Below are 72,089 nucleotides of genomic sequence, written 5' to 3'. Positions count from 1 at the left end.
GGGTTGACCCTGAGGTCTATAGACTGATGCTATTTCCTTTTGCTGTAAGAGACAGAGCTAGAATATGGTTGGATTCTCAACCTAAAGAAAGCCTGGACTCTTGGGAAAAGCTAGTCAATGCCTTCTTGGCAAAGTTCTTTCCACCTCAAAAATTGAGTAAGCTTAGAGTGGAAGTCCAAACCTTCAGACAGAAGGATGGAGAATCCCTCTATGAAGCTTGGGAAAGATACAAACAATTAATCAGAAAGTGTCCTTCTGACATGCTTTCTGAATGGAGCATCATAGGTATTTTCTATGATGGTCTCTCTGAACTATCCAAGATGTCTTTGGATAGCTCTGCTGGAGGATCTCTTCATTTGAAGAAGACGCCTACAGAAGCTCAAGAGCTAATTGAAATGGTTGCAAATAACCAATTCATGTACACTTCTGAAAGGAATCCTGTGAACAATGGGACAAATCAGAAGAAAGGAGTTCTTGAGATTGATGCTCTGAATGCCATTCTGGCTCTGAACAAGATATTGACTCAACAAGTCAATATGATTTCTCAAAGTCTGTCTGGAATGCAAAATGCACCAAAGAGTACTAAGGATGCTTCATCTGAGGAAGAAGCTTATGATCCTGAGAACCCTTCAATGGAAGAGGTGAATTACCTAGGAAACACCTATAATTCTTCATGGAGAAATCACCCAAATTTCTCATGGAAGAATCAAGAGAGACCTCAATAAGGTTTCAATAATAATAATGGTGGAAGAAACAGGTTTAGCAATGGCAAGCCTTTTCCATCATCTCCTCAGCAACAGACAGAGAGTTCTAAGCAGAGTACTTCTGACTTAGCAACAATGGTCTCTGATCTAATCAAAACCACTCAAAGTTTCATGAATGAAACAAGGTCCTCCATTAGAAATTTGGAGGCACAAGTGGGACAGCTGAGCAAGAAAGTTACTGAACTCCCTCCTAGTACTCTCCCAAGTAATACAGAAGAAAATCCAAAAGGAGAGTGCAAAGCCATAAACATGGCCGAATATGGAGAGGAAAAGAGAAGGGGTGGACGCCACTGAGGAAGACCTCAATGGGCGTGCACCAACCTCCTCTGAGTTCCCCAATGAGGAGCCATGGGAATCTGAGGCTCAAAATGAGACCATAGAGATTCCATTGGACTTACTTCTGCCATTCATGAGCTCTGATGAGTATTCTTCCTCTGAAGAGGATGAGTATGTCACTGAAGAGCAAGTTGCTAAATACCTTAGAGCAATCATGAAGCTAAATGACAAGTTATTTGGAAATGAGACTTGGGAGGATGAACCTCCCTTGCTCACCAAAGAACTAGATGACTTGTCTAGGCAGAAACTGCCCCAAAAGAGGCAGGATCCTGGGAAGTTTTCTATACCTTGTACCATAGGCACCATGACCTTCAAGAAGGCCTTGTGTGACTTAGGGTCAAGTGTGAACCTCATGCCTCTCTCTGTAATGGAGAAATTAGGGATCTTTGAGGTGCAAGCTGCAAGAATCTCATTAGAGATGGCAGACAATTCAAGAAAACAAGCTCATGGACTTGTAGAGAATGTTTTGGTGAAAATTGAAGACCATTACATCCCTACTGATTTCATAGTCCTAGAGACTGGGAAGTGCATGGATGAATCCATCATCCTTGGCAGACCCTTCCTAGCCACAGCAAAGGCTGTGATTGATGTTGATAGAGGAGAGTTGATCATTCAAGTGAATGAAGAATCCTTTGTGTTTAAGGCTCAAGGATATCCCTCTGTCACCATAGAGATGAAGCATGAAGAGCTTCTCTCAAATCAGAGTCAAGAAGAGCCCCCACAGTCAAACTCTAAGTTTGGTGTTGGGAGGCCACAACCAAACTCTAAGTTTGGTGTTGAACCCCCACATTCAAACTCTAAGTTTGGTGTTGGGAGGTTCCAACATTGCTCTGAGTATCTGTGAGGCTCTATAAGAGCCATCTGTCAAGCTACTGACATTAAAGAAGCGCTTGTTGGGAGGCAACCCAATGATTATATTTTATCTATTTCCCTTTGTCATTTTATGTTTTTTGTAGGTTGATGATCATAAGAAGTCACAAAATCCATTGAAAAAGCAAAAACAGAATGAAAAACAGGAAGAAAAACAGCACACCCTGGAGGAGAAGAAGCTGGCGTTCAAACGCCAGTAATGCTAGCTGTTGGGCGTTTAACGCCCAGTCTGGCACCATTCTGGGCGTTTAACGCCAGAAAGGGGCACCAGACTGGCGTTAAACGCCAGTAAAGGGCAACAACCTGGCGTTAAACGCCAGGAATGGGCACCAGCCCGGCGTTTAACGCCAGAATTGGCTCAAAACGTGTTTTTGAGCCCCATTTGGTGCAGGGATGACTTTTCCTTGACACCTCAGGATCTGTGGACCCCACAGGATCCCCAAACAACCCCACCACTCTCTCTTCTTCTTCACCCACTCACCAATCACCTCAACATCTCTTTCTCTTCACCACTCACCTCCATAAAACCCCACTTACCTCACCATCCAACTTCAAACCACTACTTCTTCCCCTTTTGGCCGAACCACAAGGCCATCTCCCTCTCCTCCATTTCTTCTTCTTCTACTCTATTCTTTCTTCTTTTGCTCGAGGACGAGCAAACCTTTCAAGTTTGGTGTGGTAAAAGCATTGCTTTTTGTTTTTCCATAACCATTTATGGCATCCAAAGCCGATTCAACTGAGAAGGCATGACCTCAAGCCCATCACTAAGAAGAAGATGGAGCAAACAAGAGACCCCTCTCATCAAGAGATCCCTGAGATACCTCAAGGGATACACTTTCCTCCGCAAGACTATTGGGAGAAAATTAACACCTCCCTAGGAGAGTTGAGTTCCAACACGGGACAACTAAAGGTGGAGCATCAAGAACACTCCATCATTCTCCATGAAATTAGAGAAGATCAAAAAATCATGAGAGAGGAGCAACAAAGACAAGGAAGAGACATTGAGGAGCTCAAGCACTCCATAGGATCTTCAAGAAGAAGAAAAGAGCCGCCATCACTAAGGTGGACCCGTTCTTTAATCTCCTTGTTCTTTATTCTTCTGTTTTTCGAATTTTAGTCCTTTATGTTTATCCATGTTTGTGTCTTATGATCATTAGTGTCTTAGTGTCTATGCCTTAAAGCTATGAATATGAATCCATCACCTTTCTTAAATGAAAACTGTTTTTATCACAAAAGAACAAGAAGTACAGGATTTCAAATTCATCTTTAAAACTAGCTTAATTAGTTTGATGTGGTGGCAACACTTTTGTTTTCTGAATGTATGCTTAAACAGTGCATATGTCTTTTGAATTTGTGGTTCATGAATGTTAAAATTGTTGGCTCTTGAAAGAATGATGAAAAAGGAGACATGTTACTGAGGATCTGAAAAATCATAAAAATGATTCTTGAAGCAAGAAAAAGCAGTGAATACAAAAAAAAAAAGAGAGAAAAACGAAAAAAAAAAGGGGGAGAAAGAGAAAAAGAAAGAAAAAGAAAGAAATAAAGTTGTGATCCAAGGCAATAAGAGTGTGCTTAAGAACCCTGGACACCTCTAATTGGGGACTTTAGCAAAGCTGAGTCACAATCTGAAAAGGTTCACCCAATTATGTGTCTGTGGCATGTATGTATCCGGTGGTAATACTGGAAGACAGAGTGCTTTGGGTCACGGCCAAGACTCAATAAGTAGCTGTGTTCAAGAATCATCATACTTAACTAAGAGAATCAATAACACTATCTGGATTCTGAGTTCCTAAAGAAGCCAATCATTCTGAATTTCAAAGGATAAAGTGAGATGCCAAAACTGTTCGGAGGCAAAAAGCTACTAGTCCCGCTCATCTAATTTGGAGCTAAGTTTCATTGATAGTTTGGAGTCTATAGTATATTCTCTTCTTTTTATCTTATTTGATTTTCAGTTGCTTGAGGACAAGCAACAATTTAAGTTTGGTGTTGTGATGAGCGGATAATTTATACGCTTTTTGGCATTATTTTTAGTATGTTTTTGATAGTTTTAGTTTAGTTTTTATTATATTTTTATTAGTTTTTAGCTAAAATTCACTTTTCTGGACTTTACTATGAGTTTGTGTGTTTTTCTGTGATTTCAGGTATTTTCTGGCTGAAATTGAGGGACCTGAGCAAAAATCTGATTCAGAGACTGAAAAGGACTGCAGATGCTGTTGGATTCTGACCTCCCTTCACTCGAAGTGGATTTTCTGGAGCTACAGAAGCCCAATTGGCGCGCTCTCAACGGCGTTGGAAAGTAGACATCCTGGGCTTTCCAGAAATATATGATAGTCCATACTTTGCCCAAGATTTGATGGCCCAAACCGGCGTTCAAAGTCACCTCAAGAAATCCCAGCGTTAAACGCCGGAACTGGCACCTAAATGGGAGTTAAACGCCCAAACTGGCACCAAAATGGGAGTTAAACGCCAAGAAGAGTCTCTACACGAAAATTACTTCATTGCTCAGCCCAAGCACACACCAAGTGGGCCCGGAAGTGGATTTTTATGTCATTTACTCATCTCTGTACACCCTAGGCTACTAGTTTTCTATAAGTAGGATCTTTTACTATTGTATTAGACATCTTGGTAGCTATCTTTGAGTTTTATGCTATCTTAGATCATTGGGAGGCTGGCCATTCGGCCATGCCTAGACCTTATGCTTATGTATTTTCAACGGTGGAGTTTCTACACACCATAGATTAAGGTGTGGAGCTCTGCTGTACCTCGAGTATTAATGCAATTACTATTGTTCTTCCATTCAATTCCGCTTGTTCTTGTTCTAAGATATCACTTGTTCTTCAACTTGATGAATGTGATGATCCGTGACACTCATCATCATTCTCACTCATGAACAAGGTGACTGACAACCATTCTTGTTCTACAAGCATCTGAGGCTTAGTGAATATCTCTTGGATTCTTTAATCGGAATCTTCGTGGTATAGGCAGGACCTGATGGCGGCATTCAAGAGAATCCGGAAGGTCTAAACCTTGTCTGTGGTATTCTGAGTAGGATTCAATGATTGAATGACTGTGACGGCTTCAAACCTGTAACCTACTGGGCGTTAGTGACAGACGCAAAAGAGTTATTCTATTCCGGTAGGGGAGGGAACCAAACCGGTGATTGGCCGCACTGTGACAGAGTGTAAGAGCATTAGCTTTCACTGCGCGGATGGGAGGTAGCTGCTGACAACAGTGAAACCCTACACGAGCTTGCCATGGAAAGGAGTAAGAAGGATTGGATGAAGACAGTAGGAAAGCAGAGAGACGGAAGGGAAGGCATCTTCATACACTTGTCTGAAGCTCTTACACCAATGATATACATAAGTATCTCTATCTTTATCTTTTATGTTATTTTCGTTCATCGTCATTATACATTTGAGTCTGCCTGACTGAGATTTACAAGATGACCATAGCTTGCTTCATACCACCAATCTCCGTGGGATCGACCCTTACTCGCGTAAGGTTTATTACTTGGACGACCCAGTGCACTTGCTGGTTAGTTGTGCGAAGTTGTAGTGATCACAATTTCGTGCACCACTTGCCAAGAGCTTTTCTAGTCATTTGATTTCCTTTGCAATTTACTTTTCTTGTTTCCTTATTCAAAAACCCCAAAATATATCTTTACATAACCAATTATAAGAACACTTCCCTGCAATTCCTTGAGAGACGACCCAAGGTTTAAATACTTCGGTTATTACTTTTTAGGGGTTTTGTTACTTGTGACAACCAAACTTTTTTTATGAAAGGATTTTTTGTTGGTTTAGAAACTATACTTGCAACAAGAATTTATTTGTGAAATTCTTTACCAGCAAAAATCCGATCATCAATGACCTTGATTATGCTATAGAACGAAGACTCCCCACTTAAAGGTTCTACCCCTTGGTGCGAAATTCCTTCCTTGAGTTCTCTGAAAAGGCATCCTCTGATTCCCCTTCTTTAATGCTGCCTTCCTTACACACTCTACAGCCACCCTACTCTTATTCACAAGCTCGAAAAAGACACTGATCTCCATCGGCCCAACGGAGCTCAGAATATCGCTTCGAAGTCCTTCCTCATACTTTATACACTTCCATTCAGTAAAATCCTCTGGAGCACCTTGACAGATTCGTAAAAACTGGAACAATTCTTCAAGCCTATTAGTGTACTCTGTAATAGTCATTTAGCTTTGTTTCAACTGCAGCAGCTCAAGCTCCTTGGCATTCCTAACTAAACTGGAAAAATACTTTCTATAAAACACTATTCAGAACATCTCCCAATGTATCACAGCACCATCTGATTACAGAATACGTCGTGTTTCCTGCCATCAGTACTGGGCTTCACCCTGTAACTGGTAGGTCTCTGATGAGCGGATAATTTATACGCTTTTTGGCATTGTTTTTAGGTAGTTTTTAGTAAGTTCAAGCTACTTTTAGGGATGTTTTCATTAGTTTTTATGTTAAATTCACATTTCTGGACTTTACTATGAGTTTGTGTGTTTTTCTGTGATTTCAGGTAATTTTTGACTGAAATTGAGGGACTTGAGCAAAACTCTGAAAAAGGCTGACAAAAGGACTGCTGATGCTGTTGGAATCTGACCTCCCTGCACTCGAAATGGATTTTCTGGAGCTACAGAACTCCAAATGCCGCGCTCTCAACGGCGTTGGAAAGTAGACATCCAGGGCTTTCCAGCAATATATAATAGTCCATACTTTATTCGGAAATTGACGACGTAACTTGGCGTTGAACGCCAAGTACATGCTGCTGTCTAGAGTTAAACGCCAGAAAAACGTCATGATCCGGAGTTGAACGCCCAAAACACGTCATAACTCGGAGTTCAACTCCAAGAGGAGCCTCATCTCGTGGATTGATCAAGCTCAGCCCAAACATACACCAAGTGGGCCCCGGAAGTGGATTTATGCATCAATTACTTACTCATGTAAACCCTAGGAGCTAGTTTATTATAAATAGGATGATTTACTAATGTATTAGACATCTTTGGTCTCAGTTTTGTTTTATTCTTCATCCTAAGAGGCTATTGATCACGTTTTAGGGGGCTGACCATTCGGCCATGCCTGGACCTTTTACTTATGTATTTTCAACGGTGGAGTTTCTGCACACCATAGATTAAGGGTGTGGAGCTCTGCTGTACCTCAAGTATTAATGCAATTCTATTTTCTTTTATTCAAATCTATCTTATTCTTATTCCAAGATATTCATTCGTACCCAAGAACATGATGAATGTGATGATTATATGACCCTCATTATCATTCTCACTTATGAACGCGCGTGATTGACAACCACTTCCGTTCTACATGCAACAGAGCTTGAATGTGTATCTCTTAGATTCCCCAACAGAATCTTCGTGGTATAAGCTAGATAGATGGTGGCATTTATGAGGATCCGGAAAGTCTCACCTTGTCTGTGGTATTCCGAGTAGGATCCTGGGAATCCGGAAGGTCTAACCTTGTCTGTGGTATTCCGAGTAGGATTCCGGTAATGAATGGCTGTGACGTGCTTCAGACTTGCAAGTGCTGGGCGTTAGTGACAAACGCAAAAGAATCAAGGGATTCTATTCCAGTAGGCATGGGAACCAACCAGTGATTAGCCGTGCTGTGACAGAGCGCGTGAGCGTAGTTTTCACTGTGAGGATGGGACGTAGCCTTCGGCCAGGTGATGCCTCCAGACGATTAGCCATGCGAGTGACAGCCGCAGAGGACCATTTTCCCGAGAGGATTGAAAGTAGCCATCGTCGAACGGTGAACCCCTATACACAGCTTGCCATGGAAAGGAGTAAGAAGGATTGAGTTGAAGCAGTAGGAAAGCAGGCGTCCTTGAGCCCTACAGTATCTCCATATGCTTATCTGAAATTCCCACTCTTGATTTACATAAGTATTTCTATCCCTTTTTATTTTCTATTTATTCCATTAATCAAATTTAAACTAATAATCCAATTATCCTTTAATCTGCCTAACTGAGATTTACAAGGTGACCATAGCTTGCTTCATACCAACAATCTCTATGGGATCGACCCTTACTCACGTAAGGTTTATTACTTGGATGACCCAGTACACTTGCTGGTTAGTTGAACGGAGTTGTGAAAACAACCGAGGCCATAATAATGATTTCATACAAGTACAAAAGAACATGGATCACAATTTCGTCCACCAAGTTTTTGGCGCCGTTGCCGGGGATTGTTCGAGTATGGACAACTGACGGTTCATCTTGTTGCTCAGATTAGGTAATTTTCTTTTCAAAAATCTTTTTCAAAAATTTTTCTTTTATTTTTCGTTTTTCCAAAAATATTTTCGAAAAAAAATAATAAAAATACAAAAAAAAATCATAAAATCATAAAAACCAAAAATATTTTGTGTTTCTTGTTTGAGTCTTGAGTCAATTTTTAAGTTTGGTATCAATTGCATGCTTTTAAAATTTTTTCTAGCATATTTTTCGAAAATCCCATGCATTCATAGTGTTCTTCATGATCTTCAAGTTGTTCTTGATAAGTCTTCTTGTTTGATCTTGATGTTTTCTTGTTTTGTGTTGTTTGTTGTTTTTCATGTGCATTTTTCGTTTGTTAGAGTCCATGCATTAAAGATTTCTAAGTTTGGTGTCTTGCATGTTTTCTTTGCATCAAAAATTTTCAAAATTATGTTCTTGATGTTCATCATGATCTTCAAAGTGTTCTTGGTGTTCATCTTGACATTCATAGCATTCTTGCATGCATTCATTGTTTTGATCTAAAAATTTCATGCATTGAGTATTTTTGTTGTTTTTCTCTCTCATAATTAAAAATTCAAAAAAATCAAAAAAATATCTTTTCCTTATTTCCCTCCAAATTTTCGAAATTTTGGGTTGTCTTGGTCAAAAAATTTTTAAAAATTAGTTATTTCTTACAAGTCAAGTCAAAATTTCAAATTTTAAAAATCTTATCTTTTCAAAATCTTTTACAAAAAGCATATCTTTTTCATTTTTTTTTCTATTTTTCGAAAAATTTCAAAAAATCGTTTTCAAAATATTTTCAAAATCTTTTTCTTATCTTTACATCTAATTTTCGAAAATTCACTAATAATTAATGTGATTGGTTCAAAAATTTGAAGTGTGTTACTTTCTTGTTAAGAAAGGTTCAATCTTTAAGTTCTAGAATCTTATCTTGTAGTTTCTTGTTAGTGAAGTAAGTAATTTCAAATTTTTTTAAATTAAATCTTTTTATCTTTTATTTTATCTTTTTCAAAAATTTTATCTTTTTCAAAATTTGATTTCAAAATATCTTATCTAACTTGCTATCTTCTTATCTTTTTCAATTTTGATTTCAAATCTTTTTTTAATCAACTAACTAACTTCTTGTTTGTTTCTTATCTTTTTCAAAACCACCTAACTACTTTTCCCTCTCTAATTTTCGAAAATATCTCACCCCTTTTTCAAAAATTCTTTTTAATTAACTAATTGTTTCATGTTTTAATTTTAATTACATTTTATCTCTAATTTTCGAAAATTACTAACCTCTTTTTCAAAATTATTTTCGAAATTTCCCTTCTCTTTTCTTCTTCTATTTAATTATTTAATTACTAACACTTCTCTTCACCTCTCTCCATCTAATTATCCGAATCGCCTTCTTCATTCTTCTACCCCTTTCTTTTTCTACTAACATAAAGGAATCTCTATACTGTGACATAGAGGATTCCTCTTTCTTTTCTTGTTTTCTTCTCTTTCATATGAGCAGGAACAAGGATAAAGGCACTCTTGTTGAAATTGATCCGGAACCTGAAAGGACTTTGAAGAGAAAATTAAGAGAAGTTAAATTACAACAATCCAGAAACAACCTTTCAGAAATTTTCGAACAAGAGAAGGAGATGGCAGCCGAAATAATAATAATGCAAGGAGAATGCTTGGTGACTTCACAAAGCCAACGTCCAAGTTTGATGGAAGAAGCATCTCCATTCCTGCCATTGGAGCCAATAATTTTGAGCTTAAGCCTCAACTAGTTGCTTTAATGCAACAAAACTGCAAGTTTTATGGACTTCCATCTGAAGATCCTTATCAGTTTTTGACTGAGTTCTTGCAGATCTGTGAGACTGTAAAGACGAATGGGGTTGATCCTGAAGTCTACAGACTCATGCTTTTCCCTTTTGCTGTAAGAGACAGAGCTAGAGTATGGTTGGATTCACAACCCAAGGATAGCCTGGACTCATGGGATAAGCTGGTCACTGCCTTCTTGGATAAATTCTTTCCTCCTCAAAAGCTGAGCAAGCTGAGAGTGGATGTTCAAACCTTCAAACAAAAAGATAGTGAATCCCTCTATGAAGCTTGGGAAAGATACAAGCAGCTGACCAAAAGATGTCCATCTGACATGTTTTCAAAATGGACCATATTAGATATATTCTATTATGGTCTCTCTGAATCTTCGAAAATGTCATTGGACCATTCTGCAGGTGGATCCATTCACCTGAAGAAAACGCCTGAAGAGGCTCAAGAACTCATTGACATGGTTGCAAATAACCAGTTCATGTACACTTCTGAGAGGAATTCCGTGAATAATGGGATACCTCAGAAGAAAGGAGTTCTTGAAATTGATGCTCTGAATGCCATATTGGCTCAGAACAAAATGTTGACTCAACAGGTCAACATAATCTCTCAAAATCTGAATGGATGGCAACATGCATCCAACAGTACTAGAGAGGCAGCTTCTGAAGAAGCTTATGATCCTGAGAACCCTGCCATGGCAGAGGTTAATTATATGGGTGAACCTTATGGAAACACCTATAACTCATCATGGAGAAATCATCCAAATTTCTCATGGAAGGATCAACAAAAGCCTCAACAAGGCTTTAACAATGGTGGACGTAATAGGCTGGGCAATAGCAAGCCATATCCATCATCTTCTCAGCAACAGACAGAGAATTCTGAACAAAACACTTCTAATTTAGCCAATGTAGTCTCTGATCTGTCAAAAGCCACTTTCAGTTTCATGAGTGAAACAAGACCCTCCATTAGAAATCTGGAGGCACAAGTGGGCCAGCTGAGTAAGAAAGTTATTGAAACTCCTCCAAGTATTCTCCCAAGCAATACAGAAGAGAATCCAAAAGGAGAGTGCAAAGCCATTGACATAGTCAAAGTGGCCGAATGCACAAGGGAGGAGGAGGACGAAAATCCTAGTGAGGAAGACATCCTGGGACGTCCCTCAAGCAAGAAGGAGTTTCCTATTAAGGATCCAGGGGAATCTGAGGCTCATACAGAGACCATAGAGATTCCCTTAAACCTCCTTCTGCCATTCATGAGCTCTGAAGACTATTCTTCCTCTGAAGAGGATGAAGACGTGACTGGAGAGCAAGTTGCTCAATATTTAGGAGCTATCATGAAGCTGAATGCCAAGTTGTTTGGTAATGAGACTTGGGAAGGTGAACCTCCCTTGCTCATTAATGAACTGGATACTTGGATTCAGAAAATTCTACCTCAAAAGAAATAAGATCCTGGCAAGTTCTTAATACCTTGTACCATAAGCACCATGATCTTTGAAAAAGCTCTGTGTGATCTGGGGTCAGGGATAAATCTAATGCCACTCTCTGTAATGGAGAAGCTGGGGATCATTGAGGTACAACCTGCCTTGTTCTCATTACAACTGGCAGACAAGTCATTGAGACAAGCCTATGGAATAGTAGAGGACGTGCTAGTAAAGGTTGAAGGCCTTTACATCCCTGCTGATTTCATAATCTTAGACACTAGGAAGGAAGAGGATGATTGCATCATCCTTGGAAGACCATTCCTAGCCACAGCAGGAGCTGTGATAGATGTCAACAGAGGTGAATTAGTTCTTCAATTAAATGAAGACTACCTTGTGTTTAAGGCACATGGCCATCCCTCTATGACAGAAGAGAGTAAGCATGAAGAGCTTCTCTCAGTTCAGAGTCAAGAAGAGCCCACACAATCAAACTCTAAGTTTGGTGTTGTGAGGCCACATCCAAACTCTAAGTTTGGTGTGGACAACTATACAACATTGACCTGATCACCTTGTGGCTCCATGAGAGCCACTGTCAAGCTATTGACATTAAAGAAGCGCTTGTTGGGAGGCAACCCAATTTTATTTTATCTAATTTCTATTTTATTATATTTTATTGTTATTTTGTGTTTTATTAGGTACATGATCATGAGGAGTCACGAAAAAATCATAAAAATTAAAAACAGAGTCAAAAACAGCAGAAGAAAAAAATTACACCCTGGAGGACGCACGGGCTGGCGTTCAACGCCAGTAAGATGCATCTGGCTGGCGTTCAACGCCAGAACAGAGCACCATTCTGGCGCTGAACGCCAGAAACAAGCAACATCCTGGCGCTGAACGCCAGGAATGTGCCCAGAGAGGAAAAACTGGCGCTGAACGCCAGTAACAAGCATGAAACTGGCGTTCAACGCCAGAAACATGCTTTACATGGGCGTTGAACACCCAGAATGTGCACCAATGGGCGTTTAAATGCTAGAATGGTGTGCAAAGGCATTTTACATGCCTATTTGGTGCAGGGATGGAATTCCTTGACACCTCAGGATCTGTGGACCCCACAGGATCACCTCAGGATCTGTGGACCCCACAGGATCCCCACCTAACATATTCCCACCTTACCTTTTAATCCTAATCACACTCTCCTAATCCAAATTCACTCTTCCCCATGTCACACTTCCCAATACCTTTCACCAATCACCTCAATTCCTCTTCCCAATTACCCCATTCACCACTCACATCCACCCACTCTTCCCCATAAACCCCACCTACCTTCAAAAATTCAAACCAATTTCCCTCTCATTCCCACCCAAATGGCCGAACATACCTCCCCCCCTTTCCCTATAAATACCCTTCCATTCTACTTCATTTTCACACAACACAACCCCTCATTCTTCACCTAAGCCGAACCTACCTCTCTCCCTCTCTACCATATTTTCTTCTTCTTCTTCTTCTTCTCTTCTTCCTTTTATTGCTCGAGGGCGAGCAATATTTTAAGTTTGGTGTGGTAAAAGCATAAGCTTTTTTTTTGTTTTTCCATTACCAATGGCACCTAAGGCCGGAGTATCCTCTAGAAAAGGAAAAGGGAAGACAAAAGCTTCCACCTCCGAGTCATGGGAGATGGAAAGATTCATCTCCAAGAGCCATCAAGACCACTTCTATGATGTTGTGGCAAAGAAGAAGGTGATCCCTGAGGTCCCTTTCAAGCTCAAGAAAAATGAGTATCCGGAGATCCGACATGAAGTCCGAAGAAGAGGTTGGGAAGTCTTAACCAACCCCATGCAACAAGTCAGAATCTTAATGGTTCAAAAGTTCTATGCCAATGCATGGATCACTAGGAACCATGATCAAGGTATGAACCCAAGTCCAAAGAATTATCTCACAATGGTTCGGGGGAAATACTTGGATTTCAGTCCGGAAAATGTAAGGTTGGCATTTCACTTTGGTGCACGAAATTGTGATTCACTACACAACTTTGCACAACTAACCAGCAAGTGCACTGGGTTGTCCAAGTAATACCTTACGTGAGTAAGGGTCGATCCCACGGAGATTGTCGGTATGAAGCAAGCTATGGTCACCTTGTAAATCTTAGTCAGGCAGACTCAAATGGGTATAGATGATATATGAATAAAACATAAAGATAAAGATAGAGATACTTATGTATATCATTGGTGAGAGCTTCAGATAAGCGTATGAAGATGCTGTCCCTTCCGTCTCTCTGCTTTCCTACTGTCTTCATCCAATCCTTCTTACTCCTTTCCATGGCAAGCTTATGCAAGGGTTTCACCGTTGTCAGTGGCTACCTCCCATCCTCTCATTGGAAATGTTCAACGCACCCTGTCACGGCACGGCTATCCATCTGTCGGTTCTCAATCAGGCCGGAATAGAATCCAGTGATTCTTTTGCGTCTGTCACTAACGCCCCGCCTTCAAGAGTTTGAAGCACGTCACAGTCATTCAATCATTGAATCCTACTCAGAATACCACAGACAAGGTAAGACCTTCCGGATTCTCTTGAATGCCGCCATCAGTTCTTGCCTATACCACGAAGACTCTGATCTCACGGAATGGCTGGCTCGTTTGTCAGGCGAGCACTCGGTTGTCAGGCGATCAACCATGCATCGTGTATCAGGAATCCAAGAGATAAACACTAGAGCCTCATATGCTTGTAGAACAAGAGTGGTTGTCAGTCACTTTGTTCATGAGTGAGAATGATGATGAGTGTCACGGATCATCACATTCATCAAGTTGAAGAACAAGTGATATCTTAGACAAAGAACAAGCGGAATTGAATAGAAGAACAATAGTAATTGCATTAATACTCGAGATACAGCAGAGCTCCACACCTTAATCTATGGTGTGTAGAAACTCCACCGTTGAAAATACATAAGAACAAGGTCTAGGCATGGCCGTGAGACCAGCCTCCCAAAGAGGGTTTGATGAGCGGATAATTTGTACGCTTTTTGGCATTGTTTTTAGTATGTTTTTAGTATATTTTAGTTAGTTTTTAGTATATTTTTATTAGTTTTTAGCTAAAATTCACTTTTCTGGACTTTACTATGAGTTTGTGTGTTTTTCTGTGATTTCAGGTATTTTCTGGCTGAAATTGAGGGTCCTGAGCAAAAATCTGATTCAGAGACTGAAAAGGACTGCAGATGCTGTTGGATTCTGACCTCCCTGCACTCGAAGTGGATTTTCTGGAGCTACAGAAGCCCAATTGGCGCGCTCTCAACGGCATTGGAAAGTAGACATCCTGGGCTTTCCAGAAATATATGATAGTCCATACTTTGCCCAAGATTTGATGGCCCAAACCGGCGTGGCTATTAATAGGATCTTTTGACATTGTATCAGTACCTCATGACATTTTTACACGTTTCATTGTATACTTTCCACGGCATGAGTCTCTAAACCCCATGGTTGGGGGTGAGGAGCTCTGCTGTGTCTTGATGGATTAATGCAATTACTACTGTTTCTTATTCAATCATGCTTGCTTCCATTCTAAGATATCACTTGCTCTTAACCCGGATGAATGTGATGATCTGTGACACTCATCATCATTCTCAACTATGAATATGTGCCTGACAACCACCTCTGTTCTACTTTAGATTGAGTAGATATCTCTTGGATTCCTTAACCAGAATCTTCGTGGTATAAGCTAGAACTGATGGCGGCATTCAAGAGAATCCGGAAGGTCTAAACCTTGTCTGTGGTATTCTGAGTAGGATTCAATGATTGAATGACTGTGACGTGCTTCAAACTCCTAGCAGGCGGGGCGTTAGTGACAGACGCAAAAGATCAATGGATTCTATTCCGGCCTGACCGAGAACCGACAGATGATTAGCCATGCTGTGACGAGCATAGGAACATTTCACTGAGAGGATGGGAGGTAGCCACTGACAACGGTGAAACCCTACATATAGCTGCCATGGAAGGAGCCTTGCATGTTTGATGAAGAAGACAGTAGGAAAGCAGAGATTCAGAAGATGGAGCATCTCCAAAGCCTCAACCTATTCTCCATTACTGAAAAACAAGTAACCATTTCATGTTCTTTTGCTTTTTACAATCAATCCTGATAATTTCTGCTATCCTGACTAAGATTTACAAGATAACCATAGCTTGCTTCAAGCCGACAATCTCCGTGGGATCGACCCTTGCTCACGCAAGGTATTACTTGGACGACCCAGTGCACTTGCTGGTTAGTTGTGCGGGATTGCAAAAGTGTGATTGCAATTTCGTGCACCAAGTTTTTGGCGCCGTTGCCGGGGATTATTCGAGTTTGGACAACTGACGGTTTATCTTGTTGCTTAGATTAGGACTGTTTATTTTTGTTGGTTTAGAGTCTTTTAGTTGAGTCTAGTTTCATATTTTAAGTTTGGTGTCAATTGCATGCTTTTATTTTTCTCTTGATTTTCGTTTTTGCATGATTCTTAGTCCCTTTTTTATTCATAAAAATTCTAAGTTTGGTGTCCTCTTGTGTTTTTCCTTTAAAATTTTCGAAAATTAGTGTTTGATTTTCTAAAAATTTTAAGTTTGGTGTCTTTTTGTTGTTTTTCTCTTTCCTCTTTTCAAAAATCAAATCTTTTTCATAAAATTTTCTTCAATCATATCTTTTTAATTGCTATTTTCAAAATCTTTTTAATTAACTAATTGATTCAGTTCTCAATTTGCTTTGATCTTATTTTCTTTTTGATTTTCGAATTTTTATTTTAATTTTCTTTTGTTTTATTTTAATTTTTTCGTTTAACTCAAAAAAAAAACAAAAAACAAAAAACAAAATTTATCTGTTTGCAATCATTATTATTTCCCTTTTGTCCATTATGGACCTAAGAGGGATTGATCAGTCCAAAAGGACTCTGGGGTCATATGCTAACCCCATTACAGCTGCATATGGGAGTAGCATCTGTACACCTCCCATCAAAGCAAGCAGCTTTGAGCTAAATCCTCAACTCATTATCATAGTGCAGCAAAATTGCCAGTATTCCGGTCTTCCACAGGAAGAACCTACTGAGTTTCTGGCACAGTTCTTACAAATTGCTGACACAGTACATGATAAAGAGGTAGATCAGGATGTCTACAGACTATTACTGTTTCTATTTGCTGTAAAAGATCAAGCTAAAAGGTGGTTGAATAACCAACCTACAGCAAGCATAAAGACATGGAAACAGTTGTCAGACAAATTCCTGAATCATTTTTACCCTCCAAAGAGGATGACACAGCTAAGGCTGGACATCCAAGGTTTTAAACAAGAGGATAATGAATCCCTTTATAATGCCTGGGAGAGGTATAGAGGTATGCTTAGAAAATGCCCCTCTGAAATGTTTTCAGAGTGGGTACAGCTAGACATCTTCTACTATGGGCTCACAGAAAAAGCTCAGATGTCTTTAGACCACTCAGCTGGTGGATCTATACACATGAGAAGACATTGAAGAAGCTCAAGAGCTTATAGACACTGTTGCTAGAAACCAATACTTATATTCTAGCAATGAGTTCGTTCCAAAAGAGGAAGTCATGGCATTAGTCACTGACCCTAATCCTCAAGAACAGATGAACGAGCTTAATCAACAATTGCTCCTGATGACAGAACAGTTAGCAGAATTTAAAGAAATGCTCCATGATACTAAGGTTGCTAACAAGAACATAGAACTGCAGTTGAATCAAGCAAAACAGCAAATATCTAAACAAATAACAGAAGAATGTCAAGCAGTTCAACTGAGGAGTGGGAAAACACTGAATACCACTGCTCAAAAGAGCAAAAAGCCAAACAAGGAACAATTGACAGAGGATAACAAAACCACTGTTCAAAATCCCTCTGAGGACAGTAAGAGCCCAGAGAGGAATGTTATTGGCGTTCAAACGCCAGAAAGGGAAGGAAAGTTGGCGTTAAACGCCCATTCCTTGCCCAGTTCTGGCGTTCAAACGCCAGAAAAGGGGGAAAAGTTGGCGTTAAACGCCCATTTTCCACCCAATCCTGGCGTCCAAACGCCAAGGGAGGATCAGACACCTGAGAGTGCTGATAATCACCCCTCTAACAAGGCTTCTTCAACCACTTCTGTAAGGAATAAACCTGCAGCATCTAAGGTTGAAGAATATCAAGCCAAGATGCCTTATCCTCAGAAACTCCGCAAAGCGGAACAGGATAAGCAATTTGCCCGCTTTGCAGACTACCTAAGGACTCTTGAAATAAAGATTCCGTTTGCAGAGGCACTTGAGCAAATACCTTCTTATGCTAAGTTCATGAAAGAAATCTTAAGTCATAAGAAGGATTGGAGAGAAACTGAAAAAGTATTTCTCACTGAAGAATGCAGTGCAGTCATCCTGAAAAGCTTACCAGAAAAGCTTCAAGATCCAGGAAGCTTTATGATACCATGCACATTAGAAGGTGCTTGCACCAAGGCAGCCCTGTGTGACCTTGGAGCAAGCATCAATCTAATACCTGCATCCATTATCAGAAAGCTTGGGTTGACTGAAGAAGTCAAACCAACCCGGATATGCCTCCAACTTGCTGATGGCTCCATTAAATATCCATCAGGCATAATAGAGGACATGATTGTCAAGGTTGGGCCATTTGCCTTTCCAACTGACTTTGTAGTGCTGGAAATGGAGGAGCACAAGAGTGCAACTCTCATTCTAGGAAGACCTTTCCTAGCAACTGGACGAACTCTCATTGATGTACAAAAGGGGGAATTAACCCTGAGAGTCAATGAGGATGAGTTCAAGTTGAATGTTGTTAAAGCTATGCAACATCCAGACACATCAAATGACTGCATGAGCACTGATATTATTGACTCTTTGGTGGAGGAGGTCAATATGACTGAAAGTCTTGAATCAGAGCTAGAGGACATCTTTAAAGATGTTCAGCCTGATCTTGAGGAACTATAGGAAATAAAAGAAATTCCGAAAATTCCTCAGGAAGAAGACAAGCCTCCTAAACCAGAGCTCAAACCATTACCACCATCCCTGAAATATGCATTTCTAGGAGAAGGTGGCACTTTTCCAGTGATCATAAGCTCTGCTTTAAATCCACAGGAAGAGGAAGCACTAATTCAGTGCTAAGGACACACAAGACAGCTCTTGGGTGGTCCATAAGTGATCTTAAGGGCATTAGCCCAGCAAGATGCATGCACAAGATCCTATTGGAGGATGATGCTAAGCCAGTGGTTCAACCACAAAGGCGGCTAAATCCAGCCATGAAGGAGGTGGTGCAGAAAGAGGTCACTAAGTTACTAGAGGCTGGGATTATTTATCCTATTTTTGATAGCCCCTGGGTGAGCCCTGTCCACGTTGTCCCTAAGAAGGGAGGCATGACAGTGGTTCATAATGAAAGAATGAACTAGTTCCTACAAGAACAGTTACAGGGTGGCGCATGTGTATTGACTACAGAAGGCTCAATACAGTCACCAGAAAGGATCATTTTCCTTTACCATTCATAGACCAGATGCTAGAGAGACTAGCAGGTCATGAATACTACTGCTTTTTGGACGGCTACTCAGGCTACAACCAAATTGCAGTAGATCCTCAGGACCAAGAGAAAACAGCATTTACTTGCCCTTCTGGCGTGTTTGCCTACAGAAGGATGCCTTTTGGTCTGTGCAATGCACCTGCAACCTTTCAGAGGTGCATGCTCTCTATCTTCTCAGATATGGTAGAGAAATTTCTGGAAGTCTTCATGGATGACTTCTCAGTATATGGAGACTCATTCAGCTCCTGTCTTAATCACCTAGCACTTGTCCTGAAAAGGTGCCAAGAGACTAACCTGGTTTTAAACTGGGAGAAATGTCAATTTATGGTGACTGAAGGAATTGTCCTTGGGCACAAAATTTCAAACAAAGGAATAGAGGTGGATCAAGCTAAGGTTGAAGTAATTGAGAAATTACCACCACCTACTAATGTTAAGGCGATCAGAAGCTTTCTGGGACATGCAGGATTCTACAGAAGGTTTATAAAGGATTTTTCAAAAATCGCCAAACCTCTGAGTAATCTGCTAGCTGCTGACACGCCATTTATCTTTGATAAAGAGTGTCTGCAGGCGTTTGAGACCCTGAAAGCTAAGCTGGTCACAGCACCAGTCATCTCTGCACCAGACTGGACATTACCATTTGAACTAATGTGTGATGCCAGTGACCATACCATTGGTGCAGTATTGGTGCAGTATTTGTAGTCCTTGTTCTTTATTTTCTTGTTTTTCGAATTTCATGCTTATGTTTATCCATGTTTGTGTCTTGTGATCATTAGTGTCTTAGTGTCTATGCCTTAAAGCTATGAATGTCCTATGAATCCATCACCTCTCTTAAATGAAAAATGCTTTAATCACAAAAGAACAAGAAGTACAGGATTTCGAAATTTATCCTTGAAACTAGTTGAATTAGTTTGATGTGGTGACAATACTTTTTGTTTTCTGAATGCATGCTTGAACAGTGCATATGTCTTTTGAATTTGTTGTTTTAAGAATGTTAAAATTGTTGGCTCTTGAAAGAATGGTGGAAAAGGAGAACTGTTATTGAGGATCTGAAAAATCATAAAAATGATTCTTGAAGCAAGAAAAAGCAGTGAATACAAAAAAAAAATTCGAAAAAAAAAGAGAAGAGAAAAAGAAAAAGAAAAGAAAAAGAAGGAAATAAAGTTGTGATCCAAGGCAAAAGAGTGTGCTTAAGAACCCTGGACACCTCTAATTGGGGACTCTAGCAAAGCTGAGTCACAATCTAAAAAGGTTCACCCAATTATGTGTCTGTGGCATGTATGTATCCGGTGGTAATACTGGAAGACAGAGTGCTTTGGGCCACAGCCAAGACTCATACACTAGCTATGTTCAAGAATCATCATACTTAACTAGGAGAATCAATAACACTATCTGAGTTCTGAGTTCTTATAGATACCAATCATTCTAAACTTCAAAGGATAGAGTGAGATGCCAAAACTGTTCGGAAGCAAAAAGCTACTGGTCCCGCTCATCTAATTGGAACTATGTTTCTTTGATATTTTGGAGTCTATAGTATATTCTCTTCTTTTTATCCTATTTTGATTTTCAGTTGCTTGGGGACAAGCAACAATTTAAGTTTGGTGTTGTGATGAGCGGATAATTTGTACGCTTTTTGGCATTGTTTTTAGTATGTTTTTAGTATATTTTAGTTAGTTTTTAGTATATTTTTATTAGTTTTTAGCTAAAATTCACTTTTCTGGACTTTACTATGAGTTTGTGTGTTTTTCTGTGATTTCAGGTATTTTCTGGCTGAAATTGAGGGTCCTGAGCAAAAATCTGATTCAGAGACTGAAAAGGACTGCAGATGCTGTTGGATTCTGACCTCCCTGCACTCGAAGTGGATTTTCTGGAGCTACAGAAGCCCAATTGGCGCGCTCTCAACAGCATTGGAAAGTAGACATCCTGGGCTTTCCAGCAATATTTGATAGTCCATACTTTGCCCAAAATTTGATGGCCCAAACCGGCGTGGCAATTCAGCCTCAGAATTTCCAGCGTTTAACGCTGGAACTGGCATAAAACTTGGAGTTAAACGCCCAAACTAGCATAAAAGCTGGCGTTTAACTCCAGAAAAGGTCTCTACACGAAAATGCTTCATTGCTCAGCCCAAGCACACACCAAGTGGACCCAGAAGTGGATTTTTATGTCATTTACTCATTTCTGTATACCCTAGGTTACTAGCTGACTATTAATAGGATCTTTTGACATTGTATCAGTACCTCATGACATTTTTACACGTTTCATTGTATACTTTCCACGGCATGAGTCTCTAAACCCCATGGTTGGGGTGAGGAGCTCTGCTGTGTCTTGATGGATTAATGCAATTACTACTGTTTCTTATTCAATCATGCTTGCTTCCATTCTAAGATATCACTTGCTCTTAACCCAGATGAATGTGATGATCCGTGACACTCATCATCATTCTCAACTATGAATATGTGCCTGACAACCACGTCTGTTCTACTTTAGATTGAGTAGATATCTCTTGGATTCCTTAACCAGAATCTTCGTGGTATAAGCTAGAACTGATGGCGGCATTCAAGAGAATCCGGAAGGTCTAAACCTTGTCTGTGGTATTCTGAGTAGGATTCAATGATTGAATGACTGTGACGTGCTTCAAACTCCTAGCAGGCGGGGCGTTAGTGACAGACGCAAAAGAATCAATGGATTCTATTCCGGCCTGACCGAGAAACGACAGATGATTAGCCATGCTGTGACAGAGCATAGGAACATTTTCACTGAGAGGATGGGAGGTAGCCACTGACAACGGTGAAACCCTACATACAGCTTGCCATGGAAGGAGCCTTGCGTGTTTGATGAAGAAGACAGTAGGAAAGCAGAGATTCAGAAGATGGAGCATCTCCAAAGCCTCAACCTATGCTCCATTACTGAAAAACAAGTAACCATTTCATGTTCTTTTGCTTTTTACAATCAATCCTGATAATTTCTGCTATCCTGACTAAGATTTACAAGATAACCATAGCTTGCTTCAAGCCGACAATCTCCGTGGGATCGACCCTTGCTCACGCAAGGTATTACTTGGACGACCCAGTGCACTTGCTGGTTAGTTGTGCGGGATTGCAAAAGTGTGATTGCGATTTCGTGCACCAGGGTTCAATCATAAAAACATGATCAAAAGCTTCTAAGATTGAAAGATGAAAATACAATAGTAAAAGGTCCTATATATAGAGAACTAGTAGCCTAGGGTGTACAGAGATGAGTAAATGACATAAAAATCCACTTTCGGGCCCACTTGGTGAGTGCTTGGGCTGAGCAATGAAGCATTTTCGTGTAGAGACTCTTCTTGGAGTTAAACGCCAGCTTTTATGCCAGTTTGGGCGTTTAACTCCCATTTAGGTGCCAGTTCCGGCGTTTAACGCTGGAAAATCTGAAGGTGACTTTGAACGCCGGTTTGGGCCATCAAATCTTGGGCAAAGTATGGACTATCATATATTGCTGGAAAGCCCAGGATGTCTACTTTCCAACGCCGTTGAGAGCGCGCCAATTGGGCTTCTGTAGCTCCAGAAAATCTACTTCGAGTGCAGGGAGGTCAGAATCCAACAGCATCTGCAGTCCTTTTCAGTCTCTGAATCAGATTTTTGCTCAGGTCCCTCAATTTCAGTCAGAAAATACCTGAAATCACAGAAAAACACACAAACTCATAGTAAAGTCCAGAAAAGTGAGTTTTAATTAAAAACTAATAAAAATATACTAAAAACTCAACTAAATATACTAAAAACATACTAAAAACAATGCCAAAAAGCGTACAAATTATCCGCTCATCACACTTGCCCATGATGCAAGGAGATGAACGCCCCTACACTAGAAGGGTCAACTTTGATCAAAGGTTGGACCAAGTCCTTATGGACATTTGTGTGGAAGGAGCTCAATGGAAGAGAGACTCCAAAGGCAAGCCAGTCCAACTAAGAAGACTGGACCTCAAGCCTATAGCTAGAGGATGGTTGGAGTTCATTCAACGCTCCATCATTCCTACTAGCAACCGATCTGAAGTTACTGTGGATCGAGCCATCATGATTCATGGCATCATGATTGGAGAGGAAGTAGAAGCTCATGAGGTCATCTCCAATGAAATCTACAAAATAGCCGACAAGCCCTCACATATGGCACAGCTAGCTTTTCCTCACCTTATTTGCCATCTATGTTACTCAGCTGGAGTTATCATAGAAGGAGACATCTCCATTGAAGAGGACAAGCCCATCACCAAGAAGAGGATGGAGCAAGCAAGAGAGACCCCTCACGGTTCTCAAGAGGTGCATGAGGAAGCTCATCATCAAGAAATCCCTGAGATGCCTCAAGGGATGCACTTTCCTCTAAACAACTATTGGGAGCAACTCAACACTTTCTTAGAAGGTTTGAGCCATAATGTGGAACAATTAAGGGTGGAACATCATGAGCACTCCATCATTCTCCAAGAAATAAGAGAAGATCAAAGAGCAATGAAGGAGGAGCAACAAAGGCAAGGAAGGGACATTGAAGAGCTAAAGAACATCATTGGTCCTTCAAGAAGAAGACGCCACTAAAGGTGGATTCATTCCTTGTTCTTTATTTCTTTCTGCTTTTCGGTTTTTAATATTGAGTTTATCTATGTTTTGTGTCTTTATTTCATGATCATTAGTATGTAACCATGCCTTAAAGCTATGAATAAAATCCATTAATCCTTCACCTCTCTTAAATGAAAAATGTTTTAATTCAAAAGAACAAGAAGTACATAAATTTCGAAAATTGTCCTTGATTTAATTTAATTATATTGATGTGGTGACAATACTTTTTGTTTTCTGAATGAATGCTTGAACAGTGCATATGTCTTTTGATCTTGTTGTTTATGAATGTTAAAACTGTTGGCTCTTGAAAGAATGATGAACAAAGAGAAATGTTATTGATGATCTGAAAAATCATGAAATTGATTCTTGAAGCAAGAAAAAGCAGTGAATGGCGAAAAAAAAAATTGGCGGAAAAAAAAAAGAAGGAGCAGTAGAAAAAGCCAATAGCCCTTAAAACCAAAAGGCAAGGGTAAAAAGGATCCAAGGCTTTGAGCATCAATGGATAGGAGGGCCCAAAAAAATTAAATCCAGGCCTAAGCGGCTAGATCAAGCTGTCCCTAACCATGTGCTTGTGTCATGAAGGTCCAAGTGAAAAGCTTGAGACTAAGTGGTTAAAGTCGTGATCCAAAGCAAAAGAGTGTGCTTAAGAGCTCTGGACACCACTAACTGGGGACTCTAGCAAAGCTGAGTCACAATCTGAAAAGGTTCACCCAGTCATGTGTCTGTGGCATTTATGTATCCGGTGGTAATACTGGAAAACAAAGTGCTTAGGGCCACAGCCAAGACTCATAAGTAGCTGTGTTCAAGAATCAACATGCTTAACTAGGAAAGTCAATGACACTATCCGAAATTCTAAGTTCCTAGAGAAGCCAATCATTCTAAACTTCAAAGGAAAAAGTGAGATGCCAAAACTGTTCATAAGCAAAAAGCTACAAGTCCCGCTCATCTAATTATAATTGACATTCATTGATATTCTGGAATTTATAGTATATTCTCTTCTTTTTATCCTAATTGATTTTCAGTTGCTTGGGGACAAGCAACAATTTAAGTTTGGTGTTGTGATGAGCGGATAATTTATACGCTTTTTGGCATTGTTTTTAGGTAGTTTTTAGTAAGTTCAAGCTACTTTTAGGGATGTTTTCATTAGTTTTTATGTTAAATTCACATTTCTGGACTTTACTATGAGTTTGTGTGTTTTTCTGTGATTTCAGGTAATTTCTGACTGAAATTGAGGGACTTGAGCAAAACTCTGAAAAAGGCTGACAAAAGGACTGCTAATGCTGTTGGAATCTGACCTCCCTGCACTCGAAATGGATTTTCTGGAGCTACAGAATTTCAAATGGCGCGCTCTCAAAGGCGTTGGAAAGTAGACATCCAGGGCTTTCCAGAAATATATAATAGTCCATACTTTATTCGGAAATTGACGACGTAACTTGGCGTTGAACGCCAAGTACATGCTGCTGTCTCGAGTTAAACGCCAGAAAAACATCATGATCCGGAGTTAAACGCCCAAAACACGTCATAACTCGGAGTTCAACTCCAAGAGGAGCCTCAGCTCGTGGATTGATCAAGCTCAGCCCAAACATACACCAAGTGGGCCCCGGAAGTGGATTTATGCATCAATTACTTACTCATGTAAACCCTAGGAGCTAGTTTATTATACATAGGATGATTTACTAATGTATTAGACATCTTTGGTCTCAGTTTTGTTTTATTCTTCATCCTAAGAGGCTATTGATCACGTTTTAGGGGGCTGGCCATTCGGCCATGCCTGGACCTTTTACTTATGTATTTTCAACGGTGGAGTTTCTGCACACCATAGATTAAGGGTGTGGAGCTCTGCTGTACCTCAAGTATTAATGCAATTCTATTTTCTTTTATTCAAATCTCTCTTATTCTTATTCCAAGATATTCATTCGTACCCAAGAACATGATGAATGTGATGATTATATGACCTTCATTATCATTCTCACTTATGAACGCGCGTGATTGACAACCACTTCCGTTCTACATGCAACAGAGCTTGAATGTGTATCTCTTAGATTCCCCAACAGAATCTTCGTGGTATAAGCTAGATAGATGGCGGCATTTATGAGGATCCGGAAAGTCTCACCTTATCTGTGGTATTCCGAGTAGGATCCTGGGAATCCGGAAGGTCTAACCTTGTCTGTGGTATTCCGAGTAGGATTCTGGTAATGAATGACTGTGACGTGCTTCAGACTCGCAAGTGCTGGGCGTTAGTGACAAACGCAAAAGAATCAAGGGATTCTATTCCAGTAGGCGCGGGAACCAACCAGTGATTAGCCGTGCTGTGACAGAGCGCGTGAGCGTAGTTTTCACTGCGAGGATGGGACGTAGCCTTCAGCCAGGTGATGCCTCCAGACGATTAGCCATGCGAGTGACAGCCGTAGAGGACCATTTTCCCGAGAGGATTGAAAGTAGCCATCGTCGAACGGTGAACCCCTATACACAGCTTGCCATGGAAAGGAGTAAGAAGGATTGAGTTGAAGCAGTAGGAAAGCAGGCGTCCTTGAGCCCTACAGTATCTCCATATGCTTATCTAAAATTCCCACTCTTGATTTACATAAGTATTTCTATCCCTTTTTATTTTCTATTTATTCCATTAATCAAATTTAAACTAATAATCCAATTATCCTTTAATCTGCCTAACTGAGATTTACAAGGTGACCATAGCTTGCTTCATACCAACAATCTCTGTGGGATCGACCCTTACTCACGTAAGGTTTATTACTTGGATGACCCAGTACACTTGCTGGTTAGTTGAACGGAGTTGTGAAAACAACCGAGGCCATAATAATGATTTCATACAAGTACAAAAGAACATGGATCACAATTTCGTTCACCAGTCTCGAACTCAACCCACTGTTCTTCGGGATCCTGCTGAACCTGCAGGGCCTGCTCCATTGCTTGAAACTAGTTATCCGCCTCAGTAGGATTTGTGGTCCCCCTGAAGGTTGGAGGGTTCACTTTTAGAAAAGAGGCAAGCGTCATTGGCCCTTCTTCACCATTGTTCCCATTATTCCCGTTATTCATCTGATTTCCCAATGCCTCAGCTATCGCCTGCATAGCCGCACTCATGTTTTTTAGGGCAGCTATAAAGTCCACAATGTTATTCCCTGCCAGTTCAGGGTTTGCGTTCCCTAATCTACCTCTGCCTCGCTCGCGACCGCGTCTGCGAGTCGACATCTGGTTCTTGTTCACACCAAACAAGTGATATCAAGTTGATCAGTCTCAGTATCGCAAGTCAAGTGCTTCAAAGCCCCAAATGTATGCTCATCGACATTCATGCCACATATATCAGTTAGATAATCTAATTTAACATGTATAGACACTCTAGATGATGGGCGGTGTTGGAGGGGCATCCTGCTCGAGGGCATTGGAGGTATCACCTACCGCAGGCTCTATCGACGTCATCATTGTATCTGTAGGGGGCGTAGTAGAAGGAGGCACCTAGTTCGGGTTTGGGACCATAATAAATTGCTGGTCCGATGGACCCGCTTATGATGTCACAGTGGTCGATGGGGTAGCTGGGGTAGAGGGCGATGACTAGCAGCCCTGGGGGATTCGGTGGAAGCTCGCCTTCTATCACGACCATGTGTCCCACTTGACCTACCTTTGCTGCCTATCGTCATGTCTGTACAGCAAATATATTAATAACATACTAATAACATTACAAACACGAACAAATAATAACATAAGAAAAAACTCAAGAAATAACAAATAATTCAAAAAGTGGTTTAGCTTAGTAAATAAAAAGAGGAAATTACATAGTGTTTTAGTTTGAAAATAATTAAATTAGACTTTTAAACCATTTTAATATTATTCTATCGTATTTTCTTTTTGAAGTATTCTAACTTCCATAGTATTCTAACTCTTAAAGCATTCTAACTTTGTTAACAATGTTTCAAAACATTCCAACTTTCAAAGCATTCTAACAATAAAAAAAATACTATCATATGCAAACTCAAGAAAGCACAAAATAACACGATGAAACATCAATGCATACCACAAAATGATGTAATTAATTAGCATAAACTGACAGTTCCTGTAGCAATATGAATAAGCAAAATAAGAATCAAAATAGTAATTTTCTGACAAAACAACAGCAACCAGTGAATCATCAAAACAGTTAAGTATTGCTCAAACAAATTCAGCAACAATTCTTCAGCCAAAATAACAGTAAAACAGAAATTAATGATTCAGACTAATTCACATAATCCCAGCAACAAGGATCGGCAATCTCAGATAATATTTCCAAACATATTGAGCAGAGATCAGAACCTATCAATCTAACTAAATTATCCTAACCTAACCACCTAAAAATAATTTACAATAGAAATTAATCTACCTAAAATCAATGAAAACTAATTCAATGAAAATACCTAACCATCTTAAATCAACTAAAATAGAAATCAATCTAATTAAACTAATTTGAGGAGAGAATAGAGAAAACCTAGAACAAAAATGGACAGTTCGAGCAGCAGTGGCGGTGGCCTTTTCTGTGGCGGCAGGGCAGTAGTGGCAATAACAGAGAACATAGAAGGGAGCATTTTGAGCAACAGCGGCAACGGTGTTTCCAACAGCGGCAGGACAGGGCAGTAGTGGCGGCAGGGGCCTGGAGAGAGACTGAGGGGTGAGAGGTTAGAGAGAGAGAGAGAGAGAGAGAGAGAGAGAGAGAGAGAGAGAGAGGAAGGTGAGTGAGTAGAGAGAGAAACATATTTTGAAATAAAGAGGAAGAGGGTTCGCGGTTCGAATTTAGGACACGATTATCGTCGGATTTACCGGTGGATAAATCTGATGGTAACATTGTGCATGTAACCAAAATACAGCGTTTCACAAAATAAGTTTAAGCGTCGGATTTACTCGCTAGTGAATCCGACAGTAGCTAGCGCACCAAAATTTTTTTACCTCCAATTTTTACCGTCGACGTTACCATCAGAATATCAACTCCGACCGTAATATTTTAGGGTAAGGAATTTATTACCAATTCTGATGGTAAATCTGATGAAAAACTCGCTGTTAATATCTGACACTAAATCCAACGATAAATTCGACGATTCTCAGCATTTTTTGTAGTGAGAACCAGCGGCTGAACCAGCCGCGAAAGACGAAGCAGCAACGACACCGTGCAGATTTGATGCGCCCTAATGAAAGGGATCTGGCCTTGTGGATGTAGGCTTAGATGCGAATAAGTCGACAGTGGCAAAATGAATTGGAGGTGCGGCATCGCGGTGTTTCTCCTGTATTGAAATAGAGAAATTATGTTTAGGGTTTGGTTTGGGGGTTTCACTATTTTATTTGTTTGGGTGTATTTGTGGCACGGGAGTTTTAATCATCTGTAAATAGTGAGAGTTTCTATCAAGAGGAATTTAATAAATTGCCATAAATAAATTATTTTATAGAGATTTCTAAAAATCTCCTCTAAAAAATGTTCATAAATAAGTAAAAATTTTGTAGTGTGCTAAGAAATCTTCAATATGAGTTGATTGAACTATATTTTTTTTTATAAATATCAAAATGCATCAGTGTTTAAAGAGAGGAAGAATAGAATAGAAAGAAAAAAACATTACAAAAAAAAATAGTTCAGAGAGACCATTAATTGTTAATAAAAATTTCAAAAAAATAATATTTTAAAATTTTAATACATCGAAAAAAAGAAAAAAAGAAAGATCTATGGAGACTTATTAAAAAAGTTTCAAAGAACTAGTGAAACTAAATGTTTTTAGTATAAAATTTTTTCATTATTTTTTTTTTTGAAATTTTTTTAGACTTAATATATAAATTTTATCATTCTATAATAAAATATATAAAAAAAGGGAAATAGAAGCTTACCTTAATTAGAGAAGAGAAGAAATACTCTGAAAGATGAGAATGAGTATTTCGAGATGTGTGTTGTGTGTAGATACTACCTCGAGTAATGTATGATTGTTATTCTTATTATTCCAATTATTTTTTTTAATTTTAGCTTATTTTATTATTATTTTGTCTCCTTGTATATTAGTTTACTTATTTGTTCTTCTTTATTTAATTTTTTGGAACAAGGAATATGCCTTCTTATTCCTTTTATTTCAAATCCAAGACTATAATAATGGCTTGTGCAATAATTTTGACTAAGATATCACATATTTTTGTGCAACAATTTTCATTAAGGTATCTCAAATTCTATTATGATAACTTTTCTTATTTGTTGATATTCAGTGAGCTACTTCATTCTAGTGAAAAATTAATTAGTGGCAACTTCAAATTTTATAGCACAATTTTTTTTTTTTAAAAAATGACAATTATCCCTCTTATATATATCAGTCATTTTCCAGTTACACTGTCTCGAGCGGAAATATTGCGACAAAAAACAAGAGACTTAAACTTAAAACTTCTATTTACAACATAAGCAAACTCATCTAATTCAAAGCTAAATTCAACTCGTCCTATTTTTATTCTTATCCATAATTCAATTGTTAGGTTACTAATTAAACTGGATTATAATTAAATAATTATATAAAATTTTATTTTGTTTTTTTTATAAGTGTTTTTTTATTTTTTATTTTTATAAAATTAACGCTCTTATTTTTGGATTTTAATAACTTATTAATTACTTTATAATTATTATAATTATTGAGTATTTATTAAAAATAAAATATTAATAAATATTATAATTATAAAAAAATTTTATGATTAATAAATTATATTTTTTTAATACTTAGATATTCAATAAATTCTAATAAGTATCGAATAATCATGATAATTAAAAAAACATTGTTGAGTTAACAAGAACATATTATGCTGGATATTTTAAAAATAATAATTTAATTATTTTATTTATTGATATATGTAATTTGTAGTTTATTTATCAATTTGTATTGTTTTACATATCTTATTTAGATTGTAAATGAATTAATTTTGAGTATATCTCATTTACACTGTAAATAAGATAATTTTAATCCTTGCTTCTATAAAAAAGTCGTTTACAGTGTGAAAAATGTCACTTTCATTCATTTTTACACTTCTTCTCTCCTTCTTTTAGACATTTTCTTGATATTTTAGAGGTACTTGGACATTATGCGGCGCACGCAGATGCATAAGATGACGACATCAATTGCTTGAATACGATGTGACATATCATTGGAGCGATCGATTTTCAGTTAGTGTTATTATTTTTTTCTTTTAAATAAATAAGCATATAGTTATAATTAAGTTACTTTACAAATTTAGTATTATTATATATGACTAGAATAGATGTTATTTTGGTAACATAAAATAAATTAGTTGTCAGATTAGTTTTTATTAGGTGGTAAAATGTATTGTTAGTAACTTATTTTGTTGAATATTATTTGCAACTTATACCCAACTCTTCCAACCTCATTTATCCCATTAGCTCCGAGACTCATCAATATTAGATTCTTTAACTCAAAAAAGAACTTAGTCTCTGAGTGCGTAAGAGAATAGGACTATCACACTCAAACACAATTCTATTGTCACTATTTTTCATGTGACAATTTAGGATATAGACTTACGACAATATATTTACTACTACTAGATATTTTTACTAAATTTATTGAAAGAATAGTGGAGAAGAAGTAAAATGTTTGTGGAAAAGACTGATGCTTGCATATTCTTTTATAATTAGTCGAAATTTGTCGTATTCTATTTCATTTACAGTGTAAATAAAATAGTTTTTTACGCATCTCGTTAACAATGTATATAAGATACGTGTAGTTCGTCCTCTTTCAGATATTGCGTGTGCAAACGTGATACATTCATCCCAAAACGTAGTATAAATAAGATACATTTAAATTCAACTCGTTTACCTATAAATAAGATAAGTAAAGTAATACAAAATTGTAAATACTCTACAAATTCCATATATCAATAAAGAAAAGAATTAAATTATTTATTTTAAAAAAGAATCTCATATTATACGTGAGAGTACAGCCAAAAGTTTAGTGTACAAAAAATAAATTAATAACTATAAATTATGATAAAAATTTTTTAATTATTTTAGTATAACAATATTGCAACTTTGGTAATTATTTTTTGAATTGTTTAATATCAAAAAGTATTTTAAGATTATATTATGAGTTTAATTTTGATAGACTGATAGTGTAAGATCTTTTATCCAATCGTATAATCACATTCGTTTTTTTGGATAAACAGAATAATTTTAAAGTTAATTATTTTTACTGATGTGACGTTATATAATTAGATGCGCATGTAAAATTACTTTATACTGATAGTGCATCAAAATTAAATTCTTATATTATTATTTTTTAATAAATTAATTAGTCTCATACATTTTTTATTCTAAAATATATAGTAATATATATTAAAAAATAACTCCAAAGCATAACCTGAGTTATTAAACTTGTTATAAGTATTTGGTAAATTTGATAATTTAAAAAGCTTCCATAAAAATACAAAATATTTCTCAAATTTTGAAGATACTTATTAAAAATTTAATAATTTTAATTAATACTAATTTTAATATTTATTTAGCTAATTCCACTCTTCTTTTTAGTATTTGTTTGGACGTTATTATTTTGATAAAAATAAAAAATTTTTTAATGAAAAAATATATTTTTTAATATGTTTGACAAATTTCTAATAGTAAAAATAGTGCTTATTTGGGCGCCATTATTTTGATAAAAAAAAATTTTCAATGAAAAATAATTTTTTTTTTATTTTTTAGCGTGTTTGGCAAATTTCGAGTAATAAAATTAAAAGCACTAGAAAATCAGAAAAACATCTTTTTTGAGAAGCTGTAATTTACATCTTTTTTAAAAAATATTTTTTCCTTAAAAAAAAAGATATTTTTCATGTAATAAATAAACAAAAAGTACTTTTATGTTGTTATATCCAAATATAATTGATAGATAAAAAGATCTTTTTGTATGAGATATCCAAATATAAAAATACTTTTACTTTTCTACAAGATCTTTTAAAAATAGATAACTTAAAAAAAATCTTTTCTTAAAAACTCACCTAAAAAAATCCATAAAAATATTAAAAAAATAAAAAATATATCTTTTTTTAAAAAGTTATAATTTATGTTTTTTTAATTTTTTTTTTATAAAAAATATTTTTTATATAATAAATAAATAAAAAAATATTTTTATATTATTATATTCAAATATAATTAATAAATAAAAAAATCTTTTATATAAGATATCCAAATATAAATTTATTTTTATTTTTTATAAAATCTTAAAAAAAAAAAACTCAAAAAAATCTTTTTTTGAGAAGTGCTCACCTAAACAAACTCTTAGTAGAATGATTATTGGAGAGTGTGTGAAATTCAACTTGGAACAGGATTCTTAGCTTCCTCCCCCGATTACTTGCGGAACTGAATAGTGAATACCGATCCTCCAAGCCTTCCATTGGTTCTAGGTTTCTGCCTTCTGCTTCTCTCTCTGCCTTTCACTACTTACATTCAGTTATTCAAATCGAGCAAGCCGTGCGCACTGCGCACGAGCTCTGCACACCCGCTATCGTGCGCACTCTCACACCACTGCGTGGAAGAGAGAGAAGTGAAAAGCCCTGAAATTGTAAGTTAGAAAAGAAGGAGAAGAGGGAGAAATAGCATATGGCTGATCTGTTTGCGTGGCTCATCTCCTTCTTCATCCTTATTGCCTTGCTTGTCATCGTTATTTACCAGGTCAAAATTTCCCAAACGACAACCCCTCTTTTATGTGCATTTTTGTTTGAGTTCTTAATTTGCAACGGAAAGAATTTCTCTGGTTAGTTTGTTCATTTGTGGTAATAGATTTTAGGTATCGGTTTCAGAAAAAAAAAGGCTTCACTCGTTCTCTCTCTTTTGGGTGTTAAGCTTCATTAATTCTCTGAAGTTGATGAACGAGAAGAAATTTACTTTCAAAATAGGTTAAAAAGTGAAACTTTTACTTTTCTCTGCAACAGAAGACAGTGAAGAATGAAAATTTGTGGTACGATGGGGCTCTTTTTTGTGTAATTTTCCTCAGAAGATGTGATTCAATGGCCAGAATGCATGTGAAATTTTTGTATATTAAACTCAGTTCTAAGACTGGAAAAATATGATCGTAGTTAAGTAGAGTATGCTATTTAGTCTAATTTTGAATTAGGTACAACTAGTAGAGAGGACCTGAGTTTCTTATGATTGTATGTTCTTCATGTTGGTCTATCATGTTCTAGTTAAGTGTTCTTTGCAATGCCACCAAATTGTCCTTGCAGCTGTTTGCTTATTATCAAGCTTCTGTTTTTTTGCTATCTAACGTAAGCTAACTTATTTCTTTTCCTTTTTATATCTGTTGCAGTTAATGTGTTTGGCAGATCTAGAGTTTGATTATATAAATCCTTACGATTCCTCATCGCGAATAAACAAAGTGATTTTACCTGAGTTTATAACACAAGGTGTCCTATGCTGCTTCTACCTTATAACAGGGCATTGGGTTATGTCACTATTTTGTGCTCCTTACCTCTACTACAATTATAGATTGTAAGTTTTCCATCAACTCTAAACATGAATTGAGCAAGTTTTTTTTGTTTCGGAATGATTACAATAACTGAAGTATGAATATTATGTTTTGTGGAGCCCCTAATTGGAACTACTACATTATAGACAGCAAATTGAATAAGGATGATGTTTTCATTCCTCTGCAGCGTATATGTATGACTGCCTAGAATAGTAATAACTTCTTTTCTGACATGAGATAAGCCGAGGATGATTGTAACTTCATTTTTGGTTTTGTTGGTGGGTATCCATGTACAGTAGTGTGGTGAGGGAGGAGTGTTTGAATTTTGGATTTGGATATTTTGGTCCTTCATTCTTCTTCATTTCAGTTTAAGTGTATTCTTTGAAGAGAACGAAAGCCAAGCTAACTAACCCATTTATTTCAGCTTTATAACTAATGAGTTTATGATGTTAACTTCATTTTTTGTCTCGTAAGAACTAAGAACTGAACAATCTGGGATCAGTTGTTAAGTTTGGTACTTTGGTCAGTTTGATACCAGGGTCAGTGATTAAGTTTGGCCATTTTAATAAGTTTCCAGGTCTCTGTTTGGTTTCTAATAGTTGTGGATTAGTGCAGTTTCTGCATCAAACCAAACTCAATTACCCAACGATTAGCATCTCTATTGCTGACTAGCACAAAAGTAGGAGTGATATTTTTGTTGTGCATAAATAAAAAACAGATTTAACAGACACAAACAGCATTTTGGTTTATATATTAGAACATTGCTAGGTAGGCTACAATTCTTAACATATCTATTTGAGGGGAAGAATGTTTGTTCTCTAAACTGGTAACTAGTGGCAGAATTGATCGATGCTGCTGCAGCAGGCCAGTAACACTCAAGTATTGAGGCACATGCTGCTTGTTCAGTAGATGGTCTCAGAATTCGCCACAGTTAGACTATCAAAGGAGAGAACTTGTTATATTTGTGTTTCTGCTATTGTCATACATTATGTCATAATAGATTTGAATTTTCTCACTTGAATCCTACTTATTTGATGTATTTTGTACCTTTGTTTCAGGTACAATCAAGGAAAGCATTTGGTTGATGTTACAGAGATATTCAACTTGCTCCCTCGGGAAAAGAAGCAACGACTCATTAAGCTCTTCTATCTTGTTTTGCTCCTCTTCCTTTCCATATTCTGGTATGCCTACTACAAAATAAGCATCGTTTTTTCATCAGCAATAGATGTTATCATTCTTATATTACATGTGCATTTTATGCAGGATGATCTATGTGTCATTGGATGATCACGATGCCTAATTTAATCATTTGTTTTTGTGGAGCGCTTTCTGGAAGTCTCCTGTGCATTAAATTGCATACTTTTGCAGTTGAGAGCGGCCATGAACTTCCGATATTGAAGATCATTGTGTATTAATGTGTACCTTAGTGAGTTGGGGAATTGTTTTGATTGTTGGACAATAATATATTAGGGATTTATATTAAAATTATTAATTCACTTGAGGCAGTTTCATTGCCTGTACCTTCTGTGCTTTGTTTGTTCCCTGCATTTTATTCCTTGTGTAGAAATTCTCAGTGGAGTGGAACACCGCTGTGTGTAGAGGTCTGATTAGCATGGAAAGCGACAAACCGTTAACCAAACTTCTCTACTTGTCATTGTAGCAGAACAATGCGAAATCTGTGTTCAGCTATACATTTCAAGAAGCAAACTCATGGTTTTAAATTATGTGTTTAACAAGAAGCAAACACTTCAACTTGCAATAGGAATATTGCATGGAAATAGACAGTCTTTTATGATTTTTCTTTTGGGGTTACTTATGATGATTTTTGTCATGCTGTTTGCTGAGGCTTTCATTTCTTTTCAAATTATATATATATATATATATATATATATATATATATATATATATATATATATAGGATTTTTTTTCTTAAGATAAATAAAAATTAAATATTTTCCCAAACAAGATTTTTGAATTTTAATTTTGCGAATACGAATTTTTTTTTTTTTTTTTTGCATTTAGGTCAATTTTGCTGCATCTTGACGAATTTTAGGTTGTGTTTCCAAAATAAAAGCATGGCTGTTGGAGAACGGAGATCAGAACCACAATACATAAATAATACTACAAGAAAAAAAAGATTTAAGAGTAAATCTATATTATAAATTTATAAAACAAAGTAGACTGTCCCAAAATGCCAAAGTGTGTATTCCATTTACTTGACTAAGTCTTCTATTGATGTGGTGCCAAATACAAGATCCTGGTTCAACAGAATAGCCGTCTCTGCTGAAATAATAACCGTATATCATTAACACAAGTATGTGAAATCATAAAGGGATCACTAGGATCCTCTTGTTTGCAACCATTAACAAGTATATCAAAGGATTGCATGAGCATTATATACTTTTTCTAGGCATACTTTCAGGTTTCTTGGTCACTTTCTATCATTTTATCAGGTGAATATATGAATATATGGATATACTCTTCCTATCACTTTCTATCATTTTATCAGGTTTCTTGGTAACTTTCTATCATTAACACAACCTATATGAATATATGATCATCACCTAGCTACATGCAAACTTACAAAAGAGAAGAGCTAATAATAAAAGAAAACATCACAAAATAAGAGGAAATATCTAAGGCCAATAAGGGCCCCAGCAAATCAAATGGAGGATATACTCTTCCTTTTCAATGTAATTAGTATTAGAAGCGAAAAATAAATAAATACCACCTGTTCAGCCATAACATGAGAAAAAGATGCAACATTAATAATATTCATGCAACATTCAAACACATTTTGCAGAGTTGTGGTGTTTATATTAAAGTGCGGCACACATTTGAACAAGCGCTTAATGTCTCAATGTTTAGATACACTAGCCAAATTCTTTAAACTGTATGATGATCAAGAGCAATTACAAAAGTAAACTTCTATGTTATTAAAATCTGAATCATGACTTAAAACTAGCACAATCATATCTTTATATACTTCTATGATTCGTTGCAGAAATTTATAAGCTACTTGATCTTATCTAAATTGAAACTAAAAGAGGTTTTCAAGATATATTATGAAAAATTGAAACTAAATACCGCTTATACTACTTACAAATAATGTACAGTCCCAGTTCAATAAGACTAAAGAAATACTATCTTTAGGATGAAATGTAAAACAACTCAAATGTAATTGACAAATTTTATATTTAGTATACATTATCTTAACAACTTAAGAGAAGTTTGTACTTCAGAGACTGCATAGAATGATCATAAACAATTATAAGAAACAGCCACAAATTCACAATAAGAATATACACTTTGAACTGACCTTTGCTGCAGAATTTGAGGACTCTGTACTTGGAACATGCAATTTATTCTGATTCGAGTCAATTCTCAAAATTTGGAATTACAAATCTATCGGTATCTACGAATAAAAAATCACTCATTGAATATCATAAATAGAATCTAATTGTTTGAATGCATGTAGAATCTATTCATGTTATTTAAACAATAAGTTTTTTTTTGGGTTGATAATTTAAACTTATTGTTTAAATAACATCAATGTTCTAAAATTAAACCAGACTAACTGGTTTAATTAGATTAACCGAAAATCTGATGTTCTAACCGATTCTGAAAATAAGTGAACCGCTTGAACCCGACTATTTTTTCCCGGTTTCCAATTAAATAAAAAAATAGTAAAATACATAAACCCTCCCCTTCTCTCTCACCCACCACCCAGCCTCTCTCTCTCAGCTCCACCGAAGACGGAACCCTAGCAGCCTGCCAGCGTCCGGCCCCGCCGTCAGGTCTGCTCGGAGCTGCTGTTGGGTCGCCGCTTCTGTCCTCGTCGTCGTCGGCCACCCTGAACTCGTGTCTCTGTCCTCATCGTCGATCCCTCTCTGTCTCTCGCGCGTCAAGCCTCTGTCTTCAATTCCCTCTGTGCCCGAACTTACTTTCCTTCCTCCTTCGCGGTCACTTCTCTTCCTCCCTCGCCACCGTAAGCAAAGCTGCTTCAATTTGTGTTTTCTTATTTTGTTATTTTACTGATTCTGAGTTGCTTAAATCTGATTTTGAGTTGCTGATTTTTCTGAGTTTGTAAACCTCCATCCCTACACTGCTTCAGTTTCATTTTTGGGAGTTAACTGCTGTTTTTCTGGATTTAATTATGTTGCTTGTTGATTGTTGTTTTTCTGGGTTAATTGTTGTTTGCTGAGTTAATTTTCTCCGTTGTTCATTATTGTTAACAGGGCTGGACTGTTGTTATCTTCTTCTGACTTCTGGGTTAATTATTGTTGACTGTTGGTGATGTTCTGAGTTATTTTTGTGCTATTATTCTATTTGAGTTAATTTGTTATTTGTTGGCTTGTCGCTGAGTAAAATTAGTTAAACTTAAAAACTTGTGCTCTTCAACTGGATCCGGCTCTGATTGATGCTGGAAGAAGGGTTGGGTTTTCAGTTGAAATCCCGGATGAATAAGCTTGTTTGCGGCGCCAATGTTGCGAAATAATAGCCTCAGCTAAAGCTCATCAGAAAATTGTTGAAAAGCTCTGAAATTTCACTCTGTTATTCTCTTGGAGTTGGGGATGTGGCATTCTAGGTTATATGAATCTGTGTTAAGTTTCATATATGACTTAATGTTAGTTTCTTTAATAGTGTGCCTTATATGGGAATGTTTTAATTGGTTTGAAAAATACCAAATAATTGATTTTAACTAATATTGAATACTTGTGTTAGTTTACTTTCTGATGATTATGATTTGTGATGAATAGCATATATGTGTATTTTGATTTTATTTTTAGTTATAAATTTTGATGTTTGAAGTTATTTCAGAATTTTTAATGGTAAATTATAGATAATTTATTATGTGAAATTGTAAAATTTTAAATTTTATTAGCTTACAATTCATTGAATTTAAATATTTTAAATTATGTATTAAATTTTTAATAATTTTATTTTATATTTAATTAAATTGGTTAAATTTCGATTGAATCCTAATTAAATCATTAAACTATTAAACCGGTTGTATTTGGTTCAGAGCTGAGCGAGTGTTGTATTTGGTTGAAGTTTTCTTCAAGCTCAAATAGTGCGTTCCCCCCTCCTATCTCTTCGTTACCTCAAATAGCTAATATGGCGGTTGCACCCTATATCAACGCTGCTGCACCTCCTAGGTTTGCTTCTCCTTCCCATTGTGCGTTTCCCACAGTTTCAATAAATTACTGACTCTTTATTTTCTCTTTTTGATGTGGCAGTTGCGCCACAAAACTCTACTCTGGGTTGAAACTTCAATCTCCAAGTATCCCTAATTCCCTTGCGTGTAAATCTAATGTCTCCGCTGAGTTCTACGGAAAAGTTCACAAGAGTCTGCATTGCGGGTAACTGTCTGACCTCATTTATGATTTTTCCCTTTTTTTCTGTTTTTGTTATGGAGAAAGTGTTGTTCTTTAGCTTCTGCGGTGTGCCTTATTTGAATTGGTGCCATTTTTTGGTGTGTGCTTAACCTTGCAAAAATAAGCTTTGGCATGGATGATGATAGTTTTGTATTTGAATTGCTTTTCTTATACCTGTATTCATATGCGCAATTAACATATAATTGGTTATATGCCTAGAATTGTGCGCTTTCAGCTGATACATTCCATGAAGGAACGGTCTTTTTGCAAAATTTGAAGATTGAAAGCAATAGTGAATTGTCTCTTTATGCTTAAATTTTGTGGTTGGTCTATTATGTTATGTTGCTACTGTATGCTTTGTAGGTACAGCCCTTTGATTGCTAAATTTTGCAACATAATGTGTTCAGTCCACTCTAATGCAATTTTTCTTGCTGCAGAAAGCTATGCTGTATCATATCTTTGATATTGTTGTTATTTGGATTAGCAAGTAATTTTAAACTGCAATTGAGTTTGTCATGATTACTGTTATATATTATAACAAGGACTATTCTTTTTGTAAGTTCTAACAAATTTGCATTATGAAAATCTTCTTTAGTCTTTACGGCTTTACACAATAGTTGATAATCTTTGACATAGTGAAAGTGAAGTTAACAAATAAAGCATAGTTTATGTCAGATAAAAATGATATACTCAGAAGAGTTTTGACTAATGTCAAACACGTCTTTTAATTAAGAGACTGATACAAGGTGTATAAATCTTGCATATTTTCAGGTATGCTAATCACAAACCAGCAAGGGCACAAATTCAGATGATGCCCATAGGGACCCCTAGAGTTCCCTATAGGACACCTGGTGAAGGAACTTGGCAATGGGTTGATTTGTGGAATGCCCTTGTAAGTCAATAATACATCTTAATATATACCATTAATATTATGTTTTTCTGCATCTAAAAGATGCTGGTTCACATTGCGTCACATACTCACATAGAAATAGATTGTTACGAATGAACCTCTAGTTTTCTTATGATTTCCATCACTCTTTAAAACATTTCTAAAAGTAAAGGGTTATTGGATGCAGTATCGAGAGCGTGTTCTCTTCATTGGACAAAACATAGATGAAGAATTTAGTAACCAAGTATTGGCAACCATGCTGTATCTTGACAGTATAGATAATGCCAAGAGGATGTATATGTACATCAATGGTCCTGGTGGAGATGTAAGTTTTCTTCTAGTGTTAGATGTTTAGTCAATTAAATATTTCTCTTTTGTGCCCACCTTCGTGTTGCTTGGTCATGCTTTTAACATGCTTAAGCTTGTTATTTGTGCAGCTTACACCAAGCTTGGCTATCTATGACACTATGCAGAGCTTGCAAAGTCCTGTAACCACCCATTGTGTTGGCTATGCCTATAATCTTGCAGCATTTCTTCTTGCAGCTGGAGAAAAGGTATCGAGTTATATTACTATCTGTTAATACAAACTGTGAAAGTTCTCTGTTTGATTCAGAGGTTATAGTGATTTCCAACATCATGTAATCATGCATGACATTGTGTGACTGACGAGATTTATTGTTGCATCTTACAGTTGTTTCTTCACCATTAATATGAATAAAAATTATGCCCGAGATAAGGAGACGGTTGAAATAATTGGAGCATTAATAAATCACTGAGTAGTCAATATAACAAGAAAAAAAATGAAAAAATATAATTTCTTATGCTGCTTATGTGGTGCCTAGTGCATTCTTGATATGACGTTTCAATTTGTTATTAGTAACATCAATTGTGTTACATTTGTTATAAGGTAAAAGATGGAAAGTTTTGTAGTTTGAATCTAAATAGGGGGCAATCTACTATATACAGACTTGGTATCACATTGAAAGGCCCGATCTCCCTCCTTCCAGCTCTTTATAAAAATTCAGTAAAAAAAAAAAAAAAGAATGGTAATTGATAGGGAGTGGATATTATCACTCCCTAATTGATAATGCCAATCCTCTACGAATATTATTCCCAAATTACTCTCACAATGAAAAATTTTTCTCATCACTATGGAAAATTAAATAGTGAGGATGGAACATAGTTTTGAAAAATCACACAAAAAGGGAGTGGCAGTATCTCTCTCCAAAGTCTCCTAATTTATACTGTGAAGTCCATCCTTATTTGCACCTTAAGCTTTCACTTTCTGTTCCATTCCATTTTGTTGTCACATTCATGTCGTATTGTTTACTTTTCTGCAATTTGTTGTGATGTGCTTGTATCTGTGTTTGTTGATCTCTAATGGGTTATGAAAATCGTTCCTGACATCTATTAACTTTGTGATGATGTTCTGCTGTATTGTTAAGGGCAACCGCTTTGCAATGCCTCTTTCCAGAGTTGCTCTGCAATCTCCAGCGGGAGCTGCTCGGGGTCAGGTATGTAGATATCTTTTCTGAGATTGAGGTTATGATCACTCCTCAGATGTGTGAATTGCTTTTACTCTTTATGCTAACGCCTTGAAAATTTTGACAGGCTGATGACATCCGCAATGAAGCAAATGAGCTTTTAAGAATCAGAGATTACCTCTTTAACGAGTTGGCTAAGAAAACAGGCCAGCCTGTTGAGAGGGTCAGTTCATTCAACAATGAAATACATGGAGATGAACATGAAAACCTGCTATCTTAAAAACTTAAGGCCTGATTGGTTTCTATTTTTAGTTTCTACTTCCAATTTGATGATTTTGCGAGGAAAAAAATGACAACAATCAAGATTTTATGGTTTTTACCTTTCCTCGCATAATCTTGAAAATAGAAAATACTGAAAGTGGAAATGGAAACCAAATAGGCCCTTAAGTTTGTAGTTTGCTTCTATTTTATGATCATTTGTGTCAGTTCCTGGGTGTTTATATTAAATTATAAGTGTTTATCTTTTGAAACTAATTTTTAATGGCATTCAGATCACCCAAGACCTGGGCAGGATGAAACGGTTCAACGCACAGGAGGCTCTTGATTATGGGCTTATTGATCGAATTGTGAGGCCACCACGCATTAAGGCTGATGCGCCTAACAAGGAGGCAGGAACAGGCCTTGGTTAAGAACTCACGGTTTGTCACCCAGCCAGAGTACTCATAATATTACAGAACCAGGATTGTTTCTCGTGTTTTATTTATCTCCTTAATTATTTTCAGGAATATGTATAATATTTGAATAGTTAGAAATTGTTGGCAAAGATAATTGGTTCTTGTTCAGAAATGGATGAATTCAACTTGTTGAAAGCAGTAAATAATGCAGTTGAAGCTTTAAGTTCGTAACTCTACCACATCCTCATTTCTTCCCCTTTTACAGTTCTATCATGATCTTATATAAGACTTGCTCCTGCCCAAAATGCTAGATATATCATTCCCTGGAAAATTAACCCAAAAAGATGATTAGATATTTTAAGATTTTTGTGCATAGTGGTTAACACAAAAATTAGAGTGAGTTACCGAAGAGAAACAAATTTCTGCTCCAATTGAAATAGGTAGCAATTTCTCTTGTCAAGTCACTAGTACATGGTATGCATCTATACGTGACACATTAGGAAATAAACAATGGTAGCAGTAATTTAGATATTTGTATACTTTTTCAGGATAATTTACTTGTATAAATCATTTGGGAAGCAAAACTACATGATTATTCTAAAAGCGATTCCAATACATGTTTGTCCTCCAATCTATTATGTAAATTGTGTGGATTTAACGATTTTCTTTTGTTCATAACTACCTACTAAAACCAACAATTAATGACGAAGAGAAAGTTAGGCCAAATCATGGTATCTGAACCTGTTTTAGGTGTGAAATGCAATAAATTACGGTGAAAACAACAATTAACGTGCGTGAAAAGCTACTAACATAAAACATAGCAAAAACATAGCGATTTACCATAGGTGCAGGGAGGTAAATTGTGAGATTTGTGCAGTATGGATAAATCGTGGTGAAAGGCCAAAATTTAATATGGAAGCTGCTTAAATCATGGTGAAATCCCACGAATTAGTATGAAACGGGATGATATATAAATCTGGTGTGAAGCCGTTTTAATAGAAGAGCTAGATGATTAAAACATTATTTAAAGCTACGGTTTAGCATCTTTAAACACTGGCAAGAGATGTCACAGCGGAATTCACTGCAACACACAACAAAAAATGATGGAATTATCTGAATCAACTATACTAGATAAATAGAATTGTCCATACGGTAGGTGTCATAAATCAAGGGGTTAGTAATTTTAATATTTTTAATTATTTTTTGTAGTGGTTTGAGTATAATAGATATCTTTAGCGTGAATAGTTCACGTGTTACGATTTATTAATTTTTTTAATTATATTGTTTTATTATGTTAGATGGTAACATGTTGATAATTGTAGACTTGCCTTATAGCTCATGTCAGATTAATGGAGAGGATATAGGTGATTGTTCGATGTTAGAAATTTGGTTGTGATATATTGTGTTTTAACAATCGATTAGTTGTATATTTGAAGCATGTGAGATTGGTCTTAAAAAATTAATCCGAATGTGCTATTAGTTTGGATTGAACTTTGATTGAACATGATCTAAATATATGCATACATTTTGTATGATTTTTTTTTTTTTGTAGCCTAGCCATTGTATCATTAATATGACGAGGCAGTAGAAGATGCTATTACATGATCGCATCGCCCCTTATTTTTAACTTGTTAGGTTGTACCATCTTGCTAGGTTTCATGAGTAGTGGTTTAAGTTTGATGAGGTCCTTATTAGTGCATTTATAAAGTGGTGTTGTCCACAGAAGCACACTCTTCATATGTCATTTGGGGAGTGTATGATCACGTTGTAGAATGTTGATTATTAGTTTGATCTTTCAATAGATGGTGAGGTTGTGAGTAACTGTCTTTAAGATTTTAAGCCATTTATGCCCGAAGGGAAGTCTGCATAGATTTAATTTAGGAGTTATTTGGTCATTTTGTGAACTTCCTCTTGACAAGTATATTATGAAGTACACTATCACTGATACTTAGTTTCAAGGGAGATTTAGGATTCTCCAACTGATACCAATGAGAAGACTATGAAGATTTATGCTTTGACATACATTATGATGCATTTATCGACCCAACTGTTCAGAGATAAGCTCGGGACTCGAGCTCACATTCGATGGTTGTCCTATGTTACCAATCTGGATAAGTTGAGAAAGTATAGTTGGTCCTTCGCCATGTTGGCATGGTTGTACTGTAACACCGTTGCATGTGTCGCGTCACTAACCTAAATGTTATCTAGCTAATAGGTCTTTTGATATTACTTCATTGACTTTTTGGTGTTTTCCGACATTGAGACCTTAAATTATATTTGATTGGCCATTTGCTTCTAGAAATATTTTTTATAAGAAAAAGTATATGGAGTCAACTCCCCTATAAGGCAACTAAGCAAATTCCCCTCTCAATCTAATTTTGAAATTCAAAAAATTAGGTCTTTGCATTCTCTACATATTTGCGTCGTACAATCGCAAGACATAAAATCACTCACTATACAATCTCTCATCCTCTCTCAATCACTCTTCCTCCCATCCACGGCGTCATTGACGTCTGTCACCGTTGAAATTTGCCTCCCGCCCCCTATCGCGCCGCTGTCGCCTATCGTGCTGCGCCCCTTCCATCACGTCGCACTCCTTCCGTCACCCATGGCATCGCGCCCCTGCCCTCGCTAGCACTACATATTAAAACAACGATTAATGACAGAGGAAAATCCAGGCTAAATCATGGTATCTGAACCTGTTTTAGGTGCATAATGCAATAAATTACGGTGAATTCAACGATTTACGTGCGTGAAAAGCTACTAATATAAAACATAGCAAACACACAGCGATTTACCATAGGCGCGTGGAGGTAAACTGTGGGATTTGTGCAGTGTTGATAAATCAGGGTGAAAAGCCACGATTTAATATGGAGGCTGCTTAAATCATAATGAAATCCCACGAATTAGTGTGAAGCAAGATGCTATATAAATCTGGTGTGAAGCCGTTTTAATAGAAGAGTTAGATGATTAAAACATTATCTAAAGTTACGATTTAGCATCTTCAAACACTGGCAAGAGATGTCACAGTGGGATTCACTGCAACACGCAACAAAAAATGATGGGATTATCTAGATCAACTATACCAGATAAATAGAATTGCCCATACGGTAGGTGTCATAAATCAAGGGGTTAGTAATTTTAATATTTTTAATTATTTTCTATAGTGGTTTGAGTATAATAGATATCTTTAGTGTGAACTGCTCATGTGTTATGATTTATTAATTTTTTAAATTATATTATTTTATTATGTTAGATGGTAACATGTTGATAATTGTAGACTTGTCTTATAGCTCATGTCAGATTAATAGAGCAGATATAGGTGATTGTTCGATGTTAGAAATTTGGTTGTGATACATTGTGTTTAACAATCGATTAGTTGTATACTTGTAGCATGTGAGCTTGGTCTTAAAAAATTAATCCGAACGTGCTATTAGTTTGGGTTGAACTTTGATTGAACATGATCTAAATATATGCATACATTTTGTGTGATTTTTTTATGGCCGAGCCATTGTATCATTAACATGATGATGCAGTAGAAGATGCTATTACATGACTGCATCATCCCTTATTTTTAACTTGCTAGGTTGTACCATTTTGCCAGGTTTCATGAGTAGTGGTTTAAGTTCGATGAGGTCCTTGTTAGTGCATTCATATGGTGGTGTCGTCCAAAAAAGCACATTTTTCATATGTCATTTGGGCAATGTACGACCACGTTGGAGAATGTTGATTATTAGTTTGATCTTTCAATAGATGGTGAGGTTGTGAGTAACTGTCTTTAAGATTTTGAGCCATTTATGCCCGAAGGGAAGTCTGCATAGATTTGATTTAGGAGTTATTTGGTTATTTGGTGAGCTTCCTCTTAACAAGTATATTATGAACACTATCATTGATGCCTAATTTCAAGGGAGATTTAGGATTCTCCAACTGATACCAATGAAAATAGTATGAAGATTTATGCTTTGACATATATTATGATGCATTTATCGACCCAACTGTTCAGAGATAATCCCGGGACTCGAGTTCACATTCGATGGTTGTCCTATGTTACCAATCTGGATAAGTTGAGAAAGCATAGTTGGTCCTTCGCCATGTTGGCATGGTTGTACTGTAACACAGTTACATGTGTCGTGTCACTAACCTAAATGTTATCTAGCTAATAGGTCTTTTGATATTACTCCATTCATCGACTTTTTGGTGTTTTCCAACATTGAGACCTTACATTACATTTGATTGGCCATTGGCTTCTAGATAATGTTTTTTATAAGGAAAAGTATACGGAGTCAACTCCCCTATAAGGCAACTCAGCTAACTCCCCTATCAATCTAATTTTGAAATTCAAAAACTTAGGTTTTTGCACTCTTTACATATCTGCGTCGTACAATCGCAAGACATAAAATCACTCACTATACGATCTCTCATCCTCTCTCAATCATTCTTCCTCCCATCCACGATGTCGTTCACGTCTGTCACCGTTAACATTTGCCTCCCGCCCTTTATTGCGCCGCTGTCGCCAATCGTGCTGCGCCCCTACCATCACGTCGCACCACTTCTGTCAACCATGGCATCGCGCCCTTGCCCTCGCTAGCACTACCTATTAAAACAACGATTAATGACAGAGGGAAAGCTAGGCTAAATCATGGTATCTGAACCTGTTTTAGGTGCAGAATGCAATAAATTACGATGAATACAACGATTTATGTGCGTGAAAAGCTACTAATATAAAACATAGCAAACACACAGTGATTTACCATAGGCGCATGGAGGTAAATTGTGGGATTTGTGAAGTGTGGATAAATCAGGGTGAAAAGCCACGATTTAATATATAGGTTGTTTGAATAATAGTGAAATACCACGAATTAGTGTGAAGCAACATGCTATATAAATCTGGTGTGAAGCCGTTTTAATAGAAGAGCTAGATGATTAAAACATTATCTAAAGTTACGTTTTAGCATCTTCAAACACTGGCAAGAGATGTCACAGCGGAATTCACTGCAACACGCAACAAAAAATGATGGGATTATCTAGATCAACTATATCAGATAAATAGAATTGCCCATACGGTAGGTGTCATAAATCAAGGAGTTAGTAATTTTAATATTTTTAATTATTTTCTGTAGTGGTTTGAGTATAATAGATATCTTTAGTGTGAACTACTCATGTGTTACGATTTATTAATTTTTTTAATTATATTGTTTTATTATGTTAGATGGTAACATGTTGATAATTGTAGACTTGTCTTATAGCTCATGTCAAATTAATAGAGTGGATATAGGTGATTGTTCGATGTTAGAAATTTGGTTGTGATACATTGTGTTTAACAATCGATTAGTTGTATACTTGTAGCATGTGAGATTGGTCTTAAAAAATTAATCCGAACGTGCTATTAGTTTGGGTTGAACTTTGATTGAACATGATCTAAATATATGCATACATTGTGTGATTTTTTTATGGCCGAGCCATTGTATCATTAACATGATGAGGCAATAGAAGATGCTATTACATGACCGCATCATCCCTTATTTTTAACTTGCTAGGTTGTACCATCTTGCCAGGTTTCATGAGTAGTGGTTTAAGTTCGATGATGTACTTATTAGTGCATTTATATGGTGGTGTCATCCAAAAAAGCACATTATTTATATGTCATTTGGGCAATGTACGATCACGTTGTAGAATGTTTATTATTAGTTTGATCTTTCAATAGATGGTGACGTTGTGAGTAACTGTCTTTAAGATTTTGAGCCATTTATGCCCGAAGGGGAGTCTGCATAGATTTGATTTAGGAGTTATTTGGTCATTTGGTGAACTTCCTCTTAACAAGTATGTTATGAAGTACATTATCACTGATAACTTGTTTCAAGGGAGATTTATCATTCTCCAACTGATACCAATGAGAATACTATGAAGATTTATGCTTTGACATACATTATGATGCATTCATTGACCCAACTGTTTAGAGATAAGCTCGGGACTCTAGTTCACATTCGATGGTTGTCCTATGCTACCAATCTGGATAATTTGAGAAAGTATAGTTAGTCCTTCACCATGTTGGCATGGTTGTACTGTAACACCGTTGCATGTGTCGCGTTGGTGCACGAAAATTACACTCACACTATGTAATTCTACACAACTAACCAGCAAGTGCACTGGGTCGTCCAAGTAATACCTTACGTGAGTAAGGGTCGAATCCCACGGAGATTTTTGGCTTGAAGCAAGCTATGGTTATCTTATTATTCTTACTCAGGATACCAATAGGGTTCTTTAGTTTCAATTCTAAAAAGTGAAAGAGAATGAAATAAGTAATTGTTTCGCAGTAATGGAGAATATGTTGGAGTTTTGGAGATGCTTTGTCTTCTGAATCTCTGCTTTCTCCCTGTCTTCTTCTTCATGCACGCAAGGTTCCTCTTATGGCAAGCTATGTGTTGGTGGATCACCGTTGTCAATGGCTACCATCCGTCCTCTCAGTGAAAATGGTCCAAATGCGCTGTCACTGCACGGCTAATCATCTGTCGGTTCTCGATCATGTTGGAATAGGATCCATTGATCCTTTTGCGTCTGTCACTACGCCCAACACTCGCGAGTTTGAAGCTCTCATAGTCATCCAATCCCTGAATCCTACTCGGAATACCACAGACAAGGTTTAGACTTTTCGGATTCTCAAGGATGCTGCCAATGATTCTAGCTTATACCACGAAGATTCTGATTAAGAAATTCAAGAGATATTCATTCAATCGAAGGTAGAACGGAGGTGGTTGTCAGGCACGCGTTCATAGATTGAGAATGGTGATGATTGTCACGGATCATCACCTTCATCATGGTTAAGTACGGATGAACATCTTAAAGAGAAACAAGCGTGTTTGAATAGAAAACAGAAATAATTGCATTAATTCATCGAGACGCGGCAGAGCTCCTCACCCCAACAATGGAGTTTAGAGACTCATGCCGTCAAAAAGTACAAAGTTCAGATCTAAAATATCATGAGATACAAAATAAGTCTCTAAAAGTTGTTTAAATACTAAACTAGTAACCTAGGTTTATAGAAAATGAGTAGACTAAAATAGATGGTGCAGAAATCTACTTTTGGAGCCCACTTGGTGTGTGCTGGGGCTGAGACTTGAGCTTCTCACGTGCCTGAGTTGTTTCTGGAGTTAAACGTCAGGTTGTAACCTGTTTCTGGCTTTTAACTCCAACTTGCAACTTGTTTCTGGCGTTTAACGCCAGAATGCAACATGAAACTGGCATTAAACGCCAGTTTACGTCGTTTATCTTCGAGCAAAGTATAAACTATTATATATTGTTGGAAAGCCCTGGATGTCTACTTTCCAATCCAATTAAGAGCGTGCCAATTGGACTTCTATAGCTCCAAAAAATTTATTCCGAGTGCAGGGAGGTCAGAATCCAACAGCATCAGCAGTGTTTTTTCAGCCTGAATCAGATTTTTGCTCAGCTCCCTCAATTTTAGCCAGAAAATATCTGAAATCACAGAAAAAAACACAAACTCATATTAAAGTCCAGAAATATAAATTTTTCCTAGAAACTAATAAAAATATACTAAAAACTAACTAAAATACTAAAATCCACCTGAAATTACCCCCAAAAAGCGTATAAAATATCCGCTCATCACAACACCAAACTTAAACTGTTGCTTGTCTCCAAGCAACTAGATAAATAAAATAAGATAAAAAGAAATTAAGAAGCAATAATATCTCAGAGTTTTAAGTGAAGCTCAGATTCTAATTAGATGAGTGGGACTAGTAGCTTTTTGCTTCCGAACAGTTTTGGCATCTCACTTTATCCTTTGAAATTCAGAATGATTGGCATACATTAGGAACTTAGAATTCAGATAGTATTATTGATTCTCCTAGTTTAGTATGTTGATTCTTGAACACAGCTACTTTATGAGTCTTGGCCGTGGCCCTAAACATTTTGTTTTCCAGTATTACCACCGGATACATAAATGCCACAGACACATAACTGGGTGAACCTTTTCAGATTGTGACTTAGCTTTGCTAGAGTCCCCAATTAGAGGTGTCTAGAGTTCTTAAGCATACTCTTTTGCCTTGGATCACGACTTTAATCACTCAGTCTCAAGCTTTTCACTTGGACATACATGCCACAAGCACATGGTTAGGGACAGCTTGATTTAGCCGCTTAGGCATGGATTTATTTCCTTGGGCCCTCCTATCCATTGATGCTCAAAGTCTTGGATCCTTTTCACCCTTGCCTTTTGATTTAAAGGGCTATTGGATTTTTCTACTGCTCCTTCTCTTTTTTCTCTCTTTTTTTTTCACTGCTTTTTCTTGTTTCAATAATCAATTTCATGATTTTTCAGATCAACAATAATATTTCTCTTGTTCATCATTCTTTCAAGAGCCAACAATTTTAACATTCATAAAATTCAATATAAAAAATATGCACTGTTCAGGCATTCATTCAGAAGACAAAAAGTATTGCCACCACATCTAAATAATTAGAATTTTCCTTATTAAAAACTCGAAAAAAATATTGCCTCTTTATTATAAAAATCTACTATTTTATTTATGTTTAATGATGATGTGAAAAATAAATTAAGCTTAATTGGAGATAAAATCAAAATAGATATACTAATTACTACTACTAATATATAACTTCTAAGGTAAATTCCTAATAAGAACAATTATCACAGAGTTAAGGCAAAGATTAGGACTCAACAACCTTTATTTTGGGAGGTGGATGCTCCTTTAATTTTTGGGATGCTTGGCCCTTCAAGAGACAACTTCTTACGCTTCAGTTCCCTCAGTTCACGCCCTTTCTCTTCTTGTTCCTTAAGCAGTTTGCAAAGCATGCTATTTTGATTTTGCTGTTCTTCCTTTAGTTGCTCCATAGCTTCTTGCAATTTGGTGACAGATGCTTCAAGGCGCTCCCAGTATTTAATTTGAGGGATTTCTGGGAGGAACTCCTGTGCTTTCCTCTTGATGGGGTCGTCCTGCACTTGTTGTCCTTCCATTGAATTTTGGTGATTGGTCGCTCAACTGAGATATACTCAGTTACTCCCATCTTCACCCTAGCATCTTTACATAGCATAGAGATTAAGCTTGGATAAGCCAATTTGGCATCTTTGGAGTTCTTGTTTGCAATTGTGTAAAGTTCACAAGAAATCAGCTGATGAACATCCACTTCTTTTCTCAACATAATGCAATGGATCATTACTGCTCTTTTGATGATGACTTCAGAGCAGTTGCTAGTGGGCAGTATAGAACGCCCAATGAAGTCCAGCCAGCCTCTGGCGACTGGTTTGAGATCTTCTCTCTTGAGTTGATTTGGGACACCCTTGGTGCTGGTTATCCACTTGGTTCCGGGGAAGCATATGTCCTCTAGAATTTCGTCCAAGCCCTTATTTGTTCTCATCATTCTCCTATTAAAGGAGTCTGGGTCATCTTTCAGCTAAGGTAGCTTAAAGATCTCCCTGATTTTGTCAGGTTGAAGGTGAATAATCTTCCCTCTGACCAAGGTCCGATAATCATAGAAGGCGGTTCCAGCTATTCTCTGCCTGTCTGTTTGCCACAGATTAGAGTAGAATTCCTGAACCATGTTTCTTCTCACCTTTGTTTCAGGATTAGCTAGAATTTCTCAACTCTTGTTTTGAATTTTCTCTTGGATCTCCGGATATTCGTCTTCTTTTAGATCGAATTTAGCTTCCGGGATCACTGACCTTAGACCCATTATTTTGTAGTAATGGTCTGAATGTTCTTTGGTTAAAAACTTCCCTTGATTCCAAAGTGGTTTTGGAATATTCTCTTTCTTGCCTCTTGGAGTGGTTTGTTTTCCCTTAGGAGCCATGATCTTAGTGGGTATTGGTTTAGTGATCACGGATAAACACACCAAACTTAGATGTTTGCTTTTCCTCAAGCAAAAGAAAGGAAAGGAGAGGGATAGAAGGAGAGCCAATTTCGAATGGTGGAGGAGAGGAGGGAGGCCGAATGTGGATTTAAAGGGAAGGGGGTGGGTTTTTCGAAAATTTTGAAAAAGATAAGATAGAAGATATAATTTGTAAAAGATAAGTATGATAGGAAAAAGATATAATTTAAAATTTGAAAGGTTATGAAAGATATTTGAAAAAGATAAATCTGAATTTTGAAAAGAAGATATGATGAGTTTAAAAAGATTTGAAAAGAATTTAAAAAGATAATTGAGTTTTGAAAAAGGTTTGAAAAGATTTTGAAGAAGAATTAAGAAAAAAGTTTAGGATTAAAAATTTTTGGAATTGAAGTTGAGAAATGAGAGTTTGTAACATGTTTATGCAAGAAATCATGAATTGAAACATGAAAAATGGAAAAAATTTGAAGTGAAAAACGAATTTACCTCCTCCCCACAATCCTGCCGTTAAACGCCCAAACGCTGTATGTTTTGGGCGTTTAACGCCCATTTGTAGCTTCTCCTGGGCGTTTAATGCCCAGCTGTAGCATCTGGCTGGCGTTAAACGCCAGAAAATCCTTTATCACTGGGCATTTTTCTGAACGCCCAGGATGCTGCGAATCTGGCGTTAAATGCCCAATAGATGCTCCTTTTGGGCGTTTAACGCCCAAAACAGCTCTTACTGGCTTTTTCGCACCAGTGAGCTTCTTGTTGCTGTTTTATCCTCTGAATCCTTCTGTAACTCTGTGAACTCATGCAATTGCTATTTTACCTTGAAGATAACTAGTATGAACCTGTAAAATTCAATTAATTAACAAAATGGCTGGGTTGCCTCCCAGCAAGTGTTTCTTTATTGTCTTTAGCTGGACTATTACTGAGCTTTAATCAAGTCTCAGGTTTGAGCATTCTTGCTCAAAATTGCTTTCAAGATAATGTTTGACTCTTTGTCCATTGACAATGAACTTTTTGTTAGAATCATTATCCTGAAGCTCTATGTATCCATATGGTGACACACTTGTAATCACATATAGACCTCTCCACCAAGATTTCAATTTTCCGAGGAATAATCTGAGCCTAGAATTAAACAGCAGAACTTTCTGCCCTGACTCAAAGACTCTGGATGACAGCTTCTTATCATGCCATCTTTTTGCTTTCTCTTTGTAAATTTTTGCATTTTCGAAAGCATTGAGTCTGAATTCCTCTAGCTCATTTAACTGGAGCAATCATTTTTCTCCAGCTAACTTGGCATCAAGGTTTAGGAATCTGGTTACCCAGTAGGCCTTATGTTCCAGTTCCACTGGCAAGTGACAAGCTTTTCCATATACAAGCTGGTATGGAGAGGTCCCTATAGGAGTCTTGAATGCTGTTCTGTATGCCCACAGAGCATCATCCAAGCTTCTTGCCCAATCCTTTCTACGGTTAATCACAGTCCGTTCCAGGATTCTTTTAAGTTCTCTATTAGAGACTTCAGCTTGCCCATTTGTCTATGGATGATATGGAGTTGCCACCTTGTGGCTGACTCCATATCAAACCATAGCAGAGTAAAGCTGTTTATTGCAGAAATGAGCGCCCCCATCACTGATTAGTACTCTAGGGACACCAAATCTACTAAAGATATATTTCTAGAGGAATTTCAACACTGTCTTAGTATCATTAGTGGGTGTTGCAATAGCTTCCACCCATTTGGATACATAATCCACTGCTACCAGAATATAAGTGTTTGAGTATGATGGTGGAAAATGCCTCATGAAGTCAATACCCTATACATCAAAAAACTCAATCTCCAAGATCCCTTGTTGAGGCATGGCATAACTATGAGGCAGATTGCCAGATCTTTGGCAACTGTCAAAATTAAGTACAAACTCTCGAGAGTCTTTATGGAGAGTAGGCCAATAGAAGCCACATTGGAGGACTCTTGTGGCTGTTTGCTCACTTCCAAAATGTACTCCATATTGTGATCCATGGCAATGCCATAGGATCTTCTGTGCTTCTTCTTTAGGCACTGATGAGCGGATAATTTATACGCTTTTTGGCATTATTTTTAGATAGTTTTTAGTATAATCTAGCTACTTTTAGGGATGTTTTCATTAGTTTTTATGCTAAATTCATATTTCTGGACTTTACTATGAGTTTGTGTGTTTTTTGATGATTTCAGGTAATTTATGGCTGAAATTGAGGGACCTGAGCAAAACTCTAATAAGGAGGCTGACAAAGGACTGTTGATGTTGTTGGATTCTGACCTCCCTGGACTCGAAATGGATTTTATGGAGCTACAGAACTCCAAATAGCGCGCTCTCAACGGCGTTGGAAAGTAGACATCTAGAGCTTTCCAGCAATATATAATAGTCCATACTTTATTCGGGATTAGGCGATGAAAACTGGCGCTCAACGCCAGTTCTACGCTGTATTCTAGAGTCAAACGCCAGAAACACGTCACAAACCAGAGTTTAACGCCAAAAACATGTTACAACTTGGCGTTCAACTCCAAGAGAAGCCTCTGCACGTGTAAAGTTTAAGCTCAACCCAAGCACACACCAATTGGGCCCCGGAAGTGGATTTCTGCATCAATTACTTACTTCTGTAAACCCTAGTAGCTAGTCTAGTATAAATAGGACATTTTATTATTGTATTAGACATCCTGGATCCTGGATTATATTTTTGATCCTGTGATCACGTTTTAGGGGCTGGCCATTCGACCATGCCTGAACCTTCATCACTTATGTATTTTCAACGGTGGAGTTTCTACACACCATAGATTAAGGGTGTGGAGCTCTGCTGTACCTCGAGTTTTAATGCAATTACTACTATCTTTTATTCAAATTCAATCTTATTTCTATTCTAAGATACTACTCGTACTTCAATCTGATGGATGTGATGATCCGTGACACTCATCATCATCCGTCCCTATGAACGCGTGCCTGACAACCACTTCCGTTCTACAAGCGAAGGCTAGAGTGTGTATCTCTTAGATTCCTGATGCACGACGCATGGTTGCCCTTGCCTGACAATTGAGCCTTCCATTCCGTGAGATCAGAGTCTTCGTGGTATAAGATAGAATCGATGGCTGCATTCATGAGAATCCAGAAAGTCTAAACCTTGTCTGTGGTATTCCGAGTAGGCTTACGGGATTGAATGACTGTGATGAGCTTCAAACTCGCGATTGTTGGGCGTGATGACAAATGCAAAAGAATCAAGGGATTCTATTCCAACATGATCGAGAACCGACAGATGATTAGACGTGCCGTGACAGAGCATTTGGACCTTTTTCACTGAGAGGATGGGATGTAGCCATTGACAACGGTGATGCCCTACATACAGCTTGCCATGGAAAGGAGTAAGAAGGATTGGATGAAGGCAGTAGGAAAGCAGAGATTCAGAAGGAGCACAGCATCTTCATACGCCTATCTAAAATTCACATCGATGATCTACATAAGTATTTCTAGCTTTATTTTCTGTTTATTTATTATTATTATTCGAAAACTCCATAACCATTTATTATCCGCCTGACTGAGATTTACAAGATGACCATAGCTTGTTTCATACCAACAATCTCCGTGGGATCGACCCTTACTCACGTAAGGTTTATTACTTGGACGACCCAGTGCACTTGCTAGTTAGTTGTGCAAAGTTGTGAAGAAAGTACTGAGCTAGTAGATGCGCATACCAAGTTGAATGCCATTATTAGAGATCACAATTTTGTGCACCAGGCACATATCTACGGATTACTCCGTCTGCATATCTCTTGAAGAGATATAGTTCATCCCAAAGATAGTACTTTGCATCTGTGATCAATTTCTTTGATTGCAGCCTACTATACTCTTTGGCTATGAATCTCACAGCCTTGTAGTTTGCAATGTCTGTAAACCATGGTACTTCCTGAATGGCAAAGAGTTGCTCATCCGGAAAGTTTTCAGAGATCTCAGTAAGAGGGAGGGACGCCCCTTCTACTGGTTCTATTCGGGACAGGTGATCTGCTACTTGGTTCTCTGTCCCTTTTCTGTCTCTTATTTCTATATCAAACTCTTGCAGAAGCAGCACCCATCTTATGAGTCTGGGTTTTGAATCCTGCTTTGTGAGCAGATATTTAAGAGCAGCATGGTCAGTGTACACAATCACTTTTGATCCTACTAAATAAGACTTGAACTTGTCAATGGCATAAACCACTGCAAGTAACTCTTTTTCTGTGGTTGTGTAGTTCTTCTGTGTGCCATTTAGAACACGACTGGCATAATAAATGACGTGTATAAGCTTGTCATGCCTTTGTCCCAACACTGCACCAATGGCATGGTCACTGGCATCACACATTAATTCAAATGGTAATGTCCAGTCTGGTGCAGAGATGACTGGTGATGTGACCAGCTTAGCTTTCAGAGTCTCAAACGCCTGCAGACACTCCTTATCAAAGATAAATGGTGTGTCAGCAGCTAGCAGATTACTCAGAGGTTTGGCGATTTTTGAAAAATCTTTTATAAACCTCCTATAGAATCATGCATGCCCCAGAAAGCTTATGATTGCCTTAACATTGGCAGGTGGTGGTAATTTTTCAATTACCTCTACCTTAGCTTGATCCACCTCTATTCCCTTGTTCGAAATTTTGTGCCCAAGGACAATTCCTTCAATCACCATAAAGTGACATTTTTCCCAGTTTAAAACTAGGTTAGTCTCTTGACACCTCTTTAGAACAAGTGCTAGATGGTCAAGACAGGAGCTGAATGAGTCTCCAAATACTGAAAAATCATCCATGAAGACTTCCAAAAATTTTTTCACCATATTAGAGAAAATAGAGAGCATGCACCTTTGAAAGGTTGCAGGTGCATTGCACAGACCAAATGCCATCCTTTTGTATGCAGATATTCCGGATGGACATGTGAATGCTATTTTCTCTTGATCCTGGGGATCTACTGCAATTTGATTATAACCTGAATATCCATCTAGGAAGCAGAAGTATTCATGACCTGCTAGTCTTTCTAGCATCTGGTCTATGAATGGTAAAGGAAAATGATCCTTTCTAGTAGCTGTATTGAGCCTTCTGTAATCAATACACATACACCACCATGTAACTATTCTTGTAGGAACCAGTTCATTTTTTTCATTATGAACCACTGTCATGCCACCCTTCTTAGGTACGACTTGGACAAGGCTTACCCAGAAGCTATCAGAAATAGGATAAGTAATCACAACCTCTAGTAATTTAGTGACTTCCTTCTGCACTACCTCCTTCATGGCTGGATTCAGCCACCTCTGTGGTTGAACCACTGGCTTAGCGTCACCCACCAACAGGATCTTGTGCATGCATCTGACTGGGTTAATGCCCTTAAGATCACTGATAGACCACCCAAGAGCTGTCTTGTGTGTCCTTAGCACTTGAATTAGTGCTTCCTCTTCTTGTGGCTCTAAGGTAGAGCTTATGATTACAGGAAAGGTATCACCTTCTCCCAGAAATGCATATTCCATGGATGGTGGTAATGGTTTGAGCTCGGATTTGGGAGGTTTCTCCTCTTCCTGATGGATTCTCAGAGGTTCTATTATTCTTTCTGGTTCATCCAGATCAGGCTGAGCATCTTTAAAGATATTCTCTAGCTCTAATTCGAGACTCTCAGTCATATTGACCTCTTTTACCAGAGAGTCAATAATATCAATGCTCATGCAGTCGTTTGGGGTTTCTGGATGCTGCATAGCTTTGACAACATTTAACTTAAACTTGTCCTCATTGACTCTCAGGGTTACTTCCCCTTTTTGGACGTCAATGAGGGTTCGTCCAGTTGCTAGGAAAGGTCTTCCTAGAATGAGAGTTGCACTCTTGTGCTCCTCTATTTCCAGCACCACAAAGTCAGTGGGAAAGACAAATGGCCCAACCTTGACAATCATGTCTTCAATCACGCCTGATAGGTATTTAATGGAGCCATCAGCAAGTTGGAGACATGTCCGGGTTGGTTTGACTTCTTCAGTCAAACCAAGCTTTTTGATAGTAGATGCAGGTATTAGGTTGATACTTGCCCTAAGATCACATAGATCTTGCTTGGTACAAGTACCTTCTAATGTGCACGGTATCAAAAAGCTTCCGGGATCTTTAAGCTTTTCTGGTAAGCTTTTCAGAATGACTGCACTGCATTCTTCAGTGAGGTAAACTTTTTCAGTTTCTCTCCAATCCTTCTTATGACTTAAGATCTCTTTCATGAACTTAGCATAAGAGGGTATTTGCTTAAGTGCCTCTACAAACGGAATCTTTATTTCAAGAGTCCTGAGATAGTCTGCAAAGCGGGCAAATTGCTTATCCTATTCCGCTTGGCGGAGATTCTGAGAATAAGGCATTTTGGCTTTGTATTCCTCAACCTTAGTTGCTGCATGTTTATTGCCTATAGATGTGGGTTGAGAAGCCTTTTTAGAGCGGTTGCTATCAGCACTTATATGTGTCTGATCCCCCACTGGTGTTTGAATGCCAGGGTGGAAGCTGGAGTGGCGTTAGACGCCAACTCCTTACATGTTTCTGGCATCTGAACGCCAGAACTGAGCTTCCTTTGGGCATTCAATGCCAACTCCTTGCCTATTTCTGGCGTTTGAACGCCAGAACTGAGCATGGGTTGGGTGTTTAACGCCAGCTCTCCACCCTTTTCTGGTGTTTGAACGCCAGAATTATTCCTCTCTGGGCTCTTACTGTCCTCAGAGGAATTTTGGGTAGCAGTTTGTTCATTTCATGGCTTCCTACTGCCTTGAAGTGAGGTATTTAATGTTTTCTCACTTCTTAATTGAACTGCTTGGCACTCTTCTATTATTTGTTTTGATAACTGTTGTTCTGTTTGCTTCAACTGCACTTCCATATTCATATTAGCCATTCTTGTGTCTTGTAGTATCTCCTTGAATTCGGCTAGCTATTTTGTTAGAAAATCTAATTGCTGATTGAATTCAGTAACTTGTTCTGCAGGACTAAGTTCAGCAGTTACTGTTTTAGCCTCTTCTTTCATGGAAGGTTCACTGCGTAGGTACAGATGCTAATTTCTGGCAATTGTATCAATGAGCTCTTGAGCTTCTTCAATTATTTTTCTCATGTGGATAGATCCACCAGCTGAGTGGTCTAAAGAAATCTGAGCTTTCTCTGTAAGCCCATAATAGAAGATGTCTAACTGTACCCACTCTGAAAATATTTCAGAGGGGCATTTTCTTAGCATCTCTCTGTATCTCTCCCAGGCATCATAAAAGGATTCATTATCTCCTTGTTCAAAGCCTTGGATGCTCAGCCTTAGCTGTGTCATCCGTTTTGGAGGGAAATATTGATTCAGGAATTTTTCTGACAGCTGTTTCCATGTCCTTATGCTAGCCTTAGGTTGGTTATTTAACCACCTCTTAGCTTGGTCTTTTACAGCAAATGGAGATAGTAATAATATGTAGACATCCTAATCTACTTCCTTATCATGTACTGGGTCAGCAATTTGTAAAAATTGTGCCAGAAACTCTGTAGGTTCTTCCTGTGGAAGACCAGAATACTGGCAACTTTGCTACACCATGATAATGAGCTGAGGATTCAACTCAAAACTACTAACTCCGATGGAGGGTATACAGATACTACTCCCATACGAAGCAGTAGTGAGGTTAGCATATGACCCCAGAGTCCTTCTGGACTGTTCATTTCCACTTAGGTCCATGATGGAGAAAGGGAGATGATGTGGATTTATTTTATTATATAAGAAAAATAATTTTCGAAATAATAAAATGAAATAAAATAAAAACTAAAATAAAAAAAAGATTTTGAAAATATTTTATGAAGATTTTTGAAAAAGTGAGGAGAGAGAAAGTTGTTAGGATATTTTTGAAAAAGATGTGATTTTTTTTAAAAAAAAAATCTTAAAAGGATAAGATTTTGAAAAATTTTTGAAATTGAAATCTGAATTTTTATGAAAAATTTCAAAATATTTGCTTAAAAATAGTTAAAAAAGATATTTTTTATTTTTTAATTTTATTATGAAAGAGAGACTCAAGAACAAAACAAGAAGAAGACTCAAGAACACCTTGAAGACTCACAAGAACAACAAGAACAAAAGAAAGAACACCAAACTTAAAATTTTTGGAAAACCAAAATAAATTTTTGAAAATTAAAGAAAATTAACAAGAGAACACCAAACTTAAGGTTTGGCACAAGATTTAATCAAAGAAAAATTATTTTTGAAAAAGTTTTAAAAGGAAGATACCCAATTGCCAAGAACATAAGCCAACGCTCTAGCCAACTGATCTATAAATTTAACATGTTTTAAAAAGGTATTTAATAAATAAATTTTTTTTGAAAACTAAAAATTTGAAAAAGCACAAGAAAAACAAGAAAAGATACAAAACAAGACAAACCAAAGATCAAACAAGAAAAATTGCCAAGAACAATTTGAAGATCAAGGAAAAACAAAGAGCATGCAATTCGAAAATTGAAAGATAAAGAAAAGCATGCAATTGACACCAAACTTAAAACATGACACTAAACTCACAGAAAAACTAAAAATAAAAAAAATAATATTTTTGATAAAATTTTTGAAAAGAAAATAAAAGACTTTGACCTAAAAGACAAAATTTTCCTAATCTAAGGAACAAGATTCACCGTCAGTTGTTCAAACTCAAACAAACCTCGACAACGGCGCCAAAAACTTGGTGCACAAAAATTATACTCACACTATGTAATTCCGCACAACTAACCAGCAAATGCACTGGGTCGTCCAAGTAATACCTTACGTGAGTAAGGGTCGAATCCTACGGAGATTGTTGGCTTGAAGCAAGCTATGGTTATCTTATTATTCTTAGTCAGGATACCAATAGGGTTCTTTAGTTTCAATTGTAAAAAGTGAAAGAGCATGAAATAAGTAATTGTTACGCAGTAATGGAGAATATGTTAGAGTTTTGGAGATGCTTTGTCTTTTGAATCTCTGCTTTTCCCCTGTCTTCTTCTGCATGCACGCAAGGTTCCTCCTATGGCAAGCTGTGTGTTAGTGGATCACCATTGTCAATGGCTACCATCCGTCCTCTCAGTGAAAATGGTCCAAATGCGCTGTCACCGCACGGCTAATCATCTGTCGATTCTCGATCATGTCAGAATAGGATCCATTGATCCTTTTACGTCTGTCACTATGCCCAACACTTGCGAGTTTGAAGCTCGTCACAGTCATCCAATCCCTGAATCCTACTCGGAATACCACAGACAAGGTTTAGACTTTCCGGATTCTCAAGGATGCTGCCAATGAATTCTAGCTTATACCACGAAGATTCTGATTAAGAAATCCAAGAGATATTCATTCAATCTAAGGTAGAACGGACGTGGTTGTTAGGCACGCGTTCATAGATTGAGAATGGTGATGAGTGTCACGGATCATCACCTTCATCATGGTTAAGTACGAATGAACATCTTAAAGAGAAACAAGCGTGTTTGAATAAAAAACAGAAATAATTGCATTAATTCATCGAGACGCTGCAGAGCTCCTCACCCCCAACAATGGAGTTTAGAGACTCATGCCATCAAAAAGTACAAATTTTATATCTAAAATGGCATGAGATACAAAATAAGTCTCTAAAAGTTGTTTAAATACTAAACTAGTAACCTAGGTTTACAGAAAATGAGTAGACTAAGATTGATGGTGCAGAAATCCACTTATGGGGCCCACTTGGTGTGTGCTAGGGCTGAGACTTGAGCTTCTCACATGCCTGGGCTGTTTTTGGAGTTAAACATCAGGTTGTAACCTGTTTCTGGCGTTTAACTACAACATGCAACTTGTTTCTGGCGTTCAACGCCAGAATGCAACATGAAACTGACGCCAGTTTCCATCGTTTATCTTCGAGCAAAGTATGGACAATTATATATTTTTGGAAAGCCCTAGATGTCTACTTTCCAACCCAATTAAGAGCGCACCTATTGGACTTCTGTAACTCCAAAAAATCCATTCCGAGTGCAGGGAGGTCAAAATCCAACAGCATCAGCAGTCCTTTTTCAGCCTGAATCAGATTTTTGTTCAGCTCCCTCAATTTCAGCCAGAAAATACCTAAAATCACAGAAAAACATACAAACTTATAGTAAAGTCTAGAAATATAAATTTTTCCTATAAACTAATAAAAATATACTAAAAACTAACCAAAACATACTAAAATCTACATGAAATTACCCCCCAAAAGCGTATAAAACATCCGCGCATCACGCGTCACTAACTTAAATGTTATCTAGCAAATAGGTCTTTTGATATTACTCCATTCATCGACTTTTTGGTGTTTTCCGACATTGAGACCTTAAATTACATTTGGTTGGCCATTGGCTTCTAGATAGTGTATTTTTATAAGGAAACGTATTTGGAGTCAACTCCCCTATAAGGCAACTAAGCCAACTCCCCTGTCAATCTAATTTTGAAATTTAAAAAATTTGGTTTTTGCACTCTCTACATATCTACGTCGTACAATCGCAAGACATAAAATCACTCACTATACGATCTCTCATCCTCTCTCAATCACTTTTCCTCCCATCCATGGCGTCGTTGACGTCTGTCACCGTTGACATTTGCCTCCCGCCCCCTATCGCGCCGCTGTCGCCTATCGTTATGCGCCCCTACCATCACGTCGCACTCCTTCCGTCACCCATGGCGTCGTGCCCCTGCCCTCGCTAGCACTACCTATTAAAACAATGATTAATGATAGAGGGAAAGCTAGGCTAAATCATGGTATCTGAACCTGTTTTAGGTGTAGAATGCAATAAATTACGGTGAATACAACGATTTACGTGCGTGAAAAGCTACTAATATAAAACATAGAAAAACACACAGTGATTTAACATAGGCGCATGAAGGTAAATTGTGGGATTTGTGCAGTGTGGATAAATCAGGGTGAAAAGCCACGATTTAATATGGAGGCTGCTTAAATCATAATGAAATCTCACGAATTAGTGTGAAGCAGGATGCTATATAAATCTGGTGTGAAGCTGTTTTAATAGAAGAGCTAGATGATTAAAACATTATCTAAAGTTACGATTTAGCATCTTCAAACACTGCCAAGAGATGTCACAGCGGGATTCACTGCAACATGCAACAAAAAATAATGGGATTATTTGGATCAACTATATCAGATAAATAGAATTACCCATACGGTAGGTGTCATAAATCAAGGGGTTAGTAATTTTAATATTTTTTTATTAATTTTTGTAGTGTTTTGAGTATAATAGATATCTTTAGTGTGAATTGCTCATGTGTTACGATTTATTAATTTTTTAATTATATTGTTTTATTCTGTTAGATGGTAACATGTTGATAATTGTAGACTTGTCTTATAGCTCATGTCAGATTAATGAAGCGGATATAGGTGATTGTTCGATGTTAGAAATTTGGTTGTGATACATTGTGTTTAACAATCGATTAGTTGTATACTTGAAGCATGTGAGATTAGTCTTAAAAAATTAATCCGAACGTGCTATTAGTTTGGGTTGAACTTTGATTGAATATGATCTAAATATATGCATGCATTTTGTGTGATTTTTTTTGTGGCCTAGCCATTTTATCATTAATATGACGAGGCAGTAGAAGATGCTATTACATGATTGCATCACCCCTTATTTTTAACTTGCTAGGTTGTACCATCTTGCCAGGTTTCATGAGTAGTGGTTTAAGTTCGATGAGGTCCTTATTAGTGCATTTATAAAGTGGTGTCGTCCAAAGAAGCACATTCTGAATATGTCATTTGGGGAGTGTACGATCACGTTGTAGAATGTTGATTATTAGTTTGATCTTTTAATAGACGATGAGTTGTGAGTAACTATTTTTCAGATTTTGAGAAATTTATGCCTGTAGAAAAGTCTGCATAGATTTGATTTAGGAGTTATTCGGTCATTTGGTGAGTTTTCTCTTGACAAGTATATTCCAAAGTACACTATCACTGATACCTAGGTTCAAGGGAGATATAGGATTCTCCTACTGATACCAATGAGAATACTGTGAAGATTTATGCTTTGACATACATTATGATGCATTTATCGACCCAACTGTTCAGAGATAAGCTCAGAACTCGAGTTCACATTCGACGGTTTCCCTATGTTACCCATCTGGATAAGTTGAAAAAGTACAGTTGGTCCTTCGCCATGTTGGCATGGTTGTACTGTAATACCATTGCATATGTTGCATCACTAACCGAAATATTATCTAGCTAATAGGTCTTTCGATACTACTCCATTCATAGACTTTTTGGTGTTTCCCGTCATTGAGACCTTACAATACATTTGATTGGCCATTCGCTTCTAGGTAATATTTTTATAAGGAAAAGTATACGGGTCAACTCCCCTATAAGCCAACTCAGCCAACTCCCCTGTCAATCTGATTTTGAAATTCAAAAAATTAGGTTTTTGCACTCTCTACATATCTGCGTCGTACAATCGCAAGCCATAAAATCACTCACTATACGATCTCTCATCTTCTCTCAATCACTCTTCCTCCCATCCTTGGCGTCATTGACGTCTGTCACCATTGACATTTGCTTCCTGCCCCCTATCGTGCCGCTGTCGCCCATCGTGTTGCGCCCTTGCCATCACGTTGCCCTCCTTCCGTCACCCATGGCATCGCGCCCCTTCCCTCGCGAGCACTCTTGCATTGCGCCACAGTGGATGTATCCTCCATCACGTCGCCATCCTTCATCGCATCACGCCCTCTACCGCCATCCTTCCCATGTAATTTGGATATTTTTTCGATATAATTTGGATATTTTTTGATATATTTTGAATATTTTTTCGTCCCTTAGTAGGAAATGTATTGTGGTTTAGAATGCGGATGTTTTTTTTAATAGAAACATCCAGTTTCAAAATATTCAATTACAAATAAAGAAACATTCACAACCCATGAGAATGAATTTAATGGGATTTGAATTTTTTTTATGTGATTTATAATTTTTTTTCATGAAATTTGATTTGTTTCGATATAATTTGGATTTTTTTGGTATATTGTTGATGTTTTTTACTCCCTTAGTAGGAAATGTATTATAGTTTAGATAAAAAAAACATCCAATTACAAAAAAATATCCAATTACAAAGAAAGAAATATCTCCAAGGAAATGTATTAATGTGATTTGGATGTGTTTTTCACGTAACTTGAATTTTTCGATATAATTTAGACTTTGTTTGTATGTTGTGGATGTTTTTTTGTCCCTTAATAGGAAATGTATTGGGATTAAGAATGCATATGTTTCTCTTACAAAGAAAGAAATATCCAATTACAAAGAAAGAAACAACCACAACCCCTTGAGAAAAAATTTTCAGCTCACAAATCCTAACAAAAAAAAAAAGTCCAATATTTACAAAATAAAACATCCAATCACTAAAAAAAATCATTCACAATCCCTTATTTTTTTTCTTCATGGGTCTTGGGATGTAGCACAAATAAGAGTTGGCTAAAATTAGCTGCACCTCTTGTTAGTTACCTAGCGAAGTTATTTTGATAAAATTATATCGTTTAGTGTATTAATTTAGGTTTATTTATTTCCTTGATAATTGGTGCACGAAATTGTGATCACTACTTTTCACAACTCAAATAATCCCCGGTAATGAATCCAAAAACTTGGTGCTCAATACCATGGTATAAACACAACTTCGCACAACTAACCAGCAAGTGCACTGGGTCGTCCAAGTAATAAACCTTACGCGAGTAAGGGTCGATCCCACGGAGATTGTTGGTATGAAGCAAGCTATGGTCACCTTGTAAATCTTAGTCAGGCAGACTCAAATGGTTATGGATGATATATGAATAAAACATAAAGATAGAGATTGAGATACTTATGTAATTCATTGGTGAGAATTTCAGATAAGCGAATGGAGATGCTTTGTCCCTTCCGTCTCTCTGCTTTCCTACTGTCTTCATCCAATCCTTCTTACTCCTTTCCATGGCAAGCTGTATGTTGGGCATCACCGTTGTCAGTGGCTACAATCCCGTCCTCTCAGTGAAAATGTTCAACGCACCCTGTCACGGCACGGCTATTCATCTATCGGTCCTCAATCAGGTTGGAGTAGAATCCATTGATTCTTTTGCGTCTGTCACTAACGCCCAGCCTTCAGGAGTTTGAAGCTCGTCACAGTCATTCAATCATTGAATCCTACTCAGAATACCACAGACAAGGTTTAGACCTTCCGGATTCTCTTGAATGCCGCCATCAATTCTAGCTTATACCACGAAGATTCCGATTAAGGGATCCAAGAGATATCCACTCAATCTAAGGTAGAACGGAGGTGGTTGTCAGGCACACGTTCATAGGTGAGAATGATGATGAGTGTCACGGATCATCACATTCATCAAGTTGAAAAACAAGTGATATCTTAGAACAAGAACAAGCTGAATTGAATAGAAGAACAATAGTAATTGCATTAATACTCGAGGTACAGCAGAGCTCCACACCTTAATCTATGGTGTGTAGAAATTAAACTCCACCGTTGAAAATACATAAGAACAAGGTCTAGGCATGGCCGAATGGCCAGCCTCCCAATGATCTAAGATAGCATAAAACTACTCAAAGATAGCTACCCAGATGATCTAAGAACTAGACGTCCAAAGATGAAAATTCAATAGCAAAAGGTCCTACTTATAGAGAACTAGTAGCTTAAGGTTTACAAAGATAAGTAAATGACATAAAAATCCACTTCCGGGCCCACTTGGTGTGTGCTTGGGCTGAGCATTGAAGCATTTTCGTGTAGAGACTCTTCTTGGAGTTAAACGCCAGCTTTTGTGCCAGTTTGGGCGTTTAACTCCCATTCTTGTGCCAGTTCCGGCGTTTAACGCCGGGCAGTTTTGAGCTGATTTGGAACGCCAGTTTGGGCCATCAAATCTCGGAAAAAGTATGGACTATTATATATTGCTGGAAAGTCCAGGATGTCTACTTTCTAACGCCGTTGAGAGCGCGCCAATTGGGCTTCTGTAGCTCCAGAAAATTCACTTCGAGTGCAGAGAGGTTAGAATCCAACAGCATCTGCAGTCCTTTTCAGTCTCTGAATCAGATTTTTGCTCAGGTCCCTCAATTTCAGCCAGAAAATACCTGAAATCACAGAAAAACACACAAACTCATAGTAAAGTCCAGAAAAGTGAATTTTAACTAAAAACTAATAAAAATATACTAAAAACTAACTAAATCCTACTAGAAACATGCTAAAAATAATGCCAAAAAGCGTATAAATTATCCGCTCAACACAACACCAAACTTAAATTGTTGCTTGTCCCCAAGCAACTGAAAATCAAATAAGATAAAGAGAAGAGAATATGCAATGAATTCCAAAAACATCTATGAAGATCAATATTAATTAGATGAGCGGGGCTTTTAGCTTTTTGCCTCTAAACAGTTTTGGCATCTCACTCTCTCCTTTGAAATTCAGAATGATTGGATTCTATAGGAACTCAGAATCCAGATAGTGTTATTGATTCTCCTAGTTAAGTATGATGATTCTTGAACACAGCTACTTTATGAGTCTTGGCCGTGGCCCAAAGCACTCTGTCTTCCAATATTACCACCGGATACATACATGCCACAGACACATAATTGGGTGAACCTTTTCAGATTGTGACTCAGCTTTGCTAGAGTCCCCAATTAGAGGTGTACAGGGTTCTTAAGCACACTCTTTTTGCCTTGGATCACAACTTTATTTCTTTCTTTTTCTTTCTTTTTTCTCTTTCTCCTTTTTTTTCATTTTTTCTCTTTTTTTTTCGCTCTTCCTTTTTTTTTGTGTTCACTGCTTTTTCTTGCTTCAAGAATCATTTTTATGATTTTTCAGATCCTCAGTAACATGTCTCCTTTTTCATCATTCTTTCAAGAGCCAACCAATCATGAACAACAAATTCAAAAGACATATACACTGTTTAAGCATACATTCAGAAAACAAAAGTGTTGCCACCACATCAAAATAATTAATCTGTTATAAAATTTAAAATTCATGCAATTCTTCTCTTTTTCAATTAAGAACAATTTTTTTTATTTAAGAAAGGTGATGGATTCATAGGACATTCATAACTTTAAGGCATAGACACTAAGACACTAATGATCACAAGACACAAACATGGATAAACATAAGCATAAAATTCGAAAAACAGAAAAATAAAGAACAAGGAAATTAAAGAACGGGTCCACCTTAGTGATGGCGGCTTGTTCTTCCTCTTGAAGATCTTATGGAGTGCTTGAGCTCTTCAATGTCTCTTCCTTGCCTTTGTTGCTCCACTCTCATGATTCTTTGATCTTCTCTAATTTCATGGAGGAGGATGGAGTGTTCTTGGTGCTCCACCCTTAGTTGTCCCATGTTGGAACTCAATTCTCCTAGGGAGGTGTTGATTTGCTCCCAATAGTTTTGTTGAGGAAAGTGCATCCCTTGAGGTATCTCAGGGATTTCATGATGAGTGGGATCTCTTGTTTGCTCCATCCTTTTCTTAGTGATGGGCTTGTCCTCATCAATGGGGATGTCTCCCTCTATGTCAACTCCAGCTGAATAACAGAGGTGACAAATGAGATGAGGAAAAGCTAACCTTGCCAAGGTAGAGGACTTGTCCGCCACCTTATAAAGTTCTTGGGCTATAACCTCATGAACTTCTACTTCTTCTCCAATCATGATGATATGAATCATGATGGCCTGGTCCAGAGTAACTTCAGACCGGTTGCTAGTGGGAATGATTGAGCGTTGGATAAACTCCAACCATCCCCTAGCCACGGGCTTGAGGTCATGCCTTCTCAATTGAACCGGCTTCCCTCTTGAATCTCTCTTCCATTGGGCACCCTCTTCACAGATGTCTATGAGGACTTGGTCCAACCTTTGATCAAAGTTGACCCTTCTACTGTAAGAGTGTTCATCTCCTTGCATCATGGGCAAGTTGAATGCCAACCTTACATTTTCCGGACTAAAATCTAAGTATTTCCCCCAAACCATTGTAAACCAATTCTTTGGGTCCGGGTTCACACTTTGATCATGGTTCTTGGTGATCCATGAATTGGCATAAAACTCTTGAACCATTAGGATTTCGACTTGTTGGATGGGGTTGGTAAGAACTTCCCAACCTCTTCTTCGAATCTCATGTCGGATCTTCGGATATTCACTCTTTTTGAGTTTGAAAGGGACCTCGGGGATCACCTTCTTCAAGGCCACAACTTCATAGAAGTGGTCTTGATGCACCCTTGAGATGAATCTCTCCATCTCCCATGACTCGGAGGTGAAAGCTTTTGCCTTCCCTTTCCTCTTTCTAGAGGTTTCTCCGGCCTTGGATGCCATAAATGGTTATGGGAAAACAAAAAGCAATGCTTTTACCACACCAAACTTAAAAGGTTTGCTCGTCCTCGAGCAAAAGAAGAAAGAAGAGAGTAGAAGAAGAAGAAATGGAGGAGATGGAGGTGGCTTTGTGGCTCGGCCAAAAGGGGGGAGAAGTAGTGTTTAGGTTGTGTGAAAATAAAGGAGTGAAGATGGGTTTATATAGGGTGGAGAGAGGGTTAGGGTTCGGCTATGGGAGGGTGGGTTTGGGGTGAAGTGGTTTGAATTTGAATGGTGAGGTAGGTGGGGTTTTATGAAGGATGGATGTGAGTGGTGAAGAGAAAGATGGGATTTGATAGGTGAAGGGTTTTTGGGGGAGAGTGGTTGAGGTGATTGGTGAATGGGTGAAGAAGAGAGAAGGTGGTGGGGTAGGTGGGGATCCTGTGGGGTCCACAGATCCTGAGGTGTCAAGGAAAAGTCATCCCTGCACCAAATGGCGAGCAAAATTGCTCTATGTGCCAATTCTGGCGTTAAACGCCGGGCTGGTGCCCATTTCTGGCATTTAACGCCATCTTCTTGCCCTTTTCTGGCGTTTAACGCCAGTCTGGTGCCCCTTTCTGGCGTTAAACGCCCAGAATGGTGCCAGACTGGGCGTTAAACGCCCATTTGCTACCTTTACTGGCGTTTAAATGCCAGCAAGGTCTTCCTCCAGGGTGTGCTGTTTTTCTTTCTGTTTTTCATTCTGTTTTTGCTTTTTCAATTGATTTTGTGACTTCTCATGATCATCAACCTACAGAAAACATAAAATAACAAAGGAAAATAGATAAAATATAACATTGGGTTGCCTCCCAACAAGCGCTTCTTTAATGTCAGTAGCTTGACAGTGGGCCCTCATGGAGCCTCAAAGATACTCAGAGCAATGTTGGAACCTTCCAACATCAAACTTAGAGTTTGAATGTGGGGGTTCAATACCAAACTTAGAATTTGGTTGTGGCCTCCCAACACCAAACTTAGAGTTTGACTGTAGGGGCTCTGTTTGACTCTGTTTTGAGAGAAGCTCTTCATGCTTCCTCTCCATGGTGACAGAGGGATATCCTTAAGCCTTAAACATAAAGGATTCTTCATTCACTTGAATGATCAATTCACCTCTGTCAACATCAATCACAGCCTTTGCTGTGGCTAGGAAGGGTCTGCCAAGGATGATGGATTCATCCATGCACTTCCCAGTCTCTAGGACTATGAAATCAGCAGGGATGTAATGGTCTTCAATCTTTACCAGTACATCTTCTACAAGTCCATAAGCTTGTTTCTTTGAATTGTCTGCCATCTCTAGTGAGATTCTTACAGCTTGTACCTCAAAGATCCCTAGCTTCTCCATTACAGAGAGAGGCATGAGGTTCACACTTGACCCTAGGTCACACAGAGCCTTCTTGAAGGTCATGGTGCCTATGGTGCAAGGTATTGAAAACTTCCCAGGATCTTGTCTCTTTTGAGGTAATTTCTGCCTAGACAAGTCATCCAGTTCTTTGTTGAGCATAAGGGGTGTATCCTCCCAAGTCTCATTACCAAATAACTTGTCATTTAGCTTCATGATTGCTCCAAGATATTTAGCAACTTGCTCTTCAGTGACATACTCATCCTCTTCAGAGGAAGAATACTCATCAGAGCTCATGAATGGCAGAAGTAAATCTAATGGAATCTCTATGGTCTCAGTGTGAGCCTCAGATTCCCATGGTTCCTCATTAGGGAACTCATTGGAGGTCAGTGCACGCCCATTGAGGTCTTCCTCAGTGGCGTTCACTGCCTCTTCCTCCTCTCCAAGTTCGGCCATGTAGGTCATGTTAATGGCCTTGCACTCTCCTTTTGGATTCTCTTCTGTATTGCTTGGAAGAGTACTATGAGGGAGTTCAGTAATTTTCTTGCTCAGCTGTTCCACTTGTGCCTCCAAGTTCCTAATGGAGGACCTTGTTTCAGTCATGAAACTTTGAGTGGTTTTGATTAGATCAGAGACCATGGTTGCTAAGTCAAAGTGGTTCTACTTAGAATTCTCTGTCTATTGCTGAGAAGATGATGGAAAAGGCTTGCCATTGGTAAACCTGTTTCTTCCACCATTATTGTTGTTGAAACCTTGTTGAGGTCTCTGTTGATCCTTCCATGAGAGATTTGGATGATTTCTCCATGAAGAATTATAGGTGTTTCCATAGGGTTCTCCCATGTAATTCACCTCTTCCATTGAAGGGTTCTCAGGATCATAAGCTTCTTCTTCAGATGAAGCATCCTTAGTACTGCCTGGTGCATTTTGCATTCCAGACAGACTTTGAGAAATCAAATTGACTTGCTGAGTCAATATTTTGTTCTGAGCCAATATGGCATTCAGAGTATCAATCTCAAGAACTCCTTTCTTCTGATTTGTCCCATTGTTCACAGGATTCCTTTCAGAAGTGTACATGAATTGTTTATTTGCAACCATTTCAATTAGTTCTTGAGCTTCTGTAGGCGTCTTCTTCAGATGAAGAGATCCTCCAGCAGAGCTATCCAAAGACATCTTGGACAGTTCAGAGAGACCATCATAGAAAATACCTATGATGCTCCATTCAGAAAGC

At 37.6% G+C, this 72,089-nt stretch overlaps 2 protein-coding genes and 2 non-coding genes across 5 annotated transcripts in view; 3 read left to right on the top strand and 1 right to left on the bottom strand.

Annotated features, from left to right (window-relative positions):
- Positions 1-158: 158 nt before the first annotated feature.
- LOC130948540 (small nucleolar RNA R71) lies at positions 159-266 on the bottom strand. The gene has a single exon (XR_009073091.1). It is a non-coding gene; the product is annotated as a small nucleolar RNA R71 (small nucleolar RNA).
- Positions 267-32,807: 32,541 nt separating this feature from the next.
- LOC130979539 (protein cornichon homolog 4) lies at positions 32,808-35,751 on the top strand. The gene is made up of 4 exons (XM_057903031.1): positions 32,808-33,180; positions 33,815-33,996; positions 35,032-35,154; positions 35,237-35,751. The coding sequence occupies exons 1-4, from the start codon at positions 33,109-33,111 to the stop codon at positions 35,271-35,273; spliced, it is 414 nt and encodes a 137-aa protein (XP_057759014.1). The 5' UTR covers positions 32,808-33,108; the 3' UTR covers positions 35,274-35,751.
- Positions 35,752-37,673: 1,922 nt separating this feature from the next.
- On the top strand, positions 37,674-42,642 carry LOC130947281 (ATP-dependent Clp protease proteolytic subunit-related protein 2, chloroplastic-like). Of its 2 annotated transcripts, XM_057875941.1 has the most exons (10): positions 37,675-37,961; positions 38,212-38,266; positions 39,000-39,132; positions 39,214-39,336; positions 40,123-40,243; positions 40,428-40,565; positions 40,678-40,794; positions 41,686-41,754; positions 41,852-41,947; positions 42,276-42,637. In XM_057875941.1, the coding sequence occupies exons 3-10, from the start codon at positions 39,092-39,094 to the stop codon at positions 42,411-42,413; spliced, it is 843 nt and encodes a 280-aa protein (XP_057731924.1). In that variant the 5' UTR covers positions 37,675-37,961; positions 38,212-38,266; positions 39,000-39,091; the 3' UTR covers positions 42,414-42,637. The 2 variants fall into 2 exon arrangements, with proteins under 2 accessions (XP_057731929.1, XP_057731924.1); XM_057875946.1 differs by lacking the exon at positions 38,212-38,266 and having other exon boundaries at positions 37,674-37,961; positions 42,276-42,642.
- A 29,443-nt stretch (positions 42,643-72,085) lies between these two features.
- The window catches only part of LOC130947750 (small nucleolar RNA R71), a 108-nt gene continuing 104 nt past the window's right edge, over positions 72,086-72,089 (top strand). Inside the window, exon 1 of the small nucleolar RNA XR_009072791.1 lies at positions 72,086-72,089. This exon is cut by the window's right edge and continues 104 nt beyond it. This is a non-coding gene — a small nucleolar RNA (small nucleolar RNA R71).

The sequence above is a fragment of the Arachis stenosperma genome, chromosome 1 (genome assembly GCF_014773155.1).
Source record: "Arachis stenosperma cultivar V10309 chromosome 1, arast.V10309.gnm1.PFL2, whole genome shotgun sequence".
In the NCBI taxonomy this organism is placed as follows: Eukaryota; Viridiplantae; Streptophyta; class Magnoliopsida; order Fabales; family Fabaceae; genus Arachis; species Arachis stenosperma.
The sequence above is the reverse complement of the archived record's forward strand: the minus strand, read 5'-3'. Positions and strand labels throughout refer to the sequence as shown.

What these genes read in the sequence shown, in the direction of transcription:
- LOC130979539 (XM_057903031.1), top strand. Translation starts at nt 33,109, where the DNA reads ATGGCTGATCTGTTTGCGTGGCTCATCTCCTTCTTCATCCTTATTGCC. An exon ending in CTCTACTACAATTATAGATT is followed by an intron (nt 33,997 to 35,031) that starts GTAAGTTTTCCA and finishes CCTTTGTTTCAG; the next exon opens with GTACAATCAAGGAAAGCATT. An exon ending in CTCTTCCTTTCCATATTCTG is followed by an intron (nt 35,155 to 35,236) that starts GTATGCCTACTA and finishes CATTTTATGCAG; the next exon opens with GATGATCTATGTGTCATTGG.
- LOC130947281 (XM_057875946.1), top strand. Translation starts at nt 39,092, where the DNA reads ATGGCGGTTGCACCCTATATCAACGCTGCTGCACCTCCTAG. An exon ending in TTCTTGCAGCTGGAGAAAAG is followed by an intron (nt 40,795 to 41,685) that starts GTATCGAGTTAT and finishes TGTATTGTTAAG; the next exon opens with GGCAACCGCTTTGCAATGCC. An exon ending in CGGGAGCTGCTCGGGGTCAG is followed by an intron (nt 41,755 to 41,851) that starts GTATGTAGATAT and finishes AAATTTTGACAG; the next exon opens with GCTGATGACATCCGCAATGA.